This window comes from Sparus aurata, chromosome 6 (genome assembly GCF_900880675.1).
Source record: "Sparus aurata chromosome 6, fSpaAur1.1, whole genome shotgun sequence".
Classification (NCBI taxonomy): Eukaryota; Metazoa; Chordata; class Actinopteri; order Spariformes; family Sparidae; genus Sparus; species Sparus aurata.
In genome coordinates this window covers 37,103,279-37,164,905 of record NC_044192.1, presented here as the reverse complement: position 1 = coordinate 37,164,905, position 61,627 = coordinate 37,103,279, and the positions used below count along the sequence as shown (strand labels likewise).

At 42.0% G+C, this 61,627-nt stretch overlaps 1 protein-coding gene across 2 annotated transcripts; it reads right to left on the bottom strand.

Annotated features, from left to right (window-relative positions):
• Nucleotides 1-13,593: 13,593 nt before the first annotated feature.
• LOC115583891 (ubiquitin-conjugating enzyme E2 variant 1-like) lies at nucleotides 13,594-29,910 on the bottom strand. 2 transcript variants are annotated; one of them, XR_003984449.1, is made up of 5 exons: nucleotides 29,844-29,910; nucleotides 27,534-27,679; nucleotides 23,680-23,805; nucleotides 15,192-15,388; nucleotides 13,594-15,161 (listed from the first exon to the last, which is right to left on the bottom strand). XR_003984449.1 is itself a non-coding variant. In XM_030421118.1 (4 exons), exons 1-4 carry the CDS (start codon nucleotides 29,863-29,865, stop codon nucleotides 15,242-15,244), a joined length of 441 nt encoding a protein of 146 aa, XP_030276978.1. In that variant the 5' UTR covers nucleotides 29,866-29,910; the 3' UTR covers nucleotides 13,594-15,241. The 2 variants fall into 2 exon arrangements, 1 of the variants encoding a protein (XP_030276978.1); XM_030421118.1 differs by having other exon boundaries at nucleotides 13,594-15,388.
• Between the last annotated feature and the right edge of the window lie 31,717 nt (nucleotides 29,911-61,627).

The window sequence follows — 61,627 nt, the reverse complement described above, 5'->3', positions numbered from 1 at the left end:
TGGTAGAGGTGGATGCATCAAACGAGGGAGTAGGAGCAGTGTTGTCCCAGCGGTCGGAGCGAGACGGCAAAATGCATCCCTGCGCCTTCCTGTCGAGACGGCTGTCCAGAGCAGAACGAAATTATGATGTCGGCGGCCGAGAGTTACGGTAAAACTAGCTTCGGAAGAGTGGAGACATTGGTTGGAGGGGGCTGAACATCCATTCATTGTCTGAACAGATAACAAAACTTTAGAATTTATCAGAAAAGCAAAGAGGCTTAACTATTGCCAGGCCAGGTGGGCGCTGTTCTGTAACGGCTTTTCCTTTACTCTCTCCTACAGGCCGGGATCTCGAAACATCAAACCAGGCGTCTTGTCATGCCTATTTGATCCCGAGCCAGAGACCAAGCAACCCGAAACGATCCTTCCACTGAACTGTGTGGTTGGAGCGATAACTTGGCCTATAGAAAACGAGGTAAAGCAAGCTAACGGTGGAGCCCCATCACCTCACGGTTCTCCCAACAACCGTCTATTTGTTCCTGCGAAGCTACGTCCACAGGTGATTCATTGGGCTCACACCTCGCTGCTTTCATGCCATCCGGGAGTCAAAAGAACTATGTTTGTCATATCCCGGAGGTTCTGGTGGCCAGCAATGGAACCGGAGGTCCGGGAGTACATCGAGGCATGTTTGGTCTGTGCACGAAATAAAACATCCTCCAGGGCACGCACGGGGCTTCTCCCAACCACTTCCCATCCCCTCCAGACTGTGGTCAGGCATTTCCATCGATTTCGTCACAGGGCTCCCGGTCTCACAAGGAATCACCACGGTCCTCACCGTGGTCGATCGGTTCTCCAAGATGGTAAAATTCATCGCCCTACCGAAACTACCATCCGCCAAAGAAACGGCGGAGGTCATGATGAACATTGTGTTTCGAGTCCACGGATTTCCCAGAGACATTGTTTCAGACCGTGAGCACCAGTTTGTGTCCCGGTTCTGGAGGGAGTTTTGCAGACTCACTGGTGCCAAAGCCAGCCTGACATCAGGATATCATCCGGAAGCCAATGGCCAGACCGAACACCTCAATAAGCAACTGGAAACCGGCCTCCGGTGCGTGGTTTACCAGAACCCCTCAACATGGAGCAACGCCTGTTCTGGGTAGAGTATGCGCATAATTCTTTGCCTACATCTGCTACTGGCCTTTCTCCTTTACATTGTAATCTAGGTTATCAGCCTCCTCTGTTTCCAGACAATAAAATGGAAGTGTCGGTTCCCTCATCCCACGCCATGGTTCGATGTTGCCACCGCAACTGGGCAGCCACTCGACAGGTACGGATCCGACAAGGAGATCGAGTTAAGAAGACTGCGGATTGAAAGAGACGCCCGGGTCAGAGAGAGTGGCTGTCAGCCAAATATCTACACCTCAAGGTTGCCTCCAAGAAGTTGGCTCCACGGTTCGTGGGTCCTTTCCCCATAACTAGACTTGTGGGTCCTGCAGCCGTTCGACTTCGTCTGCCCCGGTCCCTACGAGTACATCCGACATTTCATGTAAGTCAGGTTAAACCAGCTAAAGAAAGCACGATGGCTGATTCTCAGCCTTGTCTTGTTCACAGTTAAGTATTGCCACGTTTTGTTTTCGGTTTTTGTATGCCTCTGAAGAAGAGTGATTTTGTGTTAATAGTTTTTTGGTCAGTCTTTTGTTTGTTCTAGTTAAATAATTTTGTAGCGTTTTGTTTGTCCTCCGTTTGGAGCGTTTTCTGTTGTAATTTTGTCAGCTAAGAGAGAGTAGTTAATTTTCATAGCCTGTGTGCTTTTCCTCTAAGAGTGATTTTTGTTTATTAATATTTTCATAGAAAGTCACATTTTAAGAATAGCGTAGTCTTCCTTTTTCCTCCTGCGGAAGTGTTTTTTGTTCTTCTTGTATTCTTTGTTCTTGCTGTGTCTTCTGGACACTTAGATTTTCGTAGCCATCTGATTTGTCATTCTATCTGAAGAGATACAAAGCAGAAAATAAAACCTGTCATTACCGCTGCCTATCTGCATCTGAGTCCTCTCTTTTTGCCAAGCCTGACACCTGGCTCCTGATCCACTGCTTCAGTCTCTAAACTACTGAAGGAAGTTCTGCGTTTGGATAAGGATATTCTGGTTGATTATTCTCACAGAGGACTTGCACCGAGAAAGCCCAATTGAAAACCCCGGGTCATTGTCGCTAAACTGCATTATTATCAGGACTGCATTGATGTACTCTGCCGAGCCAGGGAGGGAAGCCCACTCCTTTACAAGGGAGACTCAGTGGCCATATTCCCTGACTACACCGCGAGCGTCGCTAAGGCCCGGGCTGCTTTCAACAATGTCAGGAACCAACTCCGAGGTCGACAAGAGATCCGCTATGGGATTATGTTCCCAGCTCGACTCCGCATCTCCTACAACGGAGATAACAAAGACTTCCTGGACCCGGAGAGGGCGATGGCCTTCGAAGTGAAGGCAGTGAGGTTTTGTTCTCACCTCCATTCTTTTAGATGGATACTAGAGTGTGGACAGTTTGATAATTCCATTCAAAGGCCATATACTTATTTTCCTTTTTAACTTGTATGTTTTTAAATGACATTCTGTTTATATTTATTTTTTATTTCTTTATTTTACTTTAATGAGTACATGGTTGGGTGGGAGACAGCCTACTTGACACTAAGTCGTTCTCCATTACCATCACTTAATGTGTGGTTGTGTTTACATAGGTTATTGTGGCCGCCGTGTTCAGTTAGGTGGCTGGGGCAGGGGTTGCTGCCAGTGTGCAGTTAGGTGGCTGGGGCAGGGGTTGGGAACCTACCAGACCTAAACTCTGTCTTGTTGAGGTTTTGGGTTGTACTTACAGAATATTGACCATCATGACTCCTAATGGCTAATACAAGTAATTATGGAATGATTTCAGGGTGCATAGTTAACAGTTAACTGTAAGTTGGAATGTGAAGTCTGAACCATCCTGTTAAACGCAGGAGGGTATTAACACATCTTAGTCATCTTAAAGCTGATATTGCATTCCTCCAGGAGACTCATCTCCAGACTACTGACTACTAAGAGGTGGATGGATAGGACAATCATACCATTCCAAATTTGGTTCTAAAGCAAGGGGGGCAGCAATCCTAATTACTAAGAATATTCCTTTTGTAATGTCTGGCACTGTATCAGACCCTATGGGGCAATATATTATTGTAGTGGGTCGACTGTACGGACTACCAGTTATTTTAGCTGACATTTGTGCCCGTAATTGGGATGATCATACCTTCTTTATTTACACCTTCTCTTGAATCCCTAACATGGATTCACTTCACCTCATTCTAGGTGGGGATACGAATTCTGTACTCTCCCCAAATTTAGATCATAGCTCCTCTAAAATTTCTTCCGAATAAAAGTCAGCACAAACGATCCAGCTCTTTCTTCAGGCTTATGGTGTAGCTGATGTTTGGTGTTTGGCTCCCTTGAATATGAAGTTACGCATTCCCAGTGCAGATTCCATTTATTGTCCGTGGGGTCTTAACCCGTTACTTCTCTCAGGAGAAGCTTCTGTAAATTTTATTAACGCAGAAATTTAATTATTTCTCGCCCACAATCAGAAACTGGGAGTGTCATTCTCTACATTGTGGGAATCGCTGAAGGCATACTTAAGGGGACAGGTTATCCCTTACTGTGCAATGTGCAAGAAAGCAAACAGCAAGCGCCTTAAGCAGCTGACAGATGATATTCTTAAACTGGATATTAAGTATAGGCACTCGCCCTCGGCCGATATACTCAAACAACGCCTATTGCTTAAAACAGAGTTTGACCTCCTCTCAACGCACCAAGCAGAGAACCACATTTTAAAGTCAAGACATAGTTCATACGAGCATGGAGAAAAGGCGGGGAAAATTTTAGCACATCAGTTTCGTCAGAAGATAAGTGATGATAAAGATCTAAAACATACAGAACATCTGGAAACAAATTCTTGTTTTTTTTTGTTATTACTCCTGCATTTACACCTTTTAACCAACAGAGAATGAGTCCACATTAGATGAGTTCTTTTGCAATTTTGACGTTCCCAGAATAGATCCTGAGCTAGCCATGGTGCAGGATGATATCTCCGTCGAAGAGATCACAGGGGTGATTGGGAAGATGCAAAGTTGCAAGTCTACGGGGCCTGATGGCTATCCATCAGAGTTTTTTAAGACATTTTCAGTAACGCTTGCCCCTCTCCTTTTCTTACTCTTCAAGGAATCTCTCTCTTTAAATTCACTACCCCCAACAATGCGAGAGGCAACAATTTCCCTCATTTTAAAGAAAGACAAAAATCCCCTTCACTGTAGTTCATATCGTCTGATTTCCCTCTTAAATACAGACGTTAAGCTTCTTGCAAAGCTCTTGGCCCAAAGTCTTGAGGTAGCTCGTCCTTCGATTATTTCAGCTGATCAGACAGGCTTCATAAAAGACTGATATTCATTTTTTAATATTAGATGCCTTGTTAATATCCTTTATAGTCCCTCTCCATCCGACACTCCAGAGATTCTACTATCTCTCGATGCTAAAAAAGCTTTTGATCGAGTGGAGTGGGACCATCTTTTTTACACGCTTGAAAAATTTGGCTTCGGTCCAAAATTCGTGTCTTGGATCAAAGCTCTTTACTCGTCTCCAATGGCAGCAGTACGTACCAACAATAACTTCTCTCCCTCTTTAAAATAAACACAAAAAAGTTTAAATATCGGGAATTTTGGTTAAACAAAATTACAAAGACATTTATAAGGCAAATTTTCTACCCCTGTTAGAGGGTCTTAAACAGGACATTAAACGTTGGGATCTGTTGCCCGTTTCCCTGAGTGGAAGGATCAATACCATCAAAATGAATGTATTACCTAAATTCCTTTATCCGTTTCAGAGCCTTCCCATATTTCTGACCAAATTCTTCTTTAGCTCCATAGACAAACTCATATCAACCTTTAGACCTGCGAGGTCCCTATTGTTTTTCTAAGGATTATTAGGGCCCGAGCAGCTCTCAACTTGCGAGGTACCTATTATTAGGGCCCAAGCAGGGACCCTATTGTTTTTCAAATGATTCTTTCTTTTTTTTTTTTCTTTGTCCCAAATGATCGCATTTTTCACTGCCTAAACATACCCCAAAACTTACCAAACTTGGAATATAAGTCACACCTGGCGAAAATTTTTATAATCTATTGTCGTCCTGAATGTCCACCACTAGGTGGCGCTGTTATTAAGGAAAGTGCGTTTTGGCTAATAACTCCCATATACTTTGTCGCACATTCAAAAACCTTATATCCACGTGTTCAGTGAGTGTGACGAATCTCGTGGTATCCGCCTACCAATTTTTTGCCACAAATTCTCAAAATTTCAAAAAGCTACTTTCGAACTCCTCCCAGGCGATTTTACCAATTAGCACGAAACTTGGATCTGTGGGACCCTCCTGACCAAAAGTTATCAAAAGACTTTTAATAGGACAATTAATTTAAAAGTTATTAAATAATAACTTCCTGCAGATTTGGTTCAAAACAGGAAGTGTTGCATATATCCACATTGGTGTGGTCTAATGACATGAAACTCAGGTTACTATTTCCCCATCAGCCCCTGAGGCCCTGTACAAAATTTTAGGAGATGACCACAAGGTGGCATTCTTTAAATTGAAGTATTTTATATCTCCACAACGGTTCATCGGATTAACACGAAACTTAGTACATTTATTGTCAGTGCCCTCCTGAGGATGGCTCACGAAGGGTTTACCGATCCGACACTAGATGGCGCTCTGGTGGCCTTCTAACTTAATATCTGGCACTGTGCCCACACCATAAGACTTATGGAAATGAAATTCATAGAGGTGCTATAGAATGGCCCCTGTGACTCACGCACCAAAAATGACCAGCAGGTGGCGCTATTTTCAATGCAAAAGCATTTTTGGCCAGTAACTTCCAAATAATATGTTGCACATTGTTAAACCTTATATCTACATGTTCGCTCCATTCAGCTGAATTGTTTGGTGTCGGCACGCTCACTTTCCATTCGCAAAATCGCGACAAATGAAAAACTTAGTCCTCCTAGGCAATTTGAGCGATTTGCACCAAACTTTTATCCAAGTTATCAAAAGAATTTTGATAGACCAAAAGAGGCCCAAAATATAAAACAACAAATGGGATTAAATGGGGAAATCTTCAAATCCTCTTCAAAACTCATCTAACTTCAACCTCTTCTTGTCCCTTATACTTTGAGCTAGAGACACCATTCCAACTTTTAAAGAGTCAGAAGACTTTGAACTATTGGGCATGTATTCCGGTTTTAAAAATCTTTTACAGTTTTCAAATCATCACAGTTTTAGTTTAAAGGATTTTTAGGCCGTCTTCTGATTTTATAATGGGTGTGTATTCCGTGAGCTAGAATGCGTGACATCTAGGGATGCGCATCGTTAACCGGTTTCTTTTGGGAACCGGTTCTGAGTCAAATGATTCTTTGGAATCGCTAAAAAAAACCTTTTAAGACTCCGCTATCGATTTTTACCATGCTGCGCCGCCACTGTAAACAAACGTACCCTACTCGCAAATTTGCGATGACGTCACACACACAAGCTGCTGCAGAGCAGAGGTGAGCTGAGCTGCTACGTGCGATGCACTGTGGAGAAATGTCGTCCCGGCAAAAACGATCCAAAGTCTGGCTGCATTTCACAAAGAAGGACGACACCTCGGGGATCGTCACCTGTAATACCTGTAAGAGGGATCTGAGCGCCAAAGGTGGTAATACAACTCATATGTCCAAGCATTTGGCCACACAACACAGCATTATACTCCAGCAATGCCGTGTGTTTGACGCACTTAGCAGCACCAGTGCGAGCACTAGCACAACAGGTAAAATTAAACAACTGGCTAACATCGTGTGATAATGATAAAAATTAGGTTAATTTAATAAGCCCAGCCCTGCCCGTTCCTTGTTTGTTGGTTCCTCTTGTTCCTCTGTGGGATTATCCTTAGCCAATAGCCACTTGACTTGTGAACTCATTTTACAAATTTGAGTATTGTTTATTTGTTTATTGAGGACTCATTTGAGTATTGTTTATTCTCAGCAGTGAATAATTAAGATTTATATTAATAAACCAGGTTGTATTCTTTTCTGTACTCATTTACTACTTGTTTTTCAGCCTATTTGGGAATCGATAAAAAAACGGATCGATAAACAGGAATCGATAAAGCGTCGGAATCGCTAAATCCTTATCAATATACATCCCTAGTGACATCATCGCTATAGTGGAGAGCAGCTGGGAGAACTGGAGAAAAAGTTCTCTTCAGCTTGATTTGGATCCCACATCTTTTACTTCACATAGACAATATATACATAAAAATGTACGAAATCTTGTTGGCTTCCATTCCCAGAGCGACAAGCACTCAAGCAACTCCCCCATAAGCTACAATGTTAATTTTGAGCCTACCTTTATTTTCTTCAGCAATGTCTCTTGTGCCACATTATATAAATATTTTGCCAATAACCATTATGTTTCTTTCAAAAATCACAGGAGTTTGGGAGGCGTTTTCCCATTCCTTCTTATGGAGACATTTTCAACTTCAGCTCTGCTACTGCTCCAGCTCCAGCATATGTGCAACCAGAGAAACTGTTCACTTTTTTAAGCTCTTTCAGCCCTCTTCACCTTTTTAAATATTCAACTTTTTTCCTCTTTAGCTTTCATCATGCAGCAGGTGACATCTCACATCCCATTAGTTAATCAGTTCTTCTTTGACCTGGCTGGATTCTCTAGATTTTCTTCAAGATCTCCCAAGAGAACCAGTGTGCTTGATAGAGTGGTGGCACACAGACTCCCAAGAGCAAGCACAGTTAGATGGAACTTCCATATCTGTGCCGTGAACACTGTGTTGAGCACAAAGGCAACATCATCCAGTGCTTTGAAACCATCAGGGGAGTTTGAGCCTACCACTATGCGGGAAGCTGGAGGGTTTGTGAGGCTACTGGAGGATGATATTTTCAGCTTCTTCCTGAATCTATTTTATTGCATCATGCCTCGTGTGCGCATTCTCCTCAGTCAGCTCCACAAGCGGACCATCGACTCAGTCTTTGTCATGAATCAGTTCACACCGTTTTTCTGACTTCATCGTACATTTTTTCATACCGGCAGTAGCAGGCAACTGACAGCAGCATGCCCCAACGCGCGCGGCCTGAGAGGGCCCGTTCATCTATCTATAATACAAGGAATCTCTGTCTGTCTGTCTGTCTGTGTGTCTGTGTGTGTGTGTGTGTGTGTGTGTGTTCCTCAAATATCTCTGTGGCTCAGGATCAGACTGACCTGAGTATTTCAACATGGCTGCTGCGTGGTTCAGTGGTGTGCAATAAGCATTTGCTTGGACTGCAATGATAGCGTGAATAAATTATTTCATAAATGCTTTACAAATTCTGCAAGCATTGTCCACCGGAGCCACCACAGTCACATGGGCACCAGAGCCAACTACTGCACACCGTGGCCACGTGCGCACCAGAGCCAATCACTGCAGAGCTCAAGCCCACGACATACCTTAAAAAACAAGTGGATTTATACCTGCAGCGGCGCGAGCTGGACCGGGATTTTGCCGGCGGCTCGGTTCCATTCTGTGCATCTAAACTGACTGTTGTGGATTAATGAGATTAAACAAGTCCAAGTCTGTTCCGGATTTAGGGTAAATAATGTCCAACACGCTTTTTCGCGAACATTGCCGTTACATTTGCTTTATGTCTGATGCAGGAAGAAACAGTAAAAATGTGTTTTTGTCACGAAAGTGTCCAAGCAGCAAGTTTGGTTGTTGAGGAACAGGAAGATGTGGGAGGGACATCGGCGGATGATTGACAGCAGCAGTGATGTGTTGGAGACAGTGGCAGAGATAGCGAGTTTTGAGAGTTGAGAGATTTGTGACATATAGCGTGTTTGGAGTGTATAGTTAGTGTGTTATGTAGTGTTTGGTGTAGTGTGTTTAGTGAGTAGTGGAGTCGTGTTGTGAGGCAAACCAAGGAGGAGACGGCTGAATGTGGAACAGGCAGGAATGAGCTGAGCCCTGAGCCTGAGGCATTGCCTGCATTTAAATTTAAAAAGTTACACGTAGCTTTTTAAATTTCAAAAACTTATGCACCAATTTAGCAAACAACAATTTATATTTGCATTATAACCAATGCATTGGTCCATTAAACATATTGGTGGTTTTCACAGTAAAAAAACTAACTTTTTCTACTCTGATTTTATGTTATTTTGTGATTTTAGGTCCATAGTGTTAATATAGTACCTTAAAATGAAAAAATAACTGTACAGTCACACATGTGAGGTTGTGCTAAAAATAATTACACCAAGTAAGGCAAGGTAAATAGTTTTTAAGGTGACAATTAATGGTATAATCAAAAGTAGTCAAAAACCAATTATATCCCTGATGTCCCACCTTCAAACACAGCCTCATTTGGCCATCCATGAAAAAGCTACTTAACCTCCCACTTTTCTATACAAATACATGCTTCCTACGGGCAATGAACTAGTTCAGCCAATATTAGAGCACTGATGTTTTGGATGTCATATATAGACAATTCAAACACCCCTGAATGGTTAAAGTGAACTCTTGCCAAAAAGCAACCAAGGCTTTATTTGTGATTGAATATGAGTCAAACCTTTGTGTAAATGCATAATTACGATGAAAGAGGCACTTTTAAGATTTCCCGTAGTTTCGTTTTCGTGCGACAGGTAGGAGGTCCACCTAGGGATGCTCGATTATGGCAAAAATCCTAATCACGATTATTTTGATTAATATTATAATCACGATTATTAAAGACAATTATTCATTGGTTTGAGAACAAGCACTTATTGAACTTTGAACTCTGGTATTTTTTTTTTAACACGATAAGACTGAACTGAAAAACTAGGAAAATGCAAATAAATTAGAGAAAAATATATCAGTGAAATGAATTAAATATGTAAAAATAAAAAATAAACAGTATCCCGCTGCGGCTTGACCATAGGTCCGTTGTGGTGGCAAAATTTAATGCTGGTGACATTTCTCTTGCAACTTTTCCACACATTCATCATAAAGGGCAGGCAGATGGTAACACATACCGCTTGTCCAATGTGTTAATCAGTTTATTGAACCCCGGGGCACTAACGTTGTTGATAGGGCACATGTCTTTCGTATGTGAAGGCATTCGTTATTACTTTATACCTGTGGGAGCTGGGTGTGGATATGCGGTGGCATTGTTAAGTGTGTCCTTAATGAGGACTGTGTGGCGGTGGCAGGAGTCGAGGAGCTTTTCATTTTTGAGTTTTTTTGTTCCCCCACTACTTGGTCATGTATTACTCTGTGTGTGGACTTTAAATGGTTAAATAAATTAGTTGTGTTCCCTTGAGGTACAGACACGGTCACATGACATATCTTGCACAATATCTTTGTTTGTTTCGAGTCAGACTCCTCGAAACCTAAGTGTTTCATCACCACCGAATTCGCTTTACCTTTCTTCCCGACCAAATGCTGCATTTCTGCCATCTTCTACCGTCTTCTTCTACACATTCTTTCATAACACGCACTGGCAATACGCACCAGTGTGGCTGAAAGCGAAAATTTTCAGACGGGGGGGCAGAGCGGAGTGCACAGGTGGAGACGGAAGGGTTCGCTGCATTTACCACACAAGAAACGGCGTGCGGCAGAATGATTGTTTTATTACGATCATCTTTTTTTCATGATCGAGGGAAGCCAAAATCAAAATCGAAATTGAAATTCAATTAATCGCCCAGCCCTAGGTCCACTGTTACTCTCCTGCCTGTTGGGTCGCACTCGAGAATCAACACTTTTTGTCTGCCATGACGGCGACGCGCCAGAGATCCAGCTCCTACGGTGAGTAATTAAAAAATCTTCTTTTTAGTAAACTGCGTACACAAACAATGTTCTCAATGCTCGTGTTAATGTGTAGGGACCCTAATGATACTAAGAGTAAAATTTCATGTTGTCGAGCCTTCTTGGTGTTTTAAAAATAGAGACTTTGATGCTCGCGTACCAGTGCCCCCGCACTCCATTGAAAATAAGCTTGCCCTAAAACGAAACTACGGTAAATCTTAAAAGTGCCTCTTTTGTCGTAATTATGCTTTTACACGAAGGTTTAACTCATATTCAATCACAAATAAAGCCTTGGTTGCTTATTGGCGAGAGTTTCACTTTAATGCATGCTTTGCAGTTAAGGGCCCCTGTTCTTAAACAAGGCAACTATTGTTCAGTGCAACAACAAAGATCAAGCTGAACACTGCGAGACAAGAGCAGCCACAAATTCACCTTTATAAAATACAGACAAATGGCTGCCACAGAGAAAAGAACACACCATGGAACATGACTCCTCTGTAGCACTTTCATAACACATACTCAAAGCTACAGTAAGGAATGGTAAGAATTTAGGGATCACCAGGATTTAAGAAACTATACAAAATTCTGATGCTAGCATAAGAGTGCCCCTGCACTCCATCGAAAATTAGCTGAATTAGCACTTAACTCCCACTAGCAAAGCCCATCTCTTATTATACCCTTAACCCTGTTGTGGCACACTCGGTAAAAATCTGGAATCAGTTCTAGGGGTGTGCCAAAATATCGATACTAAGATATATCGCGATATTTCGTCTTGAGGTACATTATCGATACACTGGTGCCAAATATCGATATTTAATAATGTAACAAAAAAAATAAAAAATAATAATTTATTTTTTGGCCCACCACCACCACCCCTTTTCGGAGGACAGCTTTATCTTTATTCAAACATAGGTATACAACCAAATAAAATAAAAAAAAATGGTTTAAGTAGCTCTGAAACCCACACAGTTGTAGTCAGTGTGTGTGTTAAGAAGAGTCACTGTGCAATATACTCTTTGTTTACTTGGCTGTCATTCATATGAAATTGATTGACAATGTTTTGTAATTCCTGTGAAATGGATTCAGTGCAGTCAATAAATTCTGAATTTCTTCAGTGACACAGATATCGTGATGTATCGTGGATGAAATTCCTTGCAATATATCGATTATCGCAGAATCGCTGTATTGTAGTTTTATCGTTATCGTGGGCAAAATATCGTGATAGTATCGTATCGCGAGGTACCTGGTGATACCCAGCCCTAATCAGTTCACGAGATTATTTACTCTTAGCAACCTCTCCCTTTTTGGTTCGTTAACAAAAATGTCTATTTTTCCTCCCTCTGTGTCGGATGGAGCCTTTGGTGTGTGGTCCAGGATCGGGATACATTCATTTCAGGATCTATATGCTGACAATAACTTTGCATAAACAACTAGTAGATAGATTTAATATTCCTAGGTCCCACTTCTTTAGATATCTACAATTGCGAAATTTTATAGCCTCACATTCCAACTGCCTTCCCTTGTATCCCTGTGCATCTATAGCCGTTTGTAGACAGGGCACCAAGCCGCCAATTTGCCCGTCCTTTTGGCGGCTCAGTCCGCGGTTTTACACAGAGGGTGGCAAATTGGGGGTCTGTTTGGGTCGCCGATTTTCGGCCTCAGAGGGTACACTTATTTCCGCCTCGCCTGCTTTCTAAAAACGTGTCGGCAATGTGCCAGCCCCTGCGTGAGATGGGCGGAGGTGTCGATGACCTGCACTGTTGTGCGACCAACCGCCGGGGAGTTTTAAAACCAAGAAACAGCTGATCACAGCAGTCAGTGCATCATTTCATCCGCGGACATTAAGATGAGCAACTGGACAGCTGCTGAGATCCAGGAGATGCTAGTGTCTCCTCGGTCTCTTAACTGTTTGGTTGTGGTTGAACCCAGTTCTAAACTCCAATGGGGTGCAATGTAAAGATCTTATTTTGAAGTCAAATTTGTTGTCATTGTTCACAGCCCAACTTCGAGCTTCACATCATGTCATATGTATACGCCTACCTCAGAGGCGGCTTTTGGAAAAGGAGGAATATTACGCCTCCATTTTAGAAGGACAGGCTGGCACATTGCCGTCCCTACCTTTGAGCAAATGTGCTGCCTTTTTTATCTAAAAAGGGCTTTTGTTAGACTCCATCTTCAAGCTGGGGAAAAACTTAAAGCAGATTAGAGGTAAGACATATGGCCTTCTCAATCTATTTAACTTGTCAACTTTAGATTATCTCAAACACAAATGGGAAGAAGATTTAAATAAACAGATCCCAGATACAGTATCGCAGAAAGTTATTAGGAGGATTCACACATCATCTATTTGTCAAAGGCATACAGTTGTACAATTCAAGACTGGCTTGGATGTGCATTTCTCTTGAAAAGAAGTGACGAGGAAATATACTATACTGTTAAGATAGTTAAGATTAACAGTACTAAGTGTGATATGATGATGGTGAAAAGAAGTCAACTTTGTATTAGTGCCGTACCACCACACTACAGAGCTTCCTCCCCAACTCCATCATAAATACGGTTTTAATTTTATGACCGACTACATGATAGGCATCAAGAACAGCTATAATAGCTACACAGAAATAGCCACTGCTCTTGCTGATTGAGTTAAGAGGCTTCAGCAGCCTCATTTAGTCAAGGAAAGATGTTCAAAGGTCTCTTTAATACAAGTGAAAATGTTCTATCATTTAAAAACAGGGCTACTTACGTTGGCTTAGTACTACATTTATTTTTTCCATGAGCCACCAAAATATTGAAATGGTTAGCCATGGAAACAGGCAGAGCATACAGACCAAATGCACAGACATCAGTGAAGTGAAACATATTAATTGAATCAATTCCATCCGACCCCAATGATTTTTATAAAGAATGCTCACCAACTTTTATGAGCCACTTTGTAACTCTATACTAAGAATGTTAATTTCTGATTAAATCAATTTCTACAGTCACCGATCAACAGTCAAAAGACAAGGTAATAAATATTTGGTGTTTTATAATTGCATCATAAAATATAACTGAATCTTCAAAAATTACTTTTGGCCACGCCCATGACTGTCTTCATGTAAAGCTGTATTGTTCTACCACTGTAATCAGATGTGAAGATTACCTCAAGAATCATGACACATAGACATGCAAAAGTAATAACATTTAATTCAAATAAAACCATGCAACAGGTCACCACCACCCTGATTAGATTCAACCCCTGTTATAAAATAAACATCCGAAGCCATACATTGTATTCAGTGGGCAATCACTGTATGAAAGAGAAGATGACTCCAGGGAGTATACACAGGTAAGCCCAGAGACTAAATAACCAAAAAAAGGACCCAAAAACAGCAAACAAAATAAATCACAGCTCCTCCTGCTCTGCACAGGCCACAGTACAGTGGTGATCCTGAAAAGGTGCCAAGCACACAATCTACGTTCTCTGGAGAGAGAAAGCACAAGGACCTGTAGCCCCCCACCCCCACCATACCCCCCTGCCACTGGCTGCTCATAATCAATCACTATCACAAAGCGCTATGAACCATATGGCACACAGAAGACAAGTCTGAGATCATGAGTGATGAGCCAGTAGTGTCCCATTGATACATATGTCGCTGAAAGTCTAGTAGCAGTATATTCCCATGTACCGGACATGCAGTCGTTTAAGGAAGGCCCGTCAAATTCACATCATCGGGATTGTGGAAGCTTGGGAATTTGAGGCTAATTTGGCCTAGGGAGACCAAGCAAAGCATTGTTTGAGGAACTTTTTTTTCTTAGTCAGGGGAATGTGTTTCAGCAAACTGCAAGATGTCAAAACGATCCCAACATTTAACATTTCAGTCGGGGTTACAGAAGTATATTTGTTTTGCTGAGTAGTTGATCCAAATCCCTCGCCACATTACCCATACATGGGGACTGTCACCTCCTGGAAAGAATCCAGCGTGCATGCACACACGCACACACACACACGGTACACTTAATCAGGTCATTTGTTATTTTACAATCTGGATGTAGAACACAAAGATAATAAAAAATAACATTAGCAATATGTACAGTATTCATGTTTTGTAATGTCTGGTCTTGCACCGTGAACTTTAATGGATGACTGGGCACTGAGTGAGGAGGTCAGGTTCACCTGCGCATCCCTCCCTCTGTCCAATTGGAAGTTCCCAAAGAAGGAAGAGGGAATCGAGAGTCTTGGATCACTTGATGCTTGTGTCATTTGAAGTCAGTGTTAATTGTCGAAGATGCTGTGTGTGTGTGTGTGTGTGTGTGTGTGTGTGTGTGTGTGTGTGTGTGTGTGTGTGTGTGTGTGTGTGTGTGTGAGTGTGAGAGAGAGAGAGAGAGAGTGACAAGGAGGGACCACAGCAGGGCCTCAGTTGCTGTACACCTGGCCTTCAGGTGGCTGAGAAAGCTTGTTGTTCTCTTTCAGTGTCATGTGCAGTCTAAGCTCCTGCAGCACCGTCTTAATGTTGTAAGAGTTTTTCCACCTGGACAATGCTCCCATTGACTTTATATCCACCTGAAAGTAAAGGGGGAGAAGAGGGGGGAGGAAGGCCAAGATCTTGTTATTAAAGATGTGGAACGCAATTTGAGGGTAAAGAAGGACATCTGCACAAAGAGTGAAATGTAATTCCTTAAAGAGCTTCATCAATCAAGAGACACATATGTAAAAAAATATTTTTAGAGACTGAAGTCTAACTGATCAGGATAGGAGAAATTCCTTCAACAGATTAATCTGTTTAAGGCAGCAGACTATCGATAAAGCAATGGCTTTAAATTTGCGTCCCTAATTTAAACAAATCCAGTAACATCAAAGACAATGGTTTACACAATGCTTTATTAATGACTCCAATTATGTGACAGTTCATTTAGAAAACATTAAATATTAATTTTGTGGCCATAGCGAGATACCTGGTCAGATTTGGGTTATATGTGAAATTAGCCAATTAAAGGATGAAGGTTGCTTGGTTGACGGGGGGGGGGGGGGGGGGGGAATTTCATGGTGCTATTTTATAATTCTTTTAATATTCACTGTCACAGAACGATAACCTGTCACCAGTCAGCATAGGCACAGCGAGTATGTTCATTCATGAAATACGAGGTCCTTAAAGCAAAACTCTCGCCAAACTGCAACTTAGGCTTTTTTTGTGAATGTATGAGTCAAACCTTCGTGTTAAAGTATAATTATGACGAAAGAGGCACTTTTAAGACTTACCGCAGTTTCACGTTAACTCTCGTCCAAGTTACGTTGCATTCTGAGATCGAAACTTCTTGGCTGCCAGGACGGCAGCGAGTGGAGGAAACATCGCTAACAACTCTGTGTACACAAACAATGTTCTCAATGCTCGTGTTTATGAGACCCTGGTGATACTACGAGCAAAGTTTCATGCGGTGTCGAGCCTTCTTAGTGTTTTAAAAATAGCGATTTTGATGCTGGCGTAAGAGTGCCCCAGCATTCCATTGAAAATGAGCTTGCCCTTTGTAATTATGCTTTTACATGAAGGTTTGACTCTAGGGCTGAAACGATTCATCGAGTTACTCGATTAACTCAATTATAAAAATTCCTCGAGGCAAAAACTCTGCCTCAAAGCCTCATTAAATTCCTATGACGCGCACTATACGCGCAGGGATCTGATTGTTCCACACGGACCGTTGTTCAGGAAGCACACCCACTTAACGGGAAGAAGCTCGGCTAAACGCTCATGATAATAATTTTCACCTAATCAAAACTAAATTCCGACACCAAGCAACTAAAGGAGCACGTAGAAAAAACACGCTAATGGCGCATGTCCGAAAAATCGGCATTAGCGATTACGCTACTTCATGCTAACGCTACATACAGCATGTCATATGAAAGCTGGGACTCTACAAATTTCAACAGTATATGTCTCATCACTCTGCGCCCAAAACTCACTGAAACAGCCGCCGAAGAAGAGCAAAAATAAACATCACTTTATACAGACATGATCATGAATTACGTGCTACATTGGCTGTTTTGTGATTATAAACTCTGTTGGAGTGCATTACATCGCCTCCACCGGCTAATCCAATGTGTCTGTGTCACTTTGAAATGATTCCTGACCCTAGTCTTCGCACACAGTGTATTTGCCTCCTTGTGACTGGCAGATTAGTGTGGTTATCATGGATTTGGGGACTGCACCTCGATTCTATTGGCTCTGACGGTTCGATAGAGGTGTCAATCATCCAAATTGAACAATGGATTCCCAAAATGTCGCCAAGTCTAACCTGTCGTGGGTGATTGACAGCTCCGCCCCCTTTAACACCAAAACACAGAAGGGCACATCAGAGAACACTTTCTACATGTTTTTTTTTTTGTTTTGGAAAAAATGTTGGAGTTGGAATGTATACCTCTGTTTTTTTGAGAAATGCTTGATCATTTTACAGCCACATCATTTTCGTTATGCATTATTTGTTTTGGTTGTTTAAAAACGCAAAAAAAATATATATCCGATTAATCAATTAATCGATCGATAAAGTGCTAGATTAATCGATTACAAAAAGAATCGATAGCTGCAGCCCTATTTGACTCATGAGGTAGGAACACACCAACCCAACCGTGGGATGTCTGAAGCTTTTTGGGAGACTCAGACGAGGTCGGGAACAAATCTGTTCAGTGTGTTCAGCTGCGTTGGAAGCTTTCGGAGCCACATGGACGTTGTCTTACTTGGCAGTACGTCGAAGCGGTGTATTCAATGCAACTTTTCTGCCGAACGTGTCAGACAAGAGGCAACAGAGTGGTCGGATAAAGGCAGTTGGCAGTTGGTTTGAGTCTGGGCGGTGTGTGGGGGCCTATATACATTCACAAAAAAAGCCTAGATTGCATTTTGGCAAGAGTTTTGGTTTAAATACCAACTCCACCCCTTCTCTTGGCATAGGAGTTCTTTCACTTCCTCATGAGCAGTTTTGTGACGGCATTTTAAAGGAAACTCCTCCCAAGGCATTTTAGAACTATTCACCAGGGCCCGTATTCACAAAGAATCTTAAGGCTAAAAGTAGCTCCTAACAGGCGAATTTAGGAGCAACTCCTAAAAATAATGGGCGTGTCAGTCGTAACTTTAGGACTCCTAATTTTTGAAAATAAGAGTTATTGACAAAACATTTTAAGCCTAAAAGTAGCACCTAAGTCTGGGAGACCTTAGAAGTTGTCCAGAGGACTCCTATCTCACTAAGACCTGGTCACAGCCGAATCGTTTGGAGACGCTAAATGACTGGGAATTATTAAAATGATGTCGGATGGAGCGCGAAGGGATTGAAGTTGTGGTTGCGTTGGTGAGGGACGCAATAACGTCGCCAACCAACCGAAACAATCCAATAACGCCAGAGTTAAAATGTTTGGCAACACTCCGGTATTTGTCTAGGGGGACAATGCAGCTCTGTGCACGGGACTAGTATTACCTGGGGACCTCAAGTGATTAAGAAATGATCCCACCACGTCAGTGTTTCGTGCGGCTCATTCGCACATGATAAGCGAAGTCTGTGTTTTAACTCGAATTTACTGACATATTCCCCGCGATCGATTGCACCGGAGCCCTTACTGGAGCAGCACAACGGTTAGATATGGATACTTTTAATAAAATAACTGGTGAGCCTGTTGAAAGATGGAAAAATGTTCCTTACCGCATGCTGCCATGCATGTATTACATCTAATCATCTTTCGAAATTTCGCTCTTCTGATGAGCCTCCTGAATTTGCACCCAAAATGCTGTCAAAACTTTCATTTATAATTCCCAACGCAGCCTCCATAATTCTCGACCAGGAAAAAGGCAGAAAAAGGTGTTGAAAACACAAAAACCTTAAGAAAAACAAAAAACGACCCCAAATCACAGAGATGCCAATTTGCACAGGACTAATATTATCAAATGACCTCTGTGTTTGGTAAAATATAATAGGTAATTTGCGGTAGAATTTTTACATAACAAATTAAGGACATGGCAGATTCGCACGGGATTAAGATCACAGACGACCTCCGCAATTATTACAAATTACTGGAGGTCCCCAGGTTATACTACTCCCGTGCGAATAGGGCTTTTGTCAATCGGAAAAAGTTGCATTCCATCAACACGCAAATTGTATTTGACGCATGTTACAATATACTGGACATTGTTGCAAAATGGGCCGATTCCCGAATTTTAATGGAGAGTTGTTTGACGCAGCTTTTCGAGCAAATGCCGCTTTTATTGACAATTCACGCTTTCCATCGCAATCTTCTAATTTGTAATTTTTGTCCTAAGTGTTTTGTGTTTTTTTTTTGTTTTTTTTGGGGGGGGGGGGGGTGTACTGAATTCTCCTCATAAATACATTTCTTTATCCAGTATCTATTCATAGGCTTTGTCATGGGCTTGTAGGCAACTTCCTTATTTTCACTTCATGCATTGCGTAGCCTAAATGACTTTTCAATGGGCTGCCCTGTCACTCAACAACCAATCACCGTTGTCACCGCCTCTAAGTGCGTCCTTATAAAATGACATCATCCATAGCAACAGAGAGTTACTTCTAGTTTAGGAGTTCACTGTTTTCATAACTAAAAGTAGGTCTCAGCAGCTTTGTGAATTACTTTTAAGAAACGACTCCTACATAAAAACTTTTAGTCCGATTTAGGAGTACTCCTAACGTTAAGATAAAAGTCTTTGTGAATACGGGCCCAGGAGTCCAAGCACAGTACATAGTGCCTGTGAATCTAAGTCCAATACGCTGGGATTCCCAGCACTGGTAGCTTTCATTTTACACCATTGTAGATGATGTGGCAAATGTCGACATAGGACTGCTTTATGGCACTTGCAGTTTACAAGAGAACAACAGTAGTTCAATGTAATGAAGTACTTAGATTAGATTTAGATAAGTTTGGTTTTTAATTCAGTTGGTTAGTCTGTAACAAACGTTATCGTATGGTATCTGTTTACATGTACACACTGTAGGATCTGTTAACGTTTCAAACAGAATGGCCTGAGGACAAAGCAATTTTTTATGGCAGGATCACAGGCCACGTGAAAAAAATGATTAATGTAGCAGTGATATTGAACCTGGTGACTCCAACTATGACATGAATGGAAGAATAAAGTTACAACATCAAAGTGCTTGTTGCGTAGCAAAAATTGTCCATCATCTTACTACTAAAAGCTACCCCTGATTGACGTATAGTTTAGTTCTTAAATTAAACAGGCAGGCAGGCAGCTCTCCGGGGAGCCGTGGCGGCGTAAGCAAATGACACTTGACTGCAGATTATACTTTTATGCCCAGCATAATCCCCCTTTTTATTGAATGGCTGGCATGGAAAATGGCTTTTTAAAGGCTGAATGTAAAAATTAAAAATAATAACAAAAAATACAACAATAAAATTAAAAATATATATATTTAATCTAAATTTAATTTAGGGTCCCAGCCTGATAGCCTGTGCTTCCCTTTAGGTTTTTCTCCTCTACCCTCATCTCATCTCTCTCTCCTGCACCACCACTTTGCTCTCCTGCTCCTTCACTCTGCTCTCCTTCACTTTGTTCCACTGCTCCTCCCTGTCTAATGTTACTTGTCTTATACGATTACATAAAACATTAACATTAGATAATTTACACTCACATCACATCTGATTACAAGTATGAACACAATTTTTTACCTAACCATCATCATTTGAGTCAGTAAAAGGCTAATAATACCTGACTAGCATCATCTTCATCAGGGCCTGTATTCACAAAGACTTTTATCTTAACGTTAGGAGTACTCCTAAATCGGACTAAAAGTTTTTATGTAGGAGTTGTTTCTTAAAAGTAATTCACGAAGCCACTGAGACCTACTTTTAGTTATGAAAACAGTGAACTCCTAAACTAGAAGTAACTCTCTGTTGCTTTGGATGACGTCATTTTATAAGGACGCACTTAGAAGCGGTGACAACGGTGATTGGTTGTTGAGTGACAGGGCAGCCCATTGAAAAGTCATTTAGGCTGCGCAATGCATGAAGTGAAAATAAGGAAGTTGCCTACAAGCCCATGACAAAGCCTATGAAAAGATATTGGATAAAGAAATGTATTCATGAGGAGAATTAAGTGCGTTGATCCGGCCCATTTCCCAACAATGTCCAGTATATTGTAACGTGTGTCAAAGACAATTTGTGTATAGATGGAATGCAAGCCCTATTCGCACGGGACTAGTATAACCTGGGGACCTCCGGTAATTTGTAATAATTGCAGAGGTCGTCTGTGATCTTAATCCCGTGCGAATCTGCCATGTCCGTAACTTGTAAAGTAAAAATTCCACTGCAAATTACGTACCATATTTCACCAAACACAGAGGGCATGTGATAATATTAGTCCCGTGCCAATCGGCATCTCTGTGATTTGGGGTCGTTTTTTGTTTTTCTTGAGGTTTTTTGTGTTTTCCACGCCTTTTTTCTGCCTTTTTCCCAGTCGAGAATTATGGAGGCTGCATTGGGAATTATAAATGAAAGTTTTGACAGCATTTTGGGTGCAAATTCAGGAGGCTCATCAGAAGAGCGAAATCTCGAAAGATGATTAGATGGATTACATGTATGGCAGCATGCGGTAAGGAACATTTTTCCATCTTTCAACAGGCTCACCAGTTATTATATTAAAAATATCCATATCTAACAGTTGTGCTGCTCCAGTAAGGGCTCCGGTGCGATTGACCCGGGGGATAATGTCAGTAAATCCGAGTTGAAACACAGACTTAGCTTATCCTGTGTGAATGCGCCGCACGAAACACGGACGTGGTGGGATAATTTCTAAATCACTTGAGGTCCCCAGGTAATACTAGTCCCGTGCAAAGAGCTGCATTTTCCCTGTAGCCAAATACCGGAGTGTTGCCAAACATTTTAACTCTGGCGTTATTGGATTGTTTCGGTTGATTGAGGACGTTATTGCGTCCCTCACCAACTCAACCACAACTTCAATCCCTTCGCGGTCCATCAGATATCTTTTTAATAATTCCCTGTTATTTAGCGTCTCCAAAACATTCGGCTGTGACTAGGTCTTAGCGAGTTAGGAGTCCTCTGGACTACTTCTAAGGTCTCCCAGACTTAGGTGCTACTTTTAGGCTTAAAATGTTTTGTGAATAACTCTTATTTTCAAAAATTAGGAGTCCTAAAGTTATGACTGACACGCCCATTATTTTTAGGAGTTGCTCCTAAATTCGCCTGTTAAGATTCTTTGTGAATACGGGCCCAGGTGTCTTTCTCTTCTTTGAGAAATATTTGAACAAGCTCATCTGAAAATGCAGTCAGCAGTTACACCATGGCGTGTATATATTCGCTTAATGCTATCAATTAGTTTACTCACGTTAGCGACACTGAGTTGAGTTGGCACCGGGCCCAACTAATTAAGCTACAGATATGTTACGTAACCTTAGCTGGCCATCAATATTTTGCGAATGTCTATTGAACTTATAAAATCTATTCTAAGTTTTCTTAAGCTAATATGTCTACCTTTTCTCCGGTGAGTCGTTGCCCTATTTTCAAGATGACACTCCTCTGACTCTCCGACCTGGTGCCTGGGTGCTTGACGTGCTGTCACTTTCAAGGCCGCGCTCTCGCAAGGAATTAACATCGATGGCACCAGTAAGTTCTTTTGGGGGGGGGGGGGGGGGGATCTACTCCAAAGAGTAGATACTGAGCAAGATAGTTATCTAGTTTACCTCAGCACTCGCGACACCCGACCCAGTGCAGGACTCTGAGGTGAAGGTGGAGTGGTGGGCCGCCACTCCTAAATGAATGTAGAGGAAACACTGACACACCCCCACAACTTTCACCCGGTTCCTATTGGCCGCAGGCCAGGAAACTCCGCCAGGATCACAATGACGTCACAGTTTAAAGATCAGGAGATCCCAATGCACATCGCATTCTCGTTCTTGTTTCTACATTTAAAAGGGCCCACACGCCACTCCCGTTAAACACCACCACACAGCTACTGCTGTAGCACGGCCATTTCATTTACCGACATTGTTGATCACGGAAAGTTACTTGATGGAAAGTTACTTGATAAAGTCATTAAAAACAGAATTACTCCACAATCATATTTACAGAATGATCATCCCAAATAAACACAGATTTTGCCGAATGTATGACGAAATTGTGCGAGTTGCTAGTTGTGACCTAACGACTAGAGCGACCTTACACGCATCGGCCGTCTTTGATTGATCCCTATAAGCAAACAGGGTCAAATCATAGAGGACTGGGTGTTCTGCTACGGCAGCATTCAATTCCACCCTGACGCGTCACAGCTCATTACATAAAGTACATAAACTAACCAGACGTTCAGACCAAAGGCACATAAAGAGGAAAATGATGCCGAAAGTCATTCACTTTCTATTGGGAGCCAGGTGGAGAAGGAGTGAAGAGTGGAAAAGGCGAAGGTAGGTGGAATAAGCGGATTAGGAGGAAAAAAAGTTAAAGATCCTCCAATTTTCTGTATTCCAGGTATATGATTCGGTTGAATCGGAATCTGTGTACTTGTGTGACTTCACCAAGTCACATTCGGCGCTTCCTGTGGTCTCTCCAACAAGATTTCCCAAGACACGCCGACTAGTTTTGAAGTCCGGGGAATGTGACTTCCCAAGCAACGTTCAGCCATCTTTGTAGTTTTCAGGCTTTGAGACTAAAGGTATATCATTTGATTATTGATCCCTAATTTTAGGGTAGTGCCCCGTGTTCATTAATGAATCATAGTAACCTACATTTCATTAATTAACTATAATAATTTTATGAATTAATAATAACATTTTTATCAATAATCAATATCAATTCCCAACACAAGCCAGAATGAATGCAACTGAAATTCAGATACTCACCACACCACTTGAACTGTGTACGCAGGACAGGTTGATCTTGTTCACAAAGCGGACAAGAGGGGGGTGTTCTGGGTATCGGGCTCCACATTCTATTTTCAGACTGTATATCCTGCCCTCATAGACAGTCTGAAATTAAAGAGGATGACAGATTAGCACACAGTGTAAAAATCAAGGAAATGTGATGGTATGTGGTGGCCATTAATTAACCACATTTGTTGATTGAGATTGACATTGCATTATTGACATTGGAAGGTTGTGGCAGGTAACACTGACCAATGCAGCAACAGTGAGGCTGATTTTAGCTAGTGTTGAAGGCAGCTGCACAGAAAAAGTGCAGTGAATATAAAATGGTAGGTCTAAGAAACAGCCACAGGGGTTCTCATCACCATGGGGACTCACACCCTAACTTGCAACCGTTGCAGCCAAGTCAACCAACATCTTTATATGCTATCACAGTGGGTCCTTGGTAGGAAACCCCTGGATTACACTTGCAATGTTTTTTTTCATGATCTCATGATCTCAAGTGTATGCTTCTTATTCTTCTTAACTGCATGTTTGATGCTTTTATATCTAACTGACACTTTCATCACAATTCATCTGTTGGGTCACAGAATAAAGCAAAGCAGAAATGTCAGACAACTGTGTTTTAATCTTATTTTTTTACATTACAGTTATGGCACAAAACAAAAGGACCACAGAAAAAACAAGTTTACTTTCACATATCTCCCCTGGCAGATAAACTGCACAGTCTACCCGGATGTCAAAGTGATACATCTATACCACAGTGGTGAAGGAACAAGGCTGCCTCTTTTGCTACTCCAAAACTGCAGGCTAACTGGTGCATGCATACACTTGTATTTGCCTCCAAATGACAAAAGGAAGTACTACATCATCCTAACTCTCTAGAGCAGGGGTCGGCAACCCGCGGCTCTATAGCCGCATGCGGCTCTTTAGCACCCCCCTAGTGGCTCCCTTGAGCCTCTTCAAAAATGTATGAAAATGGATGGGGGGGATATATTTTTTGTTTTAATGTGGTTTCTGTAGGAGGACAAACATTCTCAACGTTTTCCAATGCTGTAAAAATGTGCATAATAAATTTCTACATTTCTGTCAACGAAGATTTGCGTCATAGCCTGCGATAGGGCTGGGCGATATGGACTAATAGTCATATCCCGATATATTTAGGCTGAATATCGATATACGATATATATCCCGATATTTTTATGCAAAGTGAGAGCAAATGTTCAGTCAAAATCAAAGCCAAATATGACATGTGGGTGGGAATTTCGTCATTTTAGGGGCAAGGCCATTTGGCCTTCACTTTTTTTTTTGTCAGGGGCACCAAGGCCACATGACAGGGCACAAAGGCCACTGAGTAAAATGTGTTGATTTACCTTTCAGACTGATACCATAACATCCTAATTTATAATAAGACATGGATTATGTATTAAAACATTTTTTAAATACCAATATTAAGTTAATGTTACATTACAAAACAGTTTTTGTTAAGTAGGGTTAGGGTGAGGTGAGTTTTGTGACACTACACTGAATATTAGTGTTACTGAATAATTCTCCCAAATAGAAATTCCCCAAAATTATGGCAAAGCACATTTTTTCCAAACAAAAAAATTGTAGAATAACCAGCAGGAGACCACTGATGTGTGGAGTGATTTTGGTGACACTACACTGAATAATAGTGAAGTTATTGAATATTTTTTGTAGTTTCTCTTTTCAGTGCTGTACTTTGTAGATGGTCCCTGCGCCCTCGTCTCATGTCTGATTTTTTTTTCACGGGGCATCAAGGCCAAAGTGCGGGGCAACGGCGGCCACCAAAGTGTTTGTTGAAGAGTGCCGGACTGTCTGTTCCAGCCCCTCCCCTCTCTGTGCATGAAGGAGGAGAGGCGCGGGGAGCAGTGCAGAGAGCTCCAGGTCAGCAGCTTGCCTGGAGCAAGGATCACAGCGCGAATTTGAACTATATCGATGTATGCGATATGGTCTAATTCCATATCACATTTAAAAAATATATCGATATAAGTTTTATATCGATATATCGCCCAGCCCTAGCCTGCGACACACGTTTCAGCGCGGCGCCGTGCCAGGCAGGTGGCTGTTGTAAACAAACCGGCGGGTGTGTCAAGGGCCATGGATCCCAAAGGGAAAAAGAGAAAGATAGCTGATGAGAACAGAGGATTCAAGGAAGAATGGACCGAATCATTTGCTTTCATTGCCAATGCGGAAGGATTGCCTGCATGTTTGCTTTGTATTGAGAAGTTGTCGAACAAAAAGAGTAATTTGGAAAGACATTTCCAGGGAAGGCATGCTAAATTTGCAGCCGACTACCCAGTTGGGAATGAGAGAAAAAGTGCGATTGCAGTACTTCTGGAGAAATTAGAGGAGCGCAAAGGTAGATTTAAGAAGTGGATTGCATCGCCAAACTCCACTACTGCTGCAAGTTTTGTTGCAACCCGAGAGATAATAAAGCGTGGAAAACCGTTCACGGATGGTGATTACATGAAGGATTCATTCATCAAAATATCAGAGCACCTATTTTCAGACTTCAAAAACAAAACCGAGATAATCCAGAAAATTAAAGACATGCCTCTCTCCGCAAAGACGGTGAAAGAAAGGGCAATTAAAATGGCAGACGACATCACCAATCGGCAAATCAAGGACATTAATTCTGCTCCAGCGTACTCAATTGCCTGTGATGAGTCGTGTGGTGTGATCGATATCGAACAGACAGCGCTGTTATGCAGGTATGTGAACTCTGATGGGCCGCAAGAAGAAATGATCGAATTAATACCACTGAAAGGCCAAACAGGGGGGAAGACATCTGTGAGGCTGTGCTGAAGTGTTTAAATGACAAAGGAATAAACACCAACCACCTGATTTCAGTGGCTACAGATGGGGCACCCAATATGAGAGGGTCGCAAACTGTCTTTACTGTATTTCTATAATTTCATCAATGCAACAAAACATAATACATTAATATTGTCATGGAAGTTAAACTTAAAGCACCAAATATCGTACAGCAGAGTAGTCACGTGGTGTGTCATTCTCTCCAGGATGCACTGCAGGGAAAATAAACATTTAATCATGAATGCTCATTATGTATTTGTAGCCTACTTAGTCATTTTGATAGTAGGCTAATATAGCTAATATACACTTACAGCCTGTGTTGCCTTCATATAAGGCTTATATAAGGCTTTTAATTTTTTGCGGCTCCAGACAGATTTGTTTTTTGAGTCCAATATGGCTCTTTGAACATTTTGGGTTGCTGACCCCTGCTCTAGAGGGTAGAGAGAACCATCATAAAGCCACCCGTGGAAACAGAACCACCCAAAATGGTGGCTCTTCCACCTCAGAGCTCCTAACACACGGTAACAAAATCTACACTAACTTGGACACATCCAACTCCTTTTGAGTGTATTCACTCATCTAAAAGTTCAACTGCAGAACTATGAATAGTTTTTTTGCTATTGTTTGTAGTAGACGATATAAACATTAATAACATGAACTCCTCATATGCTGAATTTCCACACAGTTGGTATAGTTTATCTGTTTACTGTGTGCTAGTGTTTTCTTTTCTTATTTGACAAGTTGTTCATTTAGATCAGCAAAAGCAGCATGGGAAATGAAGTCAGAGCTCTACTCATTAGGCTTTGCAGCCCACCCAATGTTTTCCATTTTTTACTCCGCATGATCTTGAAGTGTATTTAATGGTCCCTTTAATATTACAAGCACATTTGTTAAAAGCAACTTTTTCAATCCAACGTAATGTTGAAAGTCTATTGGCCAACAGAAGAGAAGAACGGAATGCTTTGTGCTAGTGTTGGAGGCCCGGGGGGGCTCACCTTGGGGGGGCCAAAGATCATGCCATTCCAGTGAGTTAGCGTCATGTCTTCATCATCTGCGAGGCCCCAGCTTACTATACCGTCTCCGCCTCCCTTCTGGCCATCCTCTAATTCCTCCAGCAGCCGAAAGTTGCGGGGAACTATGACTTCAGGCACACACAGAAAAAAGAAAGTTACGTTAAAGGAGAACTTTGGCCGTTCTTAACCCATATCCCTGTTGATCGAGGTTACAGAGTGCTGTCATTAGGAAAAATAACGAGAACATTTGGCACAATACTTACCGAGTATCAAAACGGCAGCAAAAGCAAACCTATGGGGGTAGACATAACCAAAAGTGAAACTTAAGGATGTCTGCCCCCATAAGTTCGCTTCAGCTGCCGTCCTGATATCTGGTCAATATTGTGCAAAAAATTCACATTATTTTTCCTACTGACAGCACTCGGTAACCTCGAGCAACAGGGATATGAGTTAAAAACTCTATCCTTTAAATAGTTAAATGACATCTGTCTGATAACACTTGGAAGGAAATTCAGTCGTGGAAGTTGGAGAAATCCGCTAACCTAAAGAAAAATGTATACAAACAAAAAAAACCAAAAAAACATGCCTCGAAAATCAAAGTTTAATAACCTGATAATATTTTTTTTTAAATGTCAATGACTGGAAAGACAGAGCTACCCTTGGAAGCAATCAAAAATAAATCCATTTGTCCAAATAGAGTTGCATGGCATCAAGCTCAACACTTTTTTTTCAAGTCACTTGTGTTTTTCAACATGATCAGATGGCAATAAAATCTTATATTGTCCCCAAAAATCCAGTATCAGTAAACTGTGATACAAAATTACATATATCAGGAACGAGGATGATTTGGGCCATTTCATCCACCTAAACTTGTTCACATGAATTCCCTGATCAAAAATGTGTTGATGTGATTTATGAGGAATTCCATACCAACAAAACAAATAACTTCAATTGAAATTAAAATGATCTTTCTTCAGAAAATAAAACAGTCAAAATAACCTAAGAAGTGTTTAGTGAGTGTGTGTATTTACTGAGATCTGTACTAATATCTATGCAAAAACAATAACTTCTAGATGTGATACAACTGCAGAAATACTAAACAGAACCAACATTTGGTTAAAAAAGTGAAAACTAGTGGATATATTCATGTTTGACATATTCTTTGTTTAAAAAAATATTTGTTGCTAGGGTAAATGAATTGTTCCACATTTTTGTTGAAGCTGAGAATAGACACACAACAACTCACAGAAATAATTATCTTATCTTACAACCTAGCTTATAATCAAAACTTTAAGCATGTTATTCTTCCTAATTACATCCTCCACAAGCCCATGAGGGGATTTTATGTCCTGTGTAGTTTGAATATTTTTAGGCAGGTGCACAGAAATAGTCCCACTATGTTTCACTGTATAAAAACTAAATTGATTTATTGTACTTTAATAATAAATGCAGGAGGATCATGTCATTGTTTACACATCTGAAGGGGCAGAACTTTGACAACTGTGCAAGACCACTGACTCACAACAAATCAAACATCTGAATCCTATCTGAATCTCAGATGCCAGCATGTCTCTTAGAATACTGGAAATAGAATTTACACCCTAACATTCTTGTATGTCTAGATATAGGCCTATATAATGAGCCTTCATTCGTGACCGCAGGATATCCTCGGATACCAAATAGTTTGTCGAAGCGAAATCATATCGTTAATGGGAGATATTAACATTTGATTTGCAGTGATTTTTTGTTTATAAGCCGCCAAACACCCAGTGAGTACATTCACTCGGGTTGAGGTTTTTTTTGTTGTCGTTTCTTTTGAGCATTTCTTCCGGAACACAATGATTCTCCAGTTAGTGAACAGGGCTGGCTGCAAGCTAGCGTCAGCTCAACAAACAACTTGTCTATCATCAAGCTAGTCACGGGCGTTACTGCTTTACAAATAAACTAATCGATTGATACTCCAGACACGTGTGATCTCTGGGGTGCACTTATGTATCCTATTGTAGCCTTTTAATAGTCCGGCAAGCGTCATAATGGTAGCTAATGGTTGTTGCGGATGGTCGAGTATTGCTCCAAAGCTGTCGGCCAGCTTGGCTCGCCATTGAGCTAGCTAGCAGCGTTAACGACAGCATTTTCTGTCACACAAATTCCCGTTAGAGTTCAAACTCCATTACGGCGTTGCTCGTAGGAATTGTAAGATTATTTGGCAGCTAATTTACTATGTTGAACATTGTGCGACATTGGCAGAAACAACAAAAAGGTACTGTCTAACTGTCAGCGAAGTCAGCTTACCTGCTCCGCCGGTGGCCGCCATCTTTGTAACTGCTATACGGTAGCGCGCACGTATGATGTTCTTTTGCGCGTGTCCGCCGTAAAACAAAGTATTGACGCATTTCCTGCGTTAGCTATTCAACACACAATACGGTTCAGCTGCTCCGTGATATTAATGGTATAATTATGTTTAGGACGCTAAGGAATGCGGAATACTGTAACTTTATTAAAAAACTAATTTTGGATATCAAAAATGATGACGCCTTTAGCACATCGATATCCAAATGGGAATATCTAAAATTTAGCATTAGAAAAACCTCAATTGCATTTGGTAAAAAACTAAACAAGCAAAGGAGAGAAGAAGAAACAAATGTAGTCAAAGAACTTATGAATCTTTACAGCAAGCTGAATTGGACTGAGGAAGAAAAAGAAAGAATTAATAACGTGCAATCCAAACTGGATATGATGTATTTGTATAAAGCAGAAGGTGCTTATGTGAGGTCCAGGGCCAAGTGGATTGAAGAGGGAGAGAAAAATACAGCCTATTTCTGCAATTTAGAAAAACGCAGACAAGAATATAACTTAGTTTGTGTGTAAAGAAGTTCATTTTAAAACTATAAACTACATCTATCCTTCAAATGAATTTATGAAAAGTAGATTTAAATTTATGGTAGAAAACTGTTATATATGTAAAACGAATCTGGAAACAACAGAGCACCTGTTTTATGAATGTGAGACAGTCCACAATTTGTGGAAATCCCTCCACGACTTCATATCGTCCACCTCAAGAAACATTGACTTCTGGTCCTTTCAAAATATTCAAATCGGAGTAATCCTCGAAGACAAAAAAAATGAGTTCTTAGTGAATAATCTCATTATCATTACAAAATATTATATACACAAATGTCGGTATGCCAAATCCCCCCTTCATGGTTTGCTCTTAAGAATGAATTCTCCATGTTACAAAACTGTCTGATACAAATAAATAATCCCCATGCAAATAAACTGCACACACTTATAGTAGAGTTTAACCTTTCCTAAATCCCTTGTATTTAATTAGTACACATTCCTGGTCTATATATTCTACTTTCATTTGTTCTATAATTTACTACCCATCTCTTTTGTTCTTTTTTATTTTATTTTTATTTTTATTTTGTATATCTACCTTTGCAATGTGATATACACCACAGGTAATTGTCACTTTGGTCTGTGAAAGGAGGTGTGAATTTACTTTAAAAGGTTATATACTGTTATTTTTATGAGAATATGTCACTGTTCATGTAATGTTATCTGTTTAAAAACAAAAACAAAACAAAAAAACCTGTTGCAAATTAAAAAAAATAATAATAATTAAAAAAAAAATTATGTTTAGGACTACCTGGGTGACACCACACTAGCTCTATTTAGCAAGAGAAAAATCAGTTTGGGATAAAAGATAAATAAATCAGTTGTGTTCAAGAATGTGGGAACATAGCAGAACCTGCGATGTGATTTGATTTTAAATAACAATTTTCTACGGCTTGAGCACGGACAGCAGGCAGGACCAGGTCACACGCTTACGGAGCGCTTTATTGGAAGCTCTGCGTCACCACCCACTGGACCAAACAGGAAATGTCAGGCTGAAGGATCAGTGAGGTTCAGTTTCGCCCCATCTTAAAACTGAGACCGGTTTTACTGGGTCTGGATATAAACGTTCCCTGTGTTCACACTGACTGACCTCACACATCATCAGCCAAAAACATTTTTAACATGGATATAATATATATATACATTAGGCGATATGAGGGGGGAAGCGTCTCCCTATAGCAAAATTACCAAAAAGCATCCCCCTTGTTAACCTGCCATCACTCTCCATCCACTAGTAGCAGATCGTGTGTTACAAATCACAGGCGGCCGCGGCCAGCTCCAGCGCACAGTGGAGTCAAGCCGGGCACGGCTGCTTGCGTTCTGGCTGCCCGGCCGCAAAAAACTACACAGAGCAGATCGCGCCGGCAGGAAGTCAGATACACAGGAGCGGCATAGAACATCCGGTAAATCTTCAAAATAAGACTCCCGATGGTACAAAATAAAAAAATTACTGTTCAGAACATGGTGGCTATGTTATGTTGGCATCTACATTTTTGTGCTGGTTTATATTTAACCATTAGTGAGGAAGCTGTTACATTTCCTGACACCAGCTGTTTTATCACCTGCACTCTGCTGGACAAACTGTCATTACACCAATTTGAATTACCCCAAGCATGTCTTCTGCATTCTAGTTCATTCTAGTTTTTAAATATAAATCACCAATTTGAATTACCCCAAGCATGTCTTCTGCATTCTAGTTCATTCTAGTTTTTAAATATAAATCATATCGGTGCATATCAGACAATATATATGCCGATGCCAATATATCTGTGATAGGCAAATATCAGTTGATAAAATCAGCCGACCGATAGATCGGTCATGCTCTACTATTTTGCACAATGTTCAATGTGTGTCCTTCAAGGAATTTAGATGGTAAAAAATTCCAAGGGTTCATGTAACTTAAAATGACCCTACTTGTAGTGTATTGTGAGAAACATGAGAAAACCCTGCCTGAATAAACTCAGTCCACTGCATACAATTTATAGGTGTATTTACTCATTAGTTTAATACAGTTATAAAAAGGCAATTGTAGTAGGGAGAGAAGGAAGATAACTGGATAAAATTGAATTGTAGTATTAGAAATATCACAGTTATGGTTAAGGCATCCTGCAACAATGTCCTTTGGGAGGTGTACATGTGTCGGGGCAGGATGGTGCTCCCATTGGGCCTTGCCCCCTGTTAAAAATTAACAAATCACCTACTTTATATACTGTATAGGCCTACACAAAAGTTTTTAGCATTATTAGTAAGTATCTTCAAACTTTAATTTAAAACTAGTGCAGTGCCCTTAAGAAAAGTGTATTCCTATAAAAAAGTGGGAGGTTAAGCAGCTTTTTCATGGATGGCCAAATGAGGCTGTGTTTGAAGGTGGGACATCAGGGATATTTAGGTTTGTTGTGAAATCCGATATTCCAGGGTATAATTGGCTGTTTTTGACTATTTTTGATTTTGCCATTATATTTCACCTTAAAAGCCATTTACTTGGTGTCATTATTTTCAGCACAACCTCACATGTGTAACTGTACAGTTCTTTTTTCATTTTGACATACTGTATTAACACAATGGACCTAAAATCACAAAAAATAAATAAAATCCAAGTAGAAAAAGTTTGATTTTTTTATCATGATTTATTTATTTATTTTTTTACTTATGATGCAAATATAAATTGTTGTTTGCTAAATTTGTGCATACATTTAAAAAATTTACAAAGTTATATGTCACTATTTACATTTAAATGCAGGCAATGCTCAGGTCTGCCTGAGCTCCTTCCAGCTGAATAAATAGCTGGACTGCCTGCTCCACATTCAGCTTCTCCTCATGCTGACTCATTAAACAAAAAACCGACTCCACGACACACTAAACACACTACACCAAACACTACATAACACACTAACTACACACTCCAAACACGCTAAATGTCACAAATCTCTCAACTCTCAATATCGCTGTCTACACACCGACCGTCGTTGCATGTCAATCATCCGCCTAGGTCCCTCCCACAACTTCCCGTTCCTCAACAACCAAACTTGCTGCTTGGACACTTTCGTGACAAAAGCCCGTTTTTACCGTTTCTTCCTGCACCAGACACAAAGCAAACGTGACGGCAATGTTCGCGAAAAAGCGTGGCGGACATTATTTACCCTAGGTCCGGTTTTGGACGTGCAGATGCGGCCGGTCCGTCGCCTCGGGAGGTGGGCCGTGTAGCAAGCCGCTAGCAGCTAGCTAGCCGCTAGCTACACATGAACATCCACAGATTCCGATTCCACTTTGTTGTCCACACGTCTCCGGATCTCCTCAGACCCGAACAGACTCGGTCCGGACTCGTTTAATCTCATTAATCCACAACAGTCAGTTTAGATGCACAGAACAGAACAGAACGGACCGAACCGCCGGCAAAATCCCGGTCCAGCTCGCGCCGCTGCAGGTATAAATCCACTTGTTCCTTCAGGTATGTCGTGGGCTTGAGCTCTGCAGTGACTGGCTCTGGTGCGCACGTGGCCACAGTGTGCAGTGATTGGCTCTGGTGCGCACGTGACTGGTTGCTCTGGTGGACAATGCTCGGCGGAATTTGTAAAGCATTTATGAAATAATTTATTCACGGTATCATTGCAGTCCAAACAAATGCTTAGATGCACACCACTGAACCACGCAGCAGCCACGTTGAAAGTCTTGGGTTAGTGTGATCCTTATCCGCAGAGATATTTGACCAACAGACACACACACACACACACACACACACACAGACAGACAGACAGAGATTCCGTGCATTTATAGATAGATGAAATCAAAATGAACTTTTAAGAAGTGTCCTTCAAATGGATGTAATTAATTTCAACTTTAGGGTTCTGAAAATAAATATATTCTACACTAAAAGTGATTTCATTTCACTTCTAAAAAGTGTGTTTCTTTGTAAGTGTAAGTGTATAAAGAGCCAAATGTACTTGTAAAAAATATACCAAATTGCAAATAGTCATTTAGTGTGGTAACAGTTAAAAACAGTGCACTTAAATGCATTTCAGCAAACTTGTTTTCGTGCCCTTTCTTATAAATATTAAGTATGTTTTCTAAAAGTGTATTTTACATTCACTTCATTTTAAGTGTTTAAGTTTACTTAAAACAGTGCACTTAAGTAGTTGCAACATCAGCTGAAGGAGACAGGTTTCTGTTAGCAGCTAATGCTAGGACTAACATTAGCTTGTACATGTAACATTAGCACATTGTACCGAGCAGCAGAGTTGTATATCTGATTCTCTGGCTGGGTTTGTAGTGTAGAAAGTTGGTCTGTTTGAATGGAGCACAGGCGGGCAGCCGGTACACATTGTGTTTGGCCCCATTTTAAAAGGTTTTGGTGGATCGGTGTCAGGTTGGAAGCAGCTGCAGACTTCCTGTAGCCAGTGGTGTAGTCTACGTGATATTCAGGTAAACGCCGCATACCCACTAAGGCTCCAGGATTTCCGTATACCCACTTAAAAAAGTGCAAAGATCCGTAACAATATAGTTTTGTGACAGAACCTCAATTACAGTGATTTTGTTTCGCAAATGCCAGGTAAACAACTGCAATAAAATACATTTTGCAGGGTAATGCGTCTCCCCTTTTTTACTTCTATTCATCAAATTTTGGCCGTGATCTATACCTGATGTCACCTAACAACAAACACAGTTTCTTGATGGTCATTTCCCCAGCTAGACAGTAGCACCCAGCGTTGCAAGTTTGAAATTAGTTTACATAATATAGAATCACTTCACATTACAACAAAGAAGCCTGATGCTAATGTTACACCTGGTACGTGAAAGTCACATACAAGTTAGCAGATATTATTGTAATAGCAGGGGGTTGTTGGTGTGCATATCAAATTATATTTACTGCTGTGCCATATCTGGTGTAACTGAAGTTAGCTAGGTCAGAGCGATGTTCTCAACGTCGGTCAGTGTTTAACAGTTTTACCGGGAAATCTAGCTAACTCAGTAGCTATCATTACTAGCTAGCTGGTTAACTAGCTAAACTAGCAGGGTAATGTTATAGCTAGATTAAACTCTCATTGTTTGTCTTTGTGTGGCACATTTCCCTAATGAGCGTCTCTGTTCTTAAGCCAGGTAGATAACGTTATGTAGCCGCCAGAAGAGGGCGGGGTTATAAATTAGGACAGGTAGATTTAAGGATGCCCTAATCAGGCAGATGGGTTGCTGTCTGTCTGGAGTCTCACCAGCTAATTTGCTGCAGGCTGGTGAGGAGCATTGTGAGGGCACTGCCGGTTCTTTTAGGAGCTGTTCCAGGAGGTATGTTTATGTCTATGAATAAAAAGAGTGTCTACTGTTCACTCAGCAGGTTGTGTGTATATGTGCATATGTTAATGCTGACCATGTTGCATGTTTGTTGCCATTAAAACAGTTACAGGAGGGAAGTGAGCCAATGAGTGTCGGGCAGATCAGTGTGTGCACCCTGTGACAGTCGTATGGTATGTGTTGCTTGCATTGTAGTTTGTGTTTTAATATTATAAGATGTTTTATAGCTTGTATGTTGCACTGCTGGCTTGCTATATGTTGTTGGTGAATAGTATTTGTTTTGTATTGTAGGTGCATGAGGAGCAGCGGTGTATGGCCTGACTGCTGTTCCTTTTCCTCTTCTTATTTGTTTGTTTGGTTGATGTGTTCAGTTGAGCAGCTATCGCTGAGCGGGATTGCGCTCCTTTGTATGGCCTTGTGTTAAGATAACACGGAGCAGAGCTGTTCAGCTGAGCCGTCATTTATTTTGTTTGTTTTGTTTGTTTTGACCACTCTCCCACCTATTGACCAGGTTAAGCAGTCAGCTTTAAGTCTCCAAGGGTGCTCAGCCTGCCTTCAACCGAGGGGCTTAGGGGTTTGCGGTGTACACCGGCAGGAGTTGTATTTTGAGTGTGTGCAGTGTTTATGGTTGCTCTGTAGAGGTGCCGTGTTATAGTTACTGCCAGGTGCGTGTGTAACATTATTAATCGCTGTTGTGCTTATCCCCTCTCTCGCCCGCAGTAAGCCCGAGGGAGCCAGGCCGGCTGTGAACCTGATCTTTAGGGGAGATGTTTTTGTCATTGTTGCTCACAACAATTCCTTTACATGTGCCAATAAATAAATAAATAAATAGATTTGAGCCTAACTTTTGTATGAATAAAGAAACACATGCTATTTTAAACGTTATACTGGAGTTCTGTCTCATTCTCCGAACCGAGGGTAACAGTTAGCTTGCTAGAACCTTTCTTTATTGAGCAATCTAATCTAGCTATCGATAGATAATCTATCGAGCATCTAAGTTTGTTTATCAGATATCTCATAATCAGATAACTGCCTTTTTCCAGATGAAAGATATCAGATTATGCTATTTTCTCTCTCTCTCTCTCTCTCTCTCTCTCTCTCTCTGGCAGTGTTGCACTCTTGCACTGTCAGCATGTTCAAATCAAATGTTTTAAAAATGTTATCAAAAGTAATGATAATTATGATAATTGCATTATACTGTATTAGTCCTTACCCTACCTGTATACAAGTTCTTGTTTATTCACCCAGCAATACAAAACAATGGTATTAGGTGGAAGGTGGCAATAATAGACTTTATGTGAACACATCTGACATAATACCTTTGTTCACTGTTCTAACTTCCACCACAGTCCATTAAATATCTTTACAAGAGGTAAAAGCTCCAAACAATCCCAAAACTAAAGGAAATCCCTTAAAGAATAATCCAACAAAAATCTGTATTAAAAACAAAGTAGATCCAGTATCTACTAGTTAACTGAACATATTTCAAGACAAATAACTATGGATAACTGGATAAAACCTTCCTGGAAATAAAACTAAAATGTCAGTAATATCTGATGCTGACATTTATATCCATGTCTTTTATAATGACAAAAATAATTATTAGTGCCCTTGTCCTGTCCTGTCCTCTCCCTCTCCTCTCCTCTCTGTCTGTGACTATCACTATCTGTAGCTTTTAACTTAGCTTAACAGCACTTGTAATTGAGTAGGCTTTTGAACAATGCAGGATAAATGTTGTGGACAGCCTGGACCTGGCGCTTTTATTAAACTAGTGCAGTACCCGTAAGAAAAGTGTATTCCTATAAAAAAGTGGGAGGTTAAGCAGCTTTTTCATGGATGGCCAAATGAGGCTGTGTTTGAATGTGGGACGTCAGGGATATTTAGGTTTGTTGTGAAATCCGATATTCCAGGGTATAATTAGCTGTTTTTGACTATTTTTGATTTTGCCATTATATTTCACCTTAAAAGCTCTTTACTTGGTGTCATTATTTTCAGCACAACCTCACATGTGTGACTGTACAGTTCTTTTTTCATTTTGACATACTGTATTAACACAATGGACCTAAAATCACAAAAAAAACATAAAATCCGAGTAGAAAAGTTAGATTTTTTTACTGTGAAAACTACAAATATGTTTAACAAACCATTTTTTTTAAACTTATAATGCAAATATAAATTGTTGTTTGCTAAATTTGTGCATACATTTAAAAAATTTACAAAGTTATATGTAACTATTTACATTTAAATGCAGGCAATGCTCAGGTCTGCCTGAGCTCCTTCCAGCTGAATGAAGAGCTGCACTGCCTGCTCCACATTCAGCTTCTCCTCATTCTGACTCATTAAACAATAAAACGACTCCACTACACACTAAACACACTACACCAAACACTACATAACACACTAACTACACACTCCAAACAAGCTAAATGTCACAAATCTCTCAACTCTCAATATCGCTGTCTACACACCGACCGTCATTGCATGTCAATCATCCGCCTAGGTCCCTCCAAAAACTTCCTGTTCCTCAACAACCAAACTTGCTGCTTGGACACTTTCATGACAAAAGCCCGTTTTTTACCGTTTCTTCCTGCACCAGACACAAAGCAAACGTGACAGCAATGTTCGCGAAAAAGCGTGACGGACATTACCCTAGGTCCGGTTTTGGACGTGCCGATGCATCCGGTCCGTCGCCTATATACATACATACATATACATATATATATATATACACACATATATACATATATATATATATATATACATACATATATCATATATATATATATATATACATATTATATATATATATATCACATATACCTTATATATATATACATATATAATAATATATATATCTATATATCTATACCTATATATATATATACATATCTATATATTATAGATATATCTAGATATATCGAATATATATCATCTCTCTCGCTCTCTCTCTCTCTCCGCTCTATCTAGATCTATCTCTTATGATCTCCTATAGACTCTCTCGCTATCTCTCTATCTATTGATATCTTCTCTCGCTTTCTCTGCTTTCTATCTCTTAGCTATATCTATATATCAATTTCTATTCGATATATCTAGCTATATCTCTAATATCTCTAGCTATCTCTATATCGCTCTATCTCTCTTCGAATATCCCTACTATGCCTCTCTCATCTACGCTCTATTAGCTATTTCATCGCTCTTATATCGCTCTCTCTCTCTACTCTCGCTCTCTATTCGCTTATATATCTCTCTATCTATCTCGCGATCTATCTCTCGCTACTCTCGCTCTCTCCTATCTCGCGCTTAGCTAGGCTAGCTGATCGCGTATAGCTTCGATATAGATATATAGATATATATCTGCAACACTGTACATAGACATCTTTGGCATAATGTGTTTCTTCTCCTTCTGTTGACAATGTTAGTCATTTTTTTTTTTTTTTTTTTTTCCAGGCGTCCCTGGTGAAGTTGCCCCTCGTATCTCCAGTCTCCTGTTTGAAAAAATCAACTGAATTCATTAGGATTTTCTCGACCAAACAGCAGAACCTGTGCAAACACTGCTTTTCGAAAGAATCATCAAAAGCATACATGTCAGTCTAACTTCTGAGAAGGAGCAACAATAGCTTCCACCAGGCCCCAGCAGCAGCTAGCTCTCCACCAGGCCAGGCTTAGGCCCAGGCCCAGGCTCCAGCAGCAGCTAGCATCCCACCAGGCCCAGGCCCAGGCTCCAGCAACAGCCAGCTTCCACCAGGCCCAGGCCCAGGCTCCAGCAGCAGCCAGCTTCCACCAGGCCCAGGCCCAGGCTCCAGCAGCAGCCAGCTCCATCAGGCCCAGGCTCCAGCAGCAGCCAGCTCCACCAGGCCCAGGCCCAGGCTCCAGCAACAGCCAGTTCCATCAGGCCCAGGCTCCAGCAGCAGCTAGCTTCCACTAGGCCCAGTCCCAGGCTCCAGCAGCAGCCAGCTCCACCAGGCCCAGGCTCCAGCAGCAGCCAGCTTCCACCAGGCCCAGGCTCCAGCAGCAGCCAGCTCCACCAGGCCCAGGCTCCAGCAGCAGCCAGCTCCACCAGGCCCAGGCTCCAGCAGCAGCCAGCTTCCACCAGGCCCAGGCTCCAGCAGCAGCCAGCTTCCACCAGGCCCAGGCTCCAGCAGCAGCCAGCTCCACCAGGCCCAGGCTCCAGCAGCAGCCAGCTTCCACCAGGCCCAGGCCCAGGCTCCAGCAGCAGCCAGCTCCAGCAGGCCCAGGCCCAGGCTCCAGCAGCAGCCAGCTTCCACCAGGCCTAGGCCCAGGCTCCAGCAGCAGCCAGTTCCATCAGGCCTAGGCTCCAGCAGCAGCTAGCTCCATCAGGCCTAGGCTCCAGCAGCAGCTAGCTCCATCAGGCCCAAGCTCCAGCAGCAGCTAGCTCCATCAGGCCCAAGCTCCAGCAGCAGCCAGTTCCATCAGGCCCAGGCTCCAGCAGCAGCTAGCTTCCACTAGGCCCAGTCCCAGGCTCCAGCAGCAGCCAGCTCCACCAGGCCCAGGCTCCAGCAGCATCCACCAGGCCCAGGCTGCAGCAGCAGCCAGCATCCACCAGGCCCAGGCCCAGGCTCCAGCAGCAGCCAGCTCCACCAGGCCCAGGCTCCAGCAGCAGCCAGCTTCCACCAGGGCCAGGCTCCAGCAGCAGCCAGCTTCCCCCAGGCCCAGGCTCCAGCAGCAGCCAGCTCCACCAGGCCCAGGCTCCAGCAGCAGCCAGCTTCCACCAGGCCCAGGCCCAGGCTCCAGCAGCAGCCAGCTCCACCAGGCCCAGGCCCAGGCTCCAGCAGCAGTCAGCTCCACCAGGCCTAGGCCCAGGCTCCAGCAGCAGCCAGCTTCCACCAGGCACAGGCTCCAGCAGTAGCCAGTTCTCCACCAGACCAGGCTCAGGCCCAGGCCCAGGCCCAGGCCCAGGCTCCAGCAGCAGCCAGCTTCCACCAGGCCCAGGCTCCAGCAGCAGCTAGCATCCCACCAGGCCCAGGCCCAGGCTCCAGCAACAGCCAGCTTCCACCAGGCCCAGGCCCAGGCTCCAGCAGCAGCCAGCTTCCACCAGGCCCAGGCCCAGGCTCCAGCAGCAGCCAGCTCCATCAGGCCCAGGCTCCAGCAGCAGCCAGCTCCACCAGGCCCAGGCCCAGGCTCCAGCAACAGCCAGTTCCATCAGGCCCAGGCTCCAGCAGCAGCTAGCTTCCACTAGGCCCAGTCCCAGGCTCCAGCAGCAGCCAGCTCCACCAGGCCCAGGCTCCAGCAGCAGCCAGCTTCCACCAGGCCCAGGCTCCAGCAGCAGCCAGCTCCACCAGGCCCAGGCTCCAGCAGCAGCCAGCTTCCACCAGGCCCAGGCTCCAGCAGCAGCCAGCTTCCACCAGGCCCAGGCTCCAGCAGCAGCCAGCTCCACCAGGCCCAGGCTCCAGCAGCAGCCAGCTTCCACCAGGCCCAGGCCCAGGCTCCAGCAGCAGCCAGCTCCACCAGGCCCAGGCCCAGGCTCCAGCAGCAGCCAGCTTCCACCAGGCCTAGGCCCAGGCTCCAGCAGCAGCCAGTTCCATCAGGCCTAGGCTCCAGCAGCAGCTAGCTCCATCAGGCCTAGGCTCCAGCAGCAGCTAGCTCCATCAGGCCCAAGCTCCAGCAGCAGCCAGTTCCATCAGGCCCAGGCTCCAGCAGCAGCTAGCTTCCACTAGGCCCAGTCCCAGGCTCCAGCAGCAGCCAGCTCCACCAGGCCCAGGCTCCAGCAGCATCCACCAGGCCCAGGCTGCAGCAGCAGCCAGCATCCACCAGGCCCAGGCCCAGGCTCCAGCAGCAGCCAGCTCCACCAGGCCCAGGCTCCAGCAGCAGCCAGCTTCCACCAGGGCCAGGCTCCAGCAGCAGCCAGCTTCCCCCAGGCCCAGGCTCCAGCAGCAGCCAGCTCCACCAGGCCCAGGCTCCAGCAGCAGCCAGCTTCCACCAGGCCCAGGCCCAGGCTCCAGCAGCAGCCAGCTCCACCAGGCCCAGGCCCAGGCTCCAGCAGCAGTCAGCTCCACCAGGCCTAGGCCCAGGCTCCAGCAGCAGCCAGCTTCCACCAGGCACAGGCTCCAGCAGTAGCCAGTTCTCCACCAGACCAGGCTCAGGCCCAGGCCCAGGCCCAGGCTCCAGCAGCAGCCAGCTTCCACCAGGCCCAGGCTCCAGCAGCAGCTAGCATCCCACCAGGCCCAGGCCCAGGCTCCAGCAACAGCCAGCTTCCACCAGGCCCAGGCCCAGGCTCCAGCAGCAGCCAGCTTCCACCAGGCCCAGGCCCAGGCTCCAGCAGCAGCCAGCTCCACCAGGCCCAGGCCCAGGCTCCAGCAGCAGCCAGCTTCCACCAGGCCTAGGCCCAGGCTCCAGCAGCAGCCAGTTCCATCAGGCCTAGGCTCCAGCAGCAGCTAGCTCCATCAGGCCCAAGCTCCAGCAGCAGCCAGTTCCATCAGGCCCAGGCTCCAGCAGCAGCTAGCTTCCACTAGGCCCAGTCCCAGGCTCCAGCAGCAGCCAGCTCCACCAGGCCCAGGCTCCAGCAGCAGCCAGCTTCCACCAGGCCCAGGCTGCAGCAGCAGCCAGCATCCACCAGGCCCAGGCCCAGGCTCCAGCAGCAGCCAGCTCCACCAGGCCCAGGCTCCAGCAGCAGCCAGCTTCCACCAGGGCCAGGCTCCAGCAGCAGCCAGCTTCCCCCAGGCCCAGGCTCCAGCAGCAGCCAGCTCCACCAGGCCCAGGCTCCAGCAGCAGCCAGCTTCCCAGCCAGGCCCAGGCTCCAGCAGCAGCCAGCTCCACCAGGCCCAGGCCCAGGCTCCAGCAGCAGTCAGCTCCACCAGGCCTAGGCCCAGGCTCCAGCAGCAGCCAGCTTCCACCAGGCACAGGCTCCAGCAGTAGCCAGTTCTCCACCAGACCAGGCTCAGGCCCAGGCCCAGGCCCAGGCCCAGGCTCCAGCAGCAGCCAGCTTCCACCAGGCCCAGGCTCCAGCAGCAGCCAGCTCTCCATCAGGCCAGGCTCAGGCCCAGGCCCAGGCCCAGGATACAGTAGCAGCCAGCTCTCCACCTGGCCAGGCCCAGGCCTAAGGCCCAGGCTCCAGCAGCAGCCAGCTCTCCACCTGGCCAGGCCCAGGCCTAAGGCCCAGGCTCCAGCAGCAGCCAGCTCTCCACCAGGCCAGGCTCAGGAGCAGCCAGCTTCCACCAGGCCAGGCCCACCAGCCAGTCTTCCATCACCCTGCTACCAGCTGGCCCAGGTAACTGCTTTAGTGGAAGGCTTACTATTTATTTGTCTATTTTTACAACAAAATGCCACCTAAGAAAAGTGAAGAAGACCTCATTTCTCTCTCAGTTGTACGTGAGCTCTTGGACCAGCAGAAGTCATATTACAAGGACCTTATCACACAACAAGAGAACAGCTTCAAGGGTTTTGTACAAATGATAAATGACTCAAACAATAAGCGTTATGATGATTTGTCTAGAGAAATGCAGGAGGTCAAAAGGAGCCTTGAATTTTCTCAAAGGGAAGTGGACGAATTGAAGGCCACACTCAAATATGTAACCACTGATGCTGTTAAACATCTTCAATCCAACACTGAGGCTCTTCAAGCTGATAACAAACACTGGTTGGACAAAATGGAGTATCTAGAAAATCAGTCTAGAAGAAACAACATTGTCATTGATGGTATCCAAGAATCACCTGACGAAAGCTGGGCTGACTCTGAAAAGAAATTTAGAGGAATTTTAAGTGAAAAAAAATGAAAATCGACCAAAAACTTATTGAAATAGAAAGAGCACACCGTATTGGAAGGCCATCAAATGATGATGAGGGCAAAAGGCCAAGATCCATGATAGTGAAGTTATGTAGGTACAAAGATAGGCAAGTAATCCTCTCAAAAGCCAACCATCTAAAAGGTACTAACATCTATGTGAATGAAGACTTCACGGATGCTGTGCGCCAAAAACGCAAAGAACTGCTACCTGAGATGAGAGCTGCAAGAGCAAGAGGAGAATGGGCCTATCTTAAATATGACAGACTCATTGTACAGCCCAGGAGAGAAAAGCAAAATAATTAGTGGTAGTAATACGTCACCCAAGGTTTTTGTAAACCATGTATCCACCTGTTTTAAATAATTTATGGCTAAACAAGCCCAGTGTTCATATGATGAAAGGGGAAATAACTCAAATTATGCCCTGGCTAATGTCCTAACTAATCATGATCTTATATCTAAAGCTTCAAAATGATGATAAGGTCTACAATGATTTATTTAATCCTGATTCATTTTTGCCTTTAAATAATGTATCCATAAATGCTGATTTGTATGATACAGCTCATTGCTCATCGTCATGTGATTAATTCTCGGAAAAACATTTTAATTCTTTTATTTCAACCCACAGAGAATCCAACATCTTTTCTACTCTACATCTGAATATAAGAAGTCTCCCTAAAAATTATGACAATTTCTATCATTATCTTTCATCATTAAATCACGTCTTCTCAATTATTGCATTAACTGAAACATGGCTCACAGAGGATATTAACTCCCTATTTGAAATTGCTGGCTATTCAGCCACACACAGATGTAGAGGAAGTAGAGGTGGTGGAGTTTCTCTATATGTTCATAAGGGTCTTGATTTTAAACAAAGAACTGATCTTGAAGTGAAGTTTCAAGACTGCAACAGTGAAGCTGTTTTCTAGAGGTTCAAACTGTTGTCCTGAAAGAGAAAAAAAAGTGATTATAGGTTGTATATATCGTCCTCCAAATACCAACATCAACGAGTTCAAAGAAGGTCTGCTAGAGGTATTGGAACATGTTGACAAGGAGAATAAACCTTGTTATTTACTAGGTGATTTTAATATCAACCTTCTGAATGAGGAAATCAAACAACACATTGATGATTTTATGAACTTACTGTCCTCCAATTATTTCTACCCTTTAATTAACAAGCCCGCAAGAATAACTAGTAAATCCTCTACACTGATTGATAACATTTTTACTAATGCATTTTCTAATGTTATTAAATCTGGTATTCTTTATACAGATATCTCAGATCATATGCCGGTTTTTCAGCTTTCTGTCTTGTGTGGTCAATCAAATATGTCTGAACCAAAGAAGATTCCATCTCGCAGGTTCAATGACAAGAATATCAACACCTTCAGAGAAATGTTGGCAAAATTGTCTTGGGAAGCTGTATATGAGGCTCTGAATGTAAATATAGCTTATGATTAATTTTTTACCAAGTTTTATTCTGTTTTTGACCAATGTCTTCCTCATATAAATAACAGTAAAAAAAACACTGCAGGCATGAACAAACCATGGTTTACTACTGAACTTAGAAAATCTGCCTTGAAGAAAAATAAATTGTATAAAAAATACATACAAAGTCCTACTCCTCTAAACTATGCTGCATACAAATCATTTAGGAATAAGTACAATCATTTTCTTAGAAATGCTAAACGGGAGTATTATAGTGACCAATTTAGAAGTTCTACAAATAACAGATCTACATGGGACAATCTGAAAGAATTGCTCAATATGAAACATGCATCTTCTCCATCCCCAGCTGAATTCCAGGATGGTGAAGTAAAGATAACAGAGCCACCCCAAATTGCAAATAGATTTAATGACTTTTTTGTGAATGTGGGACCATGTCTTGCAAAACATATTGGTGACACTATTGGTTCTCCTACTGATTTCATAAGTAAAGAGTATGTTTCCATAAATGTTTTTGAGCCTGTAAAGACCACGGAAGTACTTGATATTATTATGAGTCTCAAAAACACCTCTACTGGCCATGACGAGATTCCTGCCTCATTGATCAAAAAGGTAGCCTCTCTAATCATTGATCCCCTAACATTCATTTTTTCCATGTCCCTTGAGTCAGGTATTATCCCTCAAGCCTTCAAAATTGCCAAGGTTATTCCGCTCTTTAAATCAGATGATCCAACTGTATTCTCTAACTATCGTCCCATATCAATATTGCCTTGTTTTTCTAAAATTCTTGAAAAGTTGGTATACAGCAGAATTATGAAACATCTAGCTACTAATGATATTTTGTTTGAACATCAGTTTGGGTTTAGGAAAAACTATTCTACGTATATGGCTCTTTTGTTCCTCAGAGAAAAAATCACTGCTGCACTGGAAAAAAATGAATACACTTTAGGCATTTTCTTAGATTTATCAAAGGCTTTTGATACGGTAAATTATGACATTTTGTTATCAAAAATGTCATGCTATGGTTTTAGAAAACATGTTTTACAATGGATTGCAAATTACCTACACAATAGAGAGCAATTTGTTGTCTTCAATGGTGTCCAATCACAGCGGGCTGTACTAAAGTGTGGTGTCCCACAAGGGTCCATATTGGGACCCCTGTTGTTTTTGATATATGTTAATGATCCTGTAAATGCATCAAGTTTATTGTCGCCTATTGTTTTCGCTGATGATACATACACCTCCTTGTCACTGACAAGAATTTTGATTCCCTTATTGCTAAAGCTAATACTGGACTTTTCCATTTTTCTTACTGATTTAAGTTAAATAAGTTATCATTGAATGTCAAAAAGTCAAACTTCATTATTTTCAGAAATAAAAGTTCTAGCATCTACATTGATGAAAAACTTTGCTTTAAGAATCATTGTGAATTTGTTTGTAAAAAGGTTTCAAAATCTTTAGGCATTATAAAAAGGGTAAAACAACATTTGAAATTGAAAAGTACACTTCTAACCTTGTATTACAGTTTAATCTATTCTCATATCTCATACTGCAATATAATTTGGGCCAGCACCTACTCTTCTTATTTACAAGCAATTCATAGATGTCAGAAATCCTTTGTAAGAATTGCCACCAACTCTTGTTATCTAGCCCCAACAAAACCACTATTTAAACAATTACAACTTCTTACAATTTATGAGGTGAACAAGTACCAAACAGGGGTTCTTATGTATAAAGTAATCTGCCTTCCTGCATCTCTACCTAATTTTTTTCCAAGCTATTTTGAGTTTAACTCACATTATCATACACATTCTACAAGAAGAAAGAATGATTTACATATTCCTTTCTGTAGGACCTCTGTTGCTAAATTCTCATTTGTCTATCAAGGTGCAGTGCTGTGGAATGATATAAAACATTTTTTAGAATCTAGTTTCTCTATAAATACATTTAAAACCAAGTTCAAACAATACCTACAGACCTAGTCACATCTTTACATCATTGGGTTTTAATTGAAATGAATCTGCAATTTTATGGATATTTTCTGTTTGTTGTTTATTGTGTTTTTGGTTTTTTTTGTTGTTTGTTTTCCCCTTTTTTCTTTTTCTATTGATTATAGGTTTATTCATGTTGACTATCCCATAGGTGCAGCCACACGGCTGCTACTTATCTGAAAGTATTTGATATTTGAGTAGAAAAGAGGCAGAGGCCTTATGGATATGGAAATTCATCGAAACACGTCATATACGTCAGCGTAGATGAGAGCCAATTAGGGCAAAGTCCTAACGTCATGAAGGTGGGTCTAGGATCGCGTAGTACCTGGAGAGCAACTGCGCGAATGCTCTGCAGCAGCCTCGCTCCCGCGATAACTTAAGGTCATGTGACCTCAGATGCGGAGCAGAAACCACTCCCATCCAGGTCATCGTGGACACATTTTAACCAGCATGCATCACGATTTATGCAGCACTGCGTGATCTTGAACTCGCTTAAAGAGTGTGGGGTGGACTCAACCATTTGGGAATGGGAGGGGGGCTAAATCTTTAAAGATGTAAATAGCACATTATTGCGCGATTATAATGAGCACCGCTTACATTGTGCTTTCAATAAATGCTACTGCATTGTTAAAAAATTATTAATTGTGTCTCAAATTATTCTAGGGGGGGACAGCTTTACTGGAGGGGGGGCATGTCCCCCCTGTCCCCCCTGGGATTTCCGCCTATGCTTAGATGTTTGCGTTCAACTGCACCCTGTATGCAGTGCCCTTATTTTAAATTTAAAAAATGTATCAACAAAATAAATGTCCACAGGTAAGCAAAAAACTAAACTTTGTAAAACAAAACAAAACAAAACAAAAAAAATATGAATGAAAAATAAGTAAAGTTTTAGCAGGCTTAACATAAGCATTTATCAGCAGATACAGGATAGAAGCATTTATTATTTACTTATGTCCCGTGTAAGTTCTTTGGTACCCAGCAGAATCCTTTGTTATTACATTATTGCACATTGTATGTATGCGTTAGTGAGTGTGGTGGTGCTTGTGGGATGTGTACGAGGCTGGGATGTGTACGAGGCTGGGAGGGAATCATCAAAGTATACCCACTACAATAAACTAGACATTCCATCGTCTCTTTATTCATCTCCTTATCTTTTTTAGATTTCTGCCTGAACACCTTTCTCCCTCATGTCTTTATCCACTTCTTGGGTGGCAAGAAACCTTTCTTCCTCGCCTTCAGTTTCATGCAGAGCTCCTCCAGTTCTTTCTTTTGTTCCTCCACCTCTGTTCATTGTCCTCCAGCTTGCTCAACTTTGTTTGTCAGCTGGTTTGTGGCCTCCATGAGCTTGTGAGAGAGACCCATCTTCATCTTCCTGAGATCCAGGATTACATAATCTTTGTGGTGGAGCTCCTGCTCCAACTGCTTCATCTGCAGGTCAATCTGGAGCAGAACGTTCTTCTGTTTGTTGAGGTTTATCTGGAGCATCTGATCGTTTTGCTCGAAAACAGCTTTTGGTTTTCTGCCTCCAGTCTTGCTGCCGTGTCTTTCTTCTCCTGATTGCTCTGGTGCTTGAGGCTATCCTTCCGAGCCATCCGGAACAGAAGCTCACTCTTCAGGTTTGAGATCTGGGTCTCATGAGATGCGATGATCTCATACTTGTATTTTTACTCGGCCTTGAACTCTCTCTCTCAAGTCTGTTGAGCTGATACTTAAGGTTGTGGATCATGTAGCCCCTGCTATTTTTCTGATTTGCACAGAGTTAAGCAGGATCCTCTATGAAGACAAAGTTGACCTGAGGGCCCTCTTTCTGCCGAGATACTGGATGGGCTGAGGAGCAGCGTGAACGACACGCTCCATGTTTCCTGGGCTGTTTCTCTGGTTGTTTTGTCAATACATTTCAGTGATTGTGGTGGACTGTAAAAACAAAGAAAGAAAAAATTAACAGTAATTCAGTGGATTAAACCTACAAGTGTTATTCACTGAACATGTTTTCTCATTTTCAGTTAACTTAACAATTAATTAATTCCTCAAGTAAATTCACGTATTTAAAGTAGCAGTTGAAATATTAGTACTTGAATTAATATAATTCATTGAATATGATTTATATTCAAATCATTGAATATGATTTATATTAATACATCTTTGTTAATTTCCATGTTTCATTGATTGTCAGTATTAGAACTTAAATTAGTAATAATCACTGAATATCACATATTTAAAGCAGCAGTTGAACTTACACGAAATTGAATTGGCCCTGAGGTATTCAGAAGTGCAGCTATTTGGCATAGACTGTCGTCTGTAGAATATCAGCAGGCTGATCCTCCTCAACTGTTGTCCAAAACACGTGTGTGAAGCTGTGAATATTAGAGGTTGGTTCCATTCTGTGGCTTTAGGTCAAATTCAGGTTCACCGATTACAGTGTTGTCGTCAGTGGTCATTTCTCATACGCATACTGCAAAAAGGAAAGGGATTGCATAAAGATGTAATTTTTTTTTACAAAACTCACTCAACTAGATGAAATGCAGGATATGTGCATGTTTTTTTCAGAATGTGAGTGTGTGTCGGTGCACAAGGGCCAAAAAGTTGGTTCCCTGAGTTTCAGGCCGATTAAACTTTGTAAACAAGCAGACCATTTAATGGTTCAGTTTATAGAATTTGGTATTCATCCCTACTAATATATGTCTCTGTTGATATTGATCCAAAAAATATGGACAATTTGTTACGATCTATGCTGCTGTGGCTGGGTGTATTGTTATGTTCCTGTTGCAGAGGTGCGCTGGAGGCCGGGCGGAGTCGGCGGTCGCAGGAGGAAGTGTGTACACACACACGCGCACCTGCATCAGGTTAATCATCTGCGCTGGCTTCAAGACCTGGGTCCACACGCTGCCTGCTGCCAGTTGATTACGTGATCGTCACGCGGTATATGGCTCTGTCGCTTATCGTCTCTAGAGATCTCTTGTGCCTTATTTCTCTCGCCAGTGTTTCTAATTTTTGCCGTCACCAACGCTGTCCCGGCGCCCAGGTCTCCCGCACCTCTGCTGCTCCTCGCCAGCCCAGCTCCCCGCCGAAGGACCCCAGCCAACGCAGCACCCCCGGCTCGTCTACTAGCCGCTGCCTCACCTACGCTTCCCCGAATCTACAGACCCGCACCGGACCTCCGTGCGCCTACAAGCCTGCCCCGGCGCCGCGCTCTTCTGCGCGCCTCTCCCCGGGACTCAAGCCACCTCGCTCTTTCTGCTTCCTGACATTTTTCTGAATAAACCAATTACTCTGCACCAGCCCCGGTTGTCTGTCCGCTTCTGGGTCCCCCTCTCGTCTCACAGTTAACACAATTGACTATATTGTACATATTTATAATAGTAACTTACTGCAAATTCACATTTTCTTCAAACATTTTTTACCATGGAAGGTAATTGTGCAGAATAAAACAAGAATCTATCATTTCTGACATGGAGTTCACTTCACTGCTAAAAGAAAAATACAAATAGCCACACTGTGGCAGTAGTGGGTCTGGAGCTTATAAATTCTAGAGTGACCAGTGGCCTAACTTTCCAGAATCTGAATCAGTTTAAGGTTAACAAATACAAGAAATTTGCCTTGGTATTTCAGTGCATAGCAAAAAACACAGTATGCGAAAAGTCAAGCATCATGAATATGAATAATAGAACAATTTATATAAAAATCTGAAAAAAATGTCAAAATGATGTTTCAAAATAAAGATGTTCAGTGTTTAAAATTACGAAGACAACCAATGCAAAAAATCTGTAAATTAATGTATACAGACTATACGTGCAATATGCAGAGATAATAAACCAAAAAATGTGCATTCATGTGAAACAGATGTGGACACTGTACATTCATGTAATGTGTCTGGAGGGGCAATACTTGTTTTTGCCAGCCTTGTTTATGAGGCCAGCTGCAGTTAGGAAGACATTGAGAAGTACAAATAAAATTATGTTTCAGGTTATATGAAAATGACAACTTCCTAAAATTACAACCTGACGAAGGCAGCAGGTGGTGTGGCTCCTCAGGATGTGAAATTAAACTGTTTTGAAGTGTATTTACATCATTTGCCAAGGTTTAGGCTGAATGTGAGAGCAAAGAGGGAGTGTATTTGTGCACATGTGAACATTCAGCAACCACAGCAGTGTATGGCACAATAAATTATTAACCCGTGCTGTGTAAAGTTTTTAATCCAATTATCACCTGATGGTACGGATAGAACAGTTGCTTTTTTACAGATACATTCACAGCCTCACTTGACACGTTCTTTTTTCCACAATACCGCTTTAAACAGTTTAATTTGAGGGGTTTGCAAGTTATCTGCAATCCTTATGACCCTCACTGGAGAGCTGGGAAATGGTAGATATATGGGATATGTTAGACAGCAAGTGAACATGTTGTCCTCAAAGATAGTGAGTGAAGAAGGAAAAATGGGCAAGTGTAAGGATTTGAGCGAGTTTGACATTGGCCAAATTGTGATGGCTAACTGGATCAGAGCATCTCCAAAACTGCAGCTCTTGTGGGGTGTTCCTAGTTTGCAGTGGTGAGTGTCCATCAAAAGTGATCCAAGGAACAACAGACTAGCTACTGTTGCTCAAAATCCTGAAGAAGTTAATGCTAGTACTGACAAAAAGCTGTCAGAATACACAGTGCACCACAGTTGGTTGCGTATGGGGCTGCATAGCAGCAGAACAGTCAGGGTGCCCATACTGACCCTGTCCACTGACTAAAGCACCAACATGATGCTCTGCGGGAAGAAGGCAAGCCGGCAGAGGCAGTGTAATGCTTTGGGCAATGTTCTGCTGGGAAACCTTTGGTTCTGCCATCCATGTGGATGTTACTTTGACACCTAGCTAAGCATTGTTGCAGACCATGTACACCCTTTCATGGAAACGGTATTGCCTGATGGCTCTGGCCTCTTTCAGCAGGATAATGGGCCGTCCCACACAGCAAAAATGATTCAGAAGTGGTTTGAGGAACACAACAACGAGTTTGAGGTATTGACTTGGCCCTCAAATTCCCCAGATCTCAATCCAATTCACTCAGAACTTCAACTGATCGACACCAGCTCACATTATTTACTCAACTACAGTCAACTCAATAGCTTGACCACAAATGATTATGTCCGAAATTCCTTCACAATCTTTTCATCCTGTCATCATGGAAAGAAGATGTACCTTGAGACCAGGGGTAAGATTTTCTCAAACAAGAATACTGTTTAGAATACTTCATTAAGCACTGAACTGAGCAAAGGTCAGCCAACAACATACCTCAGCTTACAAAAAGTGAAGATACACTCAGTGAGAAATGCTGTAGTTAAGATATATAAATGAGAATACAATACGTAAAGGATTCACCAAATGATTGTAGCAGCTTTCTTTTAGACTATCCAATATTAAACAGGTATATTTCCTGAAGTACTGTACTTTGGTACAATTGCTTGCTACTTGTATTTTCATTTTATGCCACTTTTGCAAGTATTCCACTGCATTTGAAAGAGAAATGTGGTTCTTTTTACTCCACTACCTTTATTAGAGGGATCAACATTTCAGATTCAGATTTTTCAAACAAAAAATATGATCATCTTGTAAAAGATATAAAGACTAAACAACGCAATAGTAAAGTATTTTTACAAATTATTATTAAAATGTAAATAACTCAAGTGCATAAATGTTTGTTATCAAATTTTCCAACCCTAATACTGATGAAGGAACCATTTGGCATGAATACTATATTTCAAGTATATTTAGCTGGAAATACTTCCATAAATTTACTTTAATTTAATCACAATTATTTACTTTATTTGTGATTGAAGCATCAAAATTGCTATTTTTAAAACACTATTTACATTTAAATGATTATAATGTAAATAAGCAAATAATCTCATATGTTATTTTACATAAGATGGAGTGTGTAAACAGGGTAATTAATTTTCTTGTAGTTATTTTTAAATGTCATGTTTGCAGCTTGCAAAGCTGTTAAACAACTCATCAACAAGGTTCCCTGTCCCTCTGTACACCTAGTGCCACATGGGTATCTTTCAGTATCACATATGTAACAATAATTAGTAGGGATGGCTCAACACCACTTTTCCTTAATACAACAATCTATCTATAAATACGAGTAACCTCTGTCTGTCTGTCTGTGTGTGTGTGTGTGTGTGTGTGTGTGTATGTGTGTGTTCCTCAAATATCTCTGCGGATCAGGATCAGACTGACCTGAGAGTTTCAACATGGCTGCTGCGTGGTTCAATGGTGTGATATTTCGCATTTGTTTGGACTGCAATGATACCGTTAATAAATTATTTCATAAATGCTTTACAAATTCCACGAGCATTGTCCACCGGAGCCACTACAGCCAATCACTGCACACCGTGGCCACGCGCGCACCAGCGCCAATCACTGCAGAGCCCACCTTAAGAAACAAGCAGATTTATACCTGCAGCGGCGCGAGCTGGACCGGGATTTTGCCGGCGGTTCGGTCCCGTTCTGTTCTGTTCTGTGCATCTAAACTGACTGTTGTGGATTAATTAGATTAAACGAGTCCGGACCGAGTCTGTTCCGGTCTGAGGAGATCCGGAGACGCGCGGATAACAAAGTGGAATCGGAATCTGTGGATGTTCTTGTGTAGCTAGCCGCTAGCTAGCAGCTAGCCGCTAGCCGCTAGCTACACGGCCCACCTCCCGGGCTTTTGTCACGAAAGTGTCCAAGCAGCAAGTTTGGTTGTTGAGGAACAGGAAGTTGTGGGAGGGACCTAGGCGGATGATTGACATGCAACGACGGTCGGTGTGTGTGAGAGGTGAGAGATTTGTGACATTTAGCGTGTTTGGAGTGTGTAGTTAGTGTGTTATGTAGTGTTTGGTGTAGTCTGTTTAGTGAGTAGTGGAGTCGTTTTTTTGTTTAATGAGGAGAAGCTGAATGTGGAGCAGGCAGTGCAGCTCTTCATTCAGCTGGAAGGAGCACAGGCAGACCTGGCCAATTATACCCTGGAATATCAGATTTCACAACAAACCTAAATATCCCTGACGCCCCACCTTCAAACACAGCCTCATTTGGCCATCCATGAAAAAGCTCCTTAACCTCCCACTTTTTTATAGGAATACACTTTTCTTACGGGCACTGCACTAGTAGTGATAACACAAATGTCTCCTGGCGTGTGGAGTGGGAGGACTCCACAGTGTTGACTGGGGAGTCACAAAGGGTGAGAGGAGTGGGTGGGCTCCACTACCAGTTCCACTGTCTTTACAACATTGAGCTTCAAGTTGCTCTGTCCACACCAGGTCACCAGATGGTTCCACTAAACTTTGTTTACATGTTTGAAGATACCCTGCTGCAAACTGGTGGTCCAATACCTGGATAATAGAAACACTGTCAATTTACATTGAACTTATTTTTATAAAGTTAGATGGGAAAATGTTCATATACTAAATGTACACAAAGTCACTGTTTTTGTGTGTAATTTCAGCTGTAGAGAACAATGACAAACTCACATGTAAATTCCATGAACCTTCAGTGATGGAAGAAAAGTGAGAGAAGAGAGAGAGTTATGTATTAAAGCACATCAGAGCTGAGACTGCAGAGCCTGTCACTGTGTTTGGGTATGTTATAATGAACATACTGGGACATAATGTGCTGTGGGTCAGAGGGCAACCTCCCCCCTCCCAGTATGTCCGACATACTGGGAGGGGGGAGGTTGCCCTCTGGCCCACAGCTCACACCAGACCTCCCCCAGCTATCCATTGCCTACCAGCCTGCATCCTCCATCCCCCATCCCATCCGGCCCGCCCAGCCCCTCTTTTATACCTAAAGACAAGTTGGTTCTCAGGCGACAAGACCCAAAACCGCGTGTGAGTGTGTCTGTGTGTGCACATGTGTTTGTGAACTTTGGGGGTGAATGGCTTAGTGTTTCTCACAGGGACATGAATACAGTGTGTTGCTCCGGACAGACAGGCATGCTCATTCACACTTTTCAAACTCATTTTTCTGCCATCCGGCTTTGAATACAGGCCTTTGCTTAGAAACATACACGCTGATCCACACAGACTGAAAGACCCCCAAGAATTCCTGGGTATGACGGTACTATCCACCTTTTAAAAAATAGGTAGGTATAGGTTAATAATAGTGAGTAAAGCTGTAAACAATAAAAGTTATAATTATATGTAATTATATGTGGTAGAGCGGGAACCTGGAACCTGGAACCTTGTCAGGCACTTTGGGTGTCTTGAAAAGCGCCATACAAATCCAATCCATTATCATTATTATCATTAACTTATTTGAATAGTGAACTGAATGGTTTGATGAAGACACAATGATGTGAATCATATGGCCAGACGTCAACATAACTAAGCACCAGTTGGTGATGTCCAACTGGCATGTCAGACAGCACTCTCCCCCCAAATCAATCAATCAATCAATCAATCAATCAATCAACCACTCAAAGCTTTATTATCCTTCAGCTGTACCAACAAAAGTAGTGCAGCAAAAATGAGATTGCGTTTCTCCGCTATCCATAACACGAACACATTAAACACAATATATAAATATAATAATTTAAAACTAAAACTATGACAAAGGCTCATGAAGTGCATGTACTCCAGATCAGCAGTTCAGCAATCTTACAGCTTGTGGAAGGAAGCTGTTGATAAGTCTATTTGTTCTGCCTTTTTGACTCCTGATGAGAGCAGTTCAAAGAATGTGTGGAGAGGGTGGGGTGGGGGGTCCCTGATGACGTTCAAACACGTCAAGATATTATATGTAATATTTCTATATTAAAATGTTAACATTGGTTGGCCTTTTACATGTGAATTTGTTATCCAAAATATCTGAAACAATGTTCAAGCCAGAAACTTCGGTAATAAAGTGCTGCAGGAGTGATTCCTAAACCCTGGAGTTAAGTTCTCTGGTTCCCTCGTGTCAGCACACTGGACTGCATCTCCCAATCAGCACTGATGAGGTTACGGGTAGTTGTGAAGTTAACTTTTATTTGTGAAAACCTCTAAATATCATACTAAATATCATAAGTCTTTAGTCTTAGTCTAGACTTAAGTCTTTCAGTCTTAGTCTAGTCTTAGTGAGTGTCAGGGGCGGTTCTAGGGGGGGGCCAACAGGGGCCAGTGCCCCTGTAACTCTGAGTCTGGACCCCCCTGTGGCCCCCCTGACAGGGGGTCTGCATTAATAACACAATGACAGATTTTTAACAATGATTTTGTTCTGAAGGGAAAAGCAGAAATAATGTGTCTCAGCAGTTTACTACCCAATCAAAATTGCTGAAATTGTAAACACTGCTTTGTCTGAATGAGGGATTTATCTTTTTTTTCCAGGTTGTATGTTCCCCCTGACAAAAAACCCGGCCCCAACCTGGCACCCCTATTAAAACTGGTCTAGAACCACCACTGGTGAGTGGTAATCTCTCTCTCTCTCTCTCTCAATTCATTTCAATTCAAATGGCTTTATTGGCATGAGGCAACTCTGTACATATTGCCAAAGCAAGGGTTTGGAAATAAAAAATAATAACAATGAAGGAAAACTATATTTACAACAAATTACTTATAATCTATACTGTTGGTAATACTGTAACTATGATTGACTCAATCATAGTAACAATCAGTTAATCTCAGTCAATAAGTAATTAATAACAATGAATCAATCAGTTTGTGTCAACTGAAAATGTAACGTCAACTCTCTCTCTCTCTCTGTAAATGTCGCTTCAATTTGGTGGTGTTTTTGCTCCACACGGTTTGCAGACGGTCTGGCTGTCATATGTGAGGTGTGCCCAGAAAGAAATTCTTCGTTTTGGTCCTGGACCTAGCTCTGACATTTCTGTTGTTCATGAGGCATGCCGTTGCCCTCGGACCGGGTGCACTACAAACCGTTAACGCTACCGTCTTGCTAACGAGCGAAGTCAGCTGAAATCCGCCTAAACTGTGCGACTAAGTACCATGTAAACAACCTAACTCTTGTGAAAACGTCCACAAAACTGGGCGAAATTCTGCAAATTCGTCTTTTTTCTCCTTCTGTGTTAATGCTGCTGTCTGTTTAGCTTGCCGTGGCTTTTTAGAATGGCTCTGCTGTAATCTGCATCGGTGAACCTACTCTCAAGAGATTCGCTCTGATTGGATCTCTTCTCCATTCGTCCCACCCTAACATTTTCATCTCGTTTTTATTCGTTGACTAAAGTGTCAGTTATATTTCGTCACAGGCTTCGTCATCATATCTGACTTTTTATTTAGTTTTCATTTAGTTTTCGTCCGTGAAAAAGGTTTGTTGACGAATAATTTTCGTCATAGTCTTCGTCAACGAAATTAACACTGTTTGCCATATTATAGCCTACATGTCATGATTATTGGATGCTTATTTCATCCTGTATTAAAGTATGATTAAGGCTTGTGCTTGTTCAAAAATAACAAGAAAATCACGTCTCCATGTATTAGCTTATTTAACAGTATTGGGAGCTTAGAGGTTCAACCTTAATTGTCATTTAATTGGGGACATGCATCCCCTGGAGTCCCTGAAAGATATAATGTGAAATAAATCAGTTTATCTTTTCTATATCATTTGCTACCGGATTCTCCCCTAATCTTGATGCTGACACTTTAAGTAAGTATTTGACTGAGAAGCTGTGCAATAATTCAGTGTCATTCCGGAAGATTGATTCGAGCCGGAACAGATTCAGCTCGTTTCATATCACTGCCGAATGCAATGAAGTTGCTGATATGTACGATCCACAACTTTGGCCGGCTGGGACCTATGTCCGTCGTTATTATGAGGCTCGGAGACCCAGAGCTAATGGCGGTGAGGCCTGCGGTCCAGTGGAGGTGAGTGACCTGCAGCGCTCTGTGAATACACCTGCAGCTCCACATGCAGGTGTATTCAGTCTGGAACTCGGTCGGGCAAATGTCAGTAGCCAGTAAAGGCGGCATAGTCAACTATTTACTGAATGAAGATCTGTGTTGTGTCATATAATGCACGAGGGCTGCGTGTTGGCCACAGTGATGCGGACAAATCACGTCGCGTTGTTGTGGACAAACTCTTGGAGACCTGTGATATTCTGTGTGTTCAAGAGACATTCCTTGCCAAACAAGCCTTGGACAGACTCAATTCTGTACACAAAGACTTTTATGGGGCTGGTGAATCCACTACTGACCTCAGCACTAAAGTAATCCAAGGCAGGATACCAGGTGGTGTTGCTATTTTGTGGAATAACAAATATGATCAGCTGGTTAATGTGGTCAGACTGGATGTGGATTGGGCTGTTGGATTAGAGTTTAATTGTGATGACAAAAAGTTCATTATCTTAAACATCTATACACCATATGAGTGCTACCAAAATGAAGATGAATATCTTAATAGATTGTCATGTGTCATGTCTTTTTTTCAGGACAATGCTTCTACCTGCATCTATGTAGTTGGAGATATGAATGCTGATGTGTCTGATGTTAACTCTCTATTTGCCAATCATTTAATGCAGTTCTGCTCTGATGGTGGTTTGATTCTCTCTAGCAAGGTGCTCATGCCAGATAATAGCTTTACTTATATCAGTGATGCTTGGCACACTACTTCATGGCTTGATCACCGTGTATGCACAGCTGATGCACATGACTCTTTAGATGAGATGAAGATTATTTACAATCTGGCCACTACTGATCATATACCCTTTTTTATATCATTGGATCTGTACAGTGTACCCTTGCTATTGCCTGTAGATAGCAATACAAATGCAGGGAAACTAGACTGGTCTAACTTAACTAAGGAGGATCTTAAAGAATACACTTCTCACTCTGACACCTTTCTGGGAGGTATTAAACTACCAAAAGATGCCACTGTATGCTGTGATATGAATTGTAAGAACCTTCAACATAGTAATGACTTATGCTCTATGTATAATTCTATTGTGGAGTCTCTCCTTGCCTCCAGTAAGCATTATTATAGACTCAAGACTAATGTATACAATGTAAAGCCAGGCTGGAATGACTATGTAGATGAGCTTCATGTTGAGGCTAGAAGGGCTTTCAAAGCATGGGTTGAGTCAGGTAGAAATAAATATGGACCCTTATTTGAACATAAGAAACGTGCAAATGCGAATTTTAAATATGCCCTTCGATTTATCAAAAGGAATGAGAAAACAATGAGGGCTGACTCACTTGCACATAAGTTGTAAAACAATAGCCACAATGATTTCTGGAAAGAAGTTAGAATGATGAACAACTGCAAAACATCACTACCGTCTAATATTGATGGAGTAAGTGGTGCAGATGAAATTTCTCAGCTGTGGCAGAAACATTATTCTGATCTGTTCAACAGTGTTAAAAGCAATTCGTATTCAGTAGGCAGCTTAGATAACAATGAAAACGCAATTGTTTCTACACAGAAGGTCTATGAGGAAGTCATGATGGTGGGAAATAATAAGGCATGCGGTATGGACAATATAACTGCTGAACACTTAAAATTTGCTAGCAAAAAATTCTATCCTCTGCTTACTATTTGTTTTACTGGGCTATTAGTCCATGGTATTCTACCTGACTCCATTCTATCTGTTGTATTAGTGCCTATTATTAAGGATAAAGCTGGTAAATTAAACAGTTCTGAGAATTACAGACCTATAGCCTTAGCTAGCATTTTATCCAAAGTGCTGGAGAACATTTTACTAAATAGGCTGGAACAATACATCCTGACTACTGATAACCAGTTTGGTTTTAAACGTAAACATGGCACAGATATGTGTATTTTTGCCCTAAAGGAGATTTTAGATAAATATAATAGGCAAAATTCTACAATTTTTATGTGTTTTATTGATGCCTCTAAAGCGTTTGATCGTGTTAATCATGAAAAACTATTTGATAAATTAGATCAAAGAGGGGTTCCTAGATTTAAAGGTGAGAATTCTGGTCTTCTGGTATGCTCATCAAACGATGAGAGTTAAATGGGGGAACTCTATATCTACTCCCTTCTATGTGAACAATGGTGTTCGACAGGGTGGAATTTTATCCCCGTTTCTCTTCAACATTTATATGGATGATCTATCACCGCAGTTAAATGAATGTGGAACAGAGTGCTTAGTTGGTAACTCTCTCATTAACCACCTTATGTATGCAGATGATTTAGTGATTCTATGCCCATATAGTGCTGGTCTTCAACAGCTATTGAGGATATGCTCACAATATGGGACAGATTTTGACATCAAATATAATGTTAAAAAGAGTAATATTATGATTGTCAGAAGCAGAGAAGACAGAAAATTAGTATTTCCTGACTTCTTCCTATCTGACATTGCCCTTAAAGCGTGTAATGAGGCAAAATATTTAGGCCATTACATAACCGGTGTTGTGGAAATTTTCTGCTCTTGGTGAAGAATGAAATAGAGATTTCTTGCTGGCCGACAAAGTTTTATTTTCTTTGCAAAGAAAACGTCAATCAACATGCGAGCGGTTCAAAATGAAGAAAGACCCTGACCCATCAGGAAACTTGAACATTTATGCTTGAGGAAAAACCCACCCCTTGGGTGTGTTTTACATCCTTTGTCTGCTGTGGGGTCGGCCCCCTACTCAGACTGTCTTTTCAAACTCTTGTCTTTCACAGGTATCAGCACCGACATCCTGGAGTGTGATAGAGAGGTCTAATCAACACAATTTAAAATACAAAAGGGTTTGAGTATATCATGAGAAAGTGAGAGGTTGGGTGTCTCCGAAACTTGAAATGCAATTACAAGGTCTACACATTAAAATACACAAATGGGTAGCAAACAAAGAGATCTGATACCTTGGGGGAAAGCAGGGTGTGGAGGCATCTCAAGTAAAATGGGAATATTAAAATTTACCACTACACTTCCCCCTTTTGATTATTCGTTAATCACAACTGAAGAAAAAAGAAAAAAGAAAAAGTAAAAATAAACAAGAAATAAAAATAATAATATTTTCATAATTGGCATAATATGCATGAACTTGTCCTGATCGCCAAATTTCAGGATAAGCAGTGCAGGTGAATGTTGTATTTTGTCCTTTGGTCAGAGTGACAGTCTTGGCGGGTTTGTAGGTGTAAGCTTCTGTCAGCATCACTGACCATGAAAGGAACAGGATCAGGTGGTGCATGATGTAGTTAGAAGAAAAGGGTTCTGTGTGTCTAATTGGTGTTTGTTGAATTCACGGAGTTATCCCTCGTGTTGTCCTCACGTTGTTCGTTCTCGTGTCGTTTGAGTTGGCAGCTGAGTCCCTCTGTTGGTTCGGGGACCTTCCTGCAGTGGCTGGCGTGTATCCACGTTGTTCTTTCAGCAATCTTCACAGCGGTATGTGTTGTCAGGAGTACTTGGAATGGACCTCACCAGCGTTTGGAATGCCAATGTTTCCTTTTCAGGTCCTTTATCACCACCCAGTCACCAGGCTGGAAGTCATGGAGCGATATGGAAGCTGGCGGTGGAAGACTTCACCTGCTGAGAGATTTGAGAGAGAGTGGAAGATAAGTTTTTGCAATATTGTAACATATCATCTTCACATAGGCCAGTGGAGGGGAGTGGCCTGGATACAGGCTCCACTCCTAAAGATGGAGGTCTGCCGAAAAGAATTTCAAGAGGACTCATGTTTGCTCACGATCTTTTCCTCATTCTCATGTGTGTTAGGACAATAGGCAGACCTTTGTCCATGGCAGTCCCGTTTCCTCACAACATTTTGCTAATTTGGATTTCAGAGTACCATTTTCTCGTTCAACAGCACCTCCACTGGCAGGATG

Excerpts from the sequence above, each read along its gene's own strand:
- LOC115583891 (XM_030421118.1), bottom strand. The coding sequence starts at position 29,865 with ATGGCGGCCACCGGCGGAGCAG. Across the intron at positions 23,806-27,533 it reads TGATCTTTGGCCCCCCCAAG|ACTGTCTATGAGGGCAGGAT; the intron begins GTGAGCCCCCCC and ends CTTTAATTTCAG. Across the intron at positions 15,389-23,679 it reads TACACAGTTCAAGTGGTGTG|GTGGATATAAAGTCAATGGG; the intron begins GTGAGTATCTGA and ends CTTTACTTTCAG.